Below are 72,089 nucleotides of genomic sequence, written 5' to 3' on the forward strand. Positions count from 1 at the left end.
TGGACAGGATTAGAGATCTGTTACTTACCTACAATGAAGGTGCTGACTACAGCACCTTCATTATCAGCTGACTTCTGAAGGCCTTCAAGCATGCAAGCGGCATGGAACTGGAGCCGTTGACTTTCTCTCGCTCAGTTGTACTTGATGTCGTGTTGTTCCCCAATTTTTCTATCTCGTTACACTACAATCTTGGTTCCTTGATTGAGCATCGCACTACAATCCTCACTTGGACCAAAGAGTCACTGCAAAAATTCCTTTCCTTGGCTACAATAACAATAAGGGTACCCCCTTATTGGAGGGGTAACTCTGCAAGGAATACGAATTTGGGTGACAAGACTCAGAGTATATTTAATAAAGTCTTGGAGACAATGAGTCACAATAGCGTGGTTGAAGACATGATGACTCAACCTCACATCAGAATGTAAAGAAACGACGACATTCCGATCCGTCATGGACCATTATCAAGCCATTATAACACGGCTTGATAATAGTCTTGGACTATATTACTTTACTATAGGCCATAGATTTAGATTACTTTATTAGACTATATAGTCTCAGAGGGAGGCGTGTACGTCACCTGGGCTAACCCTGAACAATAGTAGTGTCTCCTGCAGTCAGAACTTTCCACACCAACCACTACCATGATGTCTTCGAGCAATATACAAGGGCAGACTGAACACCAACTAGGTCATCTTAGCCATGGTTATCGACAATTTATTAGATAACACCCGCCTACGCTCCGAAATCATGGGGCCAGATAACTACATGAGTCTACCCAACCAACAGTGGCACAGGCCGGATGTCAACGAGAAAAGAAAGAAAAATAGCATCAAGAAGGTATACCTACTATACCTTCACCTACACCTACACCTATACCAGCAAGGTATACCTCTTTTGCCTTCACCTTCACCAGCAAGACAACCTCACCACCAAAGACCTCAACCGCCTGCATCACCACCCACAACTGCTCCCCAAAACACTCTAGAACTAGTTTATAAGTGCCAACCTTAGGTGGACAGGCCCCTGATCTTTTAATTGTTATCGTTCCCCATCTACATTCGCATTCCAGAATTTCATTCCTCCGCCCATCTTCCTCCCCAATCCTTATCAAGACCTTGGTCAAGGAATCGAAAATCTTGAATACAGTGGTCCCATGTAATGACGTGTGCCGTGATGGCTAAGACGAGGATGCTTCTTCACTGCTGACACACTACACAAGGTCTTCACTGCTGACACATTACACAAGGTCTTCACTGCTGACACATTACACAAGGTCTTCACTGCTGACACATTACACAAGGTCTTCACTGCTGACACATTACACAAGGTCTTCACTGCTGACACATTACACACGGTCTTCACTGCTGACGCATTAAACAAGGTCTTCACTGCTGACACATTACACACGGTCTTCACTGCTGACGCATTACACAAGGTCTTCACTGCTGACGCATTAAACAAGGTCTTCACTGCTGACACATTACACAAGGTCTTCACTGCTGACACATTACACATGGTCTTCACTGCTGACACATTACACAAGGTCTTCACTGCTAACACATTACACAAAGTTTTCACTGCTGACACATTACACAAGGTCTTCACTGCTGACACACTACACAAGGTCTTCACTGCTGACACACTACACAAAGTTTTCACTGCTGACACATTACACAAGGTCTTCACTGCTGACACATTACACAAGGTCTTCACTGCAACTGTAGTATAGTAGGCATCCATCAGTCTCAGCAGACTATGGAGTTGCCCTCTGGTGTCGGTCTGGTCTGGAGTAGCCTCACCAGGGCGCCAAGCCAGGGTAGGTTGATTCGGGGGAGAAGCTGTTACCCAGGCAGCAGGTTCCCCCTCTCCACGGCGCTGAAGGTCTCCAATGGAAAGGCATTCGCCAATACGATTGATTACAGCGCCGTCGCAGGAACTGTGAGTTCCGGGGTTGACCTCGAAGTTGAAGAAGGGCACAGGGACCTCCAACCCCCAGCAAAGGTATGAACGACCCCAGCAGCCTCCTGAAGCTGAGCCAGGGCCGCAACTAAGGGTTCCAGACAAAGATCGTCACAGCCCTCTTTCACCTGAGGCCGGCCTCCTACAAGACCAAGTAGAAGGAAGAGTGATAATTATTAAATACAACAATTGTTATCATAATAATTATTATAGTAATAATATAAATATTTAATTATTCATTGCGTCTGTATTATATAAAAAAAAATGAGAAATAGTCTGAGGCAAGAACCTCACTTTAGCTTATACTCTTTCCTGAAGAACCTGCGAGACACCTTCTTCGGGATGACGGGCTCAGGGACGCCGTTGATCTTAAGGATGACCTCGTGCCTTACTAGGGCGTCCCTGAAGGGCTGGGCTTTCCTGGGCTTGCAGTACTTGCTGAAGTAGTGATTGACCTTCAGCTTTTCCGTTTTATGCAACTTCTTGCTTTTCGCTTCTTTAGCATAGTTGCAGCGGTGGACGTACAGCTGTAGATGTTTGTGGTTGCTTCTGACATGTCTGAGGCCGAGCTCGAGGAAGGAGTGGGCGTCTCTTTCCTCCCTGGTTATTGATCTCTTCGATCTGTACCTGTACCCGGAGAAATCCCATAGTGCATCTCTTTCCGTAGCCACGGTGAAACTGTAATAGGTGTTAAGGTTGAGGAACCGGTTGCGGTTAAAAGTGCTAATTTCTAACACCGGCTTGTAGCTGCCAGCTCTGTAAAGAGCGAGGTAGCTGTTCGTCCTCTCGAGCGTGAACCAGGTGTAGCGTCTGACGGTGAGGGCCTGGCAGGGGACGCTCTCCGTGGCAACTTTTGTCTCCTTACTAGCTGTGTCGTGGAAGCGAGCTGAACATTGCTCTCCAGTTCCCTTCGACCGACCCCTTATCTCAGGCCCGATGACCAGCATTATGTCCGGGTTGTTGGGATCCGTCGCGTCGTGCAGGAACAGCGTCGCCGCCCCGTCCGTCTTCACGCCGAAGGCGAGGACGTTCGACCCGTTCAACAAGACCAGGTAATAGTCAGGGAAGTAGTACGTGTAGGAGGGCTTCCCGTCCTTCCGGGTGAAGAGGAGCTCGTACGTCTTGAGCTTGACATCATCGTATTTTTGGTCGAAGGGCGGGATGACGATAGTCGCCAAGGCGGCCGTCGCCACCAACACCGTAATACCAGCTTCCTGAAACATTGTTTACAACTTTTAAACAAATTAGGAATAATTATTTAAATGATTTTAGTAAAATAACAACAATATGTTTATTTAAGTGGAAGTTATTGTGTTTGCTCAGATGGAGAACGGGTTGTCACATTCACCTGGTTATCACAGCCACTCTATTATCATAGCCACCTGGTTATCACAGCTACCTAGTTATCACCCGCCTGGTTATCACAGCCACCTGGCTATGACAACCACCTGGTTATCACAGCTGCCTGGTCATCACAGCTAACGGGTTATCACCGCCACCTGGTTATCAAAGCCACCTGGTTATCATATGCAGTTTATTTATGACAACCAGCTATTTATGGAAAACATCTGGTTATCTCAGCCAGTTAGTTATGACAAGCAGCTAGTTATCACAGCCAAATGAATATTACAACCAGCAGGTTAATATTCAGATGGTTATCACCTACAGCAGGTAAAGATAACCAGCTGTTTATCACAACAAGTTGGCTATCTCACCCAGCTACTTCACACAACCAACAAGTTATGACAATGATATCTTGACTGCATAAAGGTTGTTATCACAGCTAGCTGGTTATCACAATGAGAGCTAGATGGTTATCGAAGCAGATTGGTTAGGTAGCTGGCTGATTTTCACATTCAGATAGTAATCACACCCAGATGCGATGTTTCTGGGAGCTGGATAACAAAGTCAACTGGTTATCTCATCTTTAGAGTTACCACAGCAACCTGGTTATCACAGCCAGATGGATATGGTGTAGTGGCCGCGCCCTCAAGCAGGGAGGTCAGAGGGAAGGCCTCGGAGGCTACATCTTCACTGTACACTATCCACATCACAACAACCAACGTTATTGCGCTTAGCCCTGATCACTGCACCCATCTTCACTGCCCACGGCCATCATCACTGCAATCGGCCTTACTACCCACCAACCGTGATCACTGTAACCATACATCTTAACTAATTGCAGTCATTGTAACAATCTTCACGACCTGTGGCTTGTCGACTATCCACTGATTAGTATGGTCGTGTGTAGTGTAGTTGGTTATAGTAAGTAGTATGGTCGTGTACTTAACCTAAAGTACTTAACAAAGTGAATAAAAAATACTAAAGATATAAATTTGAATGACAGACTCAGGAAAGACCGGGGAAATACTGGCTTGGAAACAGCTTTGTTGAATTTTGAAACAAATCACCTGGTAACATAAAGGAAGTGGGATCACTGTATTGTTTTAAGCGTAGGGTAGACACATGCATGGATGACTGTGGGTTGACATATATAGAAGTGGCATCGTATGGGCTAATAGGCCTACTGAAGTTTCTGGATTTCAAGGCAACAAATCTTGATCCTAAAGCCTTATCTGCAGATCCATTTGTCATATCTCTCGATCCTTTGGCCTGATCTCTTGATCCTAGGGCCTGATAACTAGGCCCAATTAGACCAGCTACCAATTAGACTAGATATCTAGACCAGCTATTGTCCTCGAAGGTGTACAAGACGACTACTCTATAATATGATCTTTGATACCAGAACCGAATGCCACAATATTCACAGTATTAATCGCGACAGCATTAATCAGCCAGGTGCATACTTCCTAACTGGCCAAGAGAAATTATTCCTCTTTCACATTCCAAACGGCGAGTAGGTCGAGATCCCTGGCGCTTTTCACAGGCCTATACGACGCCAAGGAGCCTAGTCGTGGGGCCGGGTTACACCTCCCATTGCTGCGTGCATGCTGACCAAGATATTGACTAGACCTAGAATCAGTTCACTTAATGATATAATCACTGGAGCACTAACTCTGGACAGAAGAGCCTCTATTAGCAACACGTAGACCCATTGTGCGATAAAAACCATCAATACATTCGATATAACAAACACAGTCACTGAGAATGGTTTCGACGAAATACATGCAGACTTTGTTATGCAATCCCCTTGGGAATCTCTGCCAGCAGGCTTTAAGATTATGGTTCTTGAAGGAAAAAAGAACCAGACAAATCCTCATCTGCTACGTAACATTGCAAAGATGCATATAGAAGCAAACATGGCATCCGACAGCTTCACTTACTTCACAGATGGATCAGTAGACCAGCAGGGACAAGAAACCGGAGCTTCAAAACTCTGTAAATAGTTGGAGACTCTCAAATGGGTGTTCGACTTTACAAACAGACATGCTTGCCATTCAAAAGGCTTTGGAACATGCTCTTGCTGAACACCGACAACATGTTATCATACATGCAGATTCGAGAACCGTCATTGAAACCCTGCAACAAGAACACATATGTGATAACATACATCTGATCATAAATGGCATAACATTAATGCAAACACTCAAACGACAAGGCCGACGGGTACTTATCAACTGGGTACCAAGTCATGTGGGAATAATAGGAAATGACATTGCAGACGATCTGCAAAACTTGCAACTAAGAGAAGAAATGTAGACATTTACATACCAGAGTCTATCACAGATTAAGAAAGTAATTAGAAACAGAGCGATGCAAAAGATGTACAGTCACCACAGTGTTACAGATGTACAGTGTTACAAACAACACAGCAGTTGCAACATCAGGATCTGTGGGTTGGTACAAGAATTCAACCAACTACGAACCACTTAGTTTGATGAAAGGGAGCAGTAGAGGAACAGAAGTACACTTACATCGTGTCAGTCTTGGATACCCATGTGCATGGGAAATAGGCTTACAGGTTCCGGAAGATGAGAGGAAGTGTCAGCACTGTGGAGAAATGCCCGACAGACCACTGGAACATTATCTAACACAGTGCACAGTTACAAACCCATTAAGATTTCAACTTAGATTCAACAGAACAGAAGAAGTTGTTAAACACATATGGCAAAATCTTACTGAAGCGACCATACGAGTCATAAATACTCATACCCCGCCCAAGTAAAACAGAAACAAGCATCACTTAGTGGGCCAGCCAGAGGTTTAGGCCCGCGCAGGAATATCTCTGCAAAACAAAAACAAACAAAAAAAAAACTCCCTCCTAACCCAAGGAGCTCGGGTTCTCATCTAGCAAGATGTCGAGGAGTCTAACCTGCTGCTTACGCCTCCAGAGGTCTAGAGGGTGATATAGAGAGGAACGGTTTTAGATGAGGATGTCTGCTCTAATGTTCTGCAAAGAATATAATTTGCGTATGATGTGTTATGAATATAAACGTTCTCTAGTTAAACATCTCAAAGTTTCTCTAGTCCATCTTTAAGATTCTCTAGTCCAACAACTTAAACGTTCTCCAGTCCAACATCTTAGCTCGAGCAGCGTACTGGCGATTGACACTGCTGTTAACCGTAATAACTGAGGATAACTGAGGTATTAATAACTGGAGATATGATCGGGAAACCTGTTTTTGTGAGTGAATAAGAACAATGTTTAAGACCCAACATTGAGTCCAGATTGTTTACTGGAACCTCGAACCGTCTGATACTCCTCACTATACAAAGTCTTCATTACTCATACTCTTCACTACACAAATTCTTCACTATTCACACTCCTCAGTACACAAGGGCTTTACTACCCACACCCCTCACTGCACAAGGGCTTCACTACCCACATCCCTCACTGCACAAGGTCTTCACTACCCACATCCCTCACTGCACAGAGTCTTCACTACTCACAACACAAGGTCCTCGCAACTCAAACTCCTCACTGCACAGAGTCTTCACTACTCACACTCCTCACTTCAGAAAGTCTTCACTGCTCACACTCCTCACTACACAAGGTCTTCACTACTCACTGCACATTGTCTTCACAACACAATGTCTTTGTTATCTATCGTAGTCTGGCAAGGCTCGTGTATCTATCGTAGTCTGGCAAGGCTCGTGTATCTATCGTAGTCTGGCAAGGCTCGTGTATCGATCAGCACTGGATCATATCTAGAGTGAGGCCACTGTACAGGTAGGGGATACACCAGAATGCTCAGAGTAAATAACAATCTGTATAAATAACAATGGAAATGTTCGTTTGTTCAAAATCGCTAATCTCAGAAAGTTATTCACCGATTGCTTTGAAATTTTCACACAATGTTCCATTCGCATCCGGTCAAGTTTTTATATACATACTATATAGATGTCACGTCTATGACGGTAAAAAAAACATGTTTTTTTGAAAAACTGTGTTTTTCATGTGTTTTTAATGTGAGCTAATCTTCGAAACCTCTATACCGATTGCTTTGAAATTTTGACACAACATTGCATTCGAATAGGCGCGTCTTTTTATATATCTACAATATGCATGCCTCAGCTGTGACAGGAAAAAATAAGTTTTTTATGAAAAACAGTGCCATCTGTTGGACATAAGAGCAACACATGCTGTAATCTCCGAAAGTTCTTCACCAATTGCTTTGAAATTCTGACACAACATTGCATTCGAATAGGCGCATCTTTTTTATATACCTACTATATAAATGCCTTCCCCCGTGACAAGTAAACACGTGCGTTTTTTAAAAACAGTGCCATCTGTTGCACATAATAGCAATATGTTCGCAATACTAAATATGTCACGAATTCCATTTCAATGTTTCAGATTGCATTGATAAATTTTATTTACATAGATTTCGATTTTGTTTAAATTTGTTTTTAATTATTTTGAGTGACTGTTGGAATTGAGCTGTGTTGTTTACAATACTGTTCATTTCGTAAATATATGTATAGATACCACACATGTGACACGTAAAACTATGAGTTTCTTGAAAAACAGCGCCATCTGTTGCATGTAGGAGCAACACACATACTATACAAAATATGTTACAATTTAATTTCAGTGTTTCTGATTGCATTGATAAATTGAATTTTCATAGATTTCGATTTATTTTCATTTTGATTTAATTATTTTGTGTGAATTGCATTGGAATTGAGCTGTGTTGTTTACCATTGAATAATTTCATGAGTATAGTTTATTTTTTATTTTTTCATATTTTCATTACATTTTTTAACTGTTTTTCTTATATTACAGTGATGGGAACATCAGATCAGATGATATTCAGATTTTTTTATGGGAACATCAGACCATTTGGGAAGGCATCAGACGAGGGAGTGGGGATAACGAGGGAACTGAAGTGAGAGATGGTTGGGAGAACGCGGGGACAAGGGAGGGGGTAGTGGTGGGAAAGGACGAGGGGACAGGAGAGATTGGAATGGTGGTGAGGAGGGGATGGGGCAAAGGAGAATGGTAGGGAGGACAAAGGGACAATGGAGTGGGTCATAGTGGGAAGGAAGAGGGTATGGTGGAGTGGGGAATGGTGGGAAGGACAAGGGGATGGTGGAGTGGGGAATGGTTGGGAGGCCGAGGAGACGGGTAACGATGGAATGGTGGGGAGGAATGGGGGACAGGGATAGTTGTAGCTGAGCCACAACAACGCAACGCGTGGGCGGGTACTGCTAGTTTAAGTAAATAAAAATACACACACACATAGAGAGAGAGAGAGAGAGAGAGAGAGAGAGAGAGAGAGAGAGAGAGAGAGAGAGAGAGAGAGAGAGAGAGAGAGAGAGAGAGCGGGACAGAGAGAGAGGGACAGAGAGAGAGAGGGAGAGAGAGAGGGAGAGAGGGAGAGGGAGAGGGAGAGGGAGAGGGAGAGGGAGGAGGGAGAGAGGGAGAGGGAGAGGGAGAGGGAGGGAGAGAGAGAGGGAGAGGGAGAGGGAGAGGGAGAGGGAGAGAGGGGGGAGAGAGAGAGAGAGAGAGAGAGATAGAGAGAGAGAGAGAGAGAGAGAGAGAGAGAGAGAGAGAGAGAGAGAGAGAGAGAGAGAGAGAGAGAGAGAGAGAGAGAGAGAGAGAGAGGAGAGAGAGAGGGAGAGGGAGAGGGAGAGGGAGAGAGAGAGAGAGACAGAGAGAGAGAGACAGAGAAAGAGACAGAGACAGAGACCGAGACAGAGACAGATAAATACCAGGATGGCTCACTCACAAATATCTTGAACTCACAGATACGAATATCTAATCTAAACATAAAAAAATATTAAACCCATTACTTAGCTCAAGAGGTTATCCAACCAAACATTCACAAGCAACTGAGCTCTCTGGCTGTACTCAAACGGCGCCTGGTAACTCCTCAAGGCTACCACAAAACAGATACTCTCCGCTTATATATAATAATAATGGTAATAATCATTCCAAAACATACACAATCATACTAATATAATGCTTTCATGCATGCATATAATCTAACTAAAAATATAAATATTCTTTATAATATGTAAATAAGAGATTTAGTATAAAAAAGTGGCGACAACTGGCAACCCACCACCTGATCAATAATCTTCCTGTCTTTTCATAGGACTCAGACAGGTACAGTTCTTGTTCCACCCCCCCACCCCCCCACCCCCCAACAAGCACGCCAAGACCCCAATTATGTTGCTACGTCCTATACCAATACAATACAAGAACCAACACACTCACATACATTTATACAATTCACATTGTATGCAAATACAGTTATCCTGTGAGAATCCATTCTCTGACATGGATTCGTAACAGTCTTCACTACTCAAACTCCTCACTACACAGTCTTCACTACTCACACTCCTCACTTTACAAAGTCTTCACTACTCACACTCCTCACCGCACAAGGTCTTCACTACACACAAAGTAACACAGCACACATGCTAAGTAATGAAACTAGGCGGTGGAAACAGGAGGCCATACACAGGATACAGAATAGGAGATGAAATACTTCATGAAACGGACAGAGAGAAAGATCTAGGAGTTGATATCGCACCAAACCTGTCTCCTGACGACCACATAAAAACAATTACGTCTGCGGCACACGCGAGGCTGGCTAACATCAGAACAGCCTTCAGGAATCTATGTAATGAATCATTCAGAATCTTGTATACCACATATATAAGACCAATCCAGGAGTAAGCGGCCCCAGCATGGAACCCGAACCTTGTCAACCACACGACGAAGCTGGGAAAAACTACTGGGAATAACTACTCACACTCCTCACAACGTTAGTACCATAAAAAAATAATGAGAAAATTGAGAATTATAATTTTGGCTTATACACATCCCTAAAAAAAACTCAGTCTCCTGTTCAGGAATTGCTGACTCAGTAACGCCATTGGCCAGCAGGATGGCTTCGTGCCTCACCAGGGCGTCTCTGATTGAGTGGGCTTTAGTGTCCGTACAGTATTGCATGTAGTACCAGATAGCCTTGAGTTTTACTATTCTTGGCCACAGCTTGCTTGTAGCGGTCACAGCAATGTCGCAGCGCTGGACATAGAGCTGTAAATGCTTGTAGTTACTTCTGGCACGCTTGAGGCCTACTTCCAGGAAAGAGTTTGTGGCAGTGACTTTTCTGGTTGACTTGTCAGCTACTGGGTTAAACCGGCTTCCCATAAAGTCCCACAATCCATTATTCTGCGAAGCCACGCTGAATTGGTAGTAGGAGTTAAGGTTGATGAATCGGTTGATACCTAAGTTACTCAATTCTAGGATCGGCTTATCGCTGCCGGCTCTGTAGAGAGTGACGTAGCTGTTGGTCCTTTCGAGGGTGAACCAAGTGAACCGTTCCGTTCTTTGCAGGCGCTAGTCACCTTGGTGGCCTTGGTCTTCTTGGTGTTTTTGGTGCCCTTGGTGTTCTTGGTGTCCTTGGCAGTGGACAGGAATTTGGCCGAGCACCCCTTCCCGAACCCAGGTAGAAGCTCAGGCCCGAGGGTCAGCATAATGTCCGGATGCTTGGACGCCGACGTGTCGAGCAGGAAGAGCTTTGGCGACCCACTCGTCTTTACGCCGAAGATGACAACATTCGACCCGTTCTTCTCGTTAAGGTAATAGTCTGGGAAGAAGTACTTGTAGGAGGGTTTGCTCTCCGCCTTGCTGCTAATGAGCTCGTACGTCATGAGTTCGATGATATCGCGTTCGCCAATGGGCGGGACGACGACTGTCGCCAGGAACGAAGTAATATCAGCCTCCTGAAACATTGTTTAGGAGTAATAATATATTCATGAAATTTGAATTTCATTAAATGTTAAGTTTGAAAGGAACAAAGTTAGTTTACTTCTCAGCTCAGATGGCGAACTGATCACAGACAGCTGCTATCATAGCCTCGTGTTGATCACAGTAATATGGTTATCACAGCCTCCTGGATATTATAGTTATCTTTTAAAAAAACAACTGATTATTGCAGCAAGCTGATTTTCATATATATCAGGTTATCACAGTATTTGGATTATCACAGACAGATGGTTATGACAACCAGCTGGTTATCAGAGGCAGGTGGGTATAACAACAAGGTGGTTATCACAGCTACCTGGTTATCAAAGCCAACTGGTTATCACAACCAACTGGACTGGTTATCGCAGCCAACTGTGATAACCAGATGTTGCATGGTTAACAGCTTCTCCTCCATATCGTTCTACCCTGGTTTTGCGTCTTGGTTACCAGAGCATAACTCCTTAGTCTCCTGAGACAGATGGAAGTCTACTATCACAGCCAGATGGCAGTCACAGCCAGATGGCAGTCACAGCCAGATGGCAATCACAGCTCGCTGTTCATAACAGCCAAATGAATACCATCGCCAACTGGTAATTATATCCAAGAACGCAAAATTTTTCCAAATTTCCACTATTTGACATCAATTTGCTAAGTCATTTGACGTGCCAAATTAGAGTTGAAACTGAAAGCCCATTTGTAGTTAATTACAAATTATGTTCTACTAAAACGGTACAGATTTACTTGGTGTTATGACCCCAGGTAGCCTGGTGAAGTGCGTCTACCAGGTGAGAGTTATTCTGCACACCTGACCAGAGATTAGGATGTCAGGGGAAGGAAATTTATTTAGTAAATGTCAGTGAGTGACTTAAAAAAATACAAGGAGAGGATGAGCATCTTATAAAAGTTAGATGGAATGAGATGTCGACATTTTGTGACGTGACTGTTACGAACCTCACCTACTGTGGAGGCTAGTTCCTATTATAAATTGTTGGTGGACACTTTGGAGAGTGTTTCGTTGAAATAAATCTACAGCTGATAACTGGGAGGCCGCGAGTCGTCAGTAATACTCCGCAAGCAAAGTAGGACCTTCTCAGCTGGAGATTGTTAAGGAATAAGGTGTACCAGAATATCCAAACTATGTGAGGGGAAAAATGGACTCAGTCAAAAAGCATGCATGAGGAATATGGTAAATGAGGTCAATAAAAGGTTTGATTGGAAATGGCAGGAAAAGGTTATTTTTTTTATTAATACATGAGGTACAGCTGCATTAGTGCAGCTACCCTAGATTATATGAAGTGGAGTACAGTGTGTCAAAAAAGCTAACTATGTGATGCTCAAAAATCCCCATCACACAGGATGGTTAGTCATACAGAGGCATGTGATAGGCAGTCTGCACTGGCAGACGCCGGATGCATTTTGAGAATATCATCAACATAAGAGTGAATAAGGCAGCAGTGGTAACAAAAGTCCCCATCTCGCAGGATGGTTAGTCATACAGGGCCATATGTTTAGTAGCCTGCACTGGCAAATTTTGGGTACACTGTGAGGATATCTTCAAGAATACGAAAGTGAATAAAGTAATTGCAAAGCTCCAGGTACCTCATGCCAACTGGTCTGAAAGGTCTAATAACTGGGCATTCGGTGATGCAGTGTGCGAGATCATGCCGCAGTTCCTGCTCACAGAGTTTGCACCTGGAGTGCTCAGGATTGGGAGATCCGTTACCTGTAGCCACCTCCCACAGGTAACGGTGACCCAACCTGATCCTTGCAATCACCGAGTCGCACAGTCTGGTGAACATTTTGTGCTTCCCATAGATATAGGTTTCAGATCTGAACAAATCATAGCTTTTAATACTAGTACTTTCAGGTCGCTGGGAGTCAGTAATTTCTTTCCTATCAGACCTGAGTGTTTGGACCAATACAGTTTTGACAGTAGAGATGGGGATACCTAGATCTAATTCAACTTCATCTTTGTTGCACGCTAATTTGGCTGCAATGTCTGTATCATTATGATGGGTTATATTTATGTGTGAAGGTATCCTTATAAAGGAGATTCGAGACCCTTTACTCTGTGCAGCAATTAGATCATTTATAATTGGTAGTATGAGGTTCTTGCTGTTGATTTTCAAGGAGAAGTTTTCGATTGCTTGAAGAGCAGACTTTGAATCACAAAATGTTATTCCTCCTCCAATGTTTTTTAATGTACTGGTAGCTAGTTGTAATGCTGCTAGTTCTGCTTGTGTGGAGGTCAGCCAGTTGTTTAACCTGACACTGACAGTCATTGTGCAAATATTATTTCTATAAAACCTACATGCTGCTGCAGTCCGTCCAGTAGAAGATTGGACTGAGCCGTCGGTGTAGACACAGTGCTCGTGAGATCTTAAATTCTCGATGGAAGAGGCAATTGTTTCGAGAATGACAGCTTTGAGAAGACCAAGATTCTCATTATCTTTCTTGGTGACAGGTGTGTATGATACTTGAATGGTGGGGTACAGATAAAGAGGAATATCAGAGACAGGTAGATTGCACTTAAAAGGAATGCTGAGTTTAATGAGATTGTAGGCATTTTTTCTCAGTCATGTATCATAAAAGGAGTGAGTTGGTATGTCGGCACCAGTCAATAGGATGTTAACAGCATTAATAATTTGTCTCTAAGCAATGCACGAGATGTAGGGTCTCTCATGACTTTAAGGCAAAAGGTAGTGTTGACTTGCATGATTCTCTCTAGTATAGTTGAAAGCTTCAGTTCTTCCCTCATGTTGATGATTCTTGTGCATCTTGGGGCACCAAGAATTATCCTCATGGCTTCATTCTGTACTACTTCAAGTTTGTCCAACACAGAGATGGGGGAAATTAATTAAGTGCAAAGAATTACAATCGACGAGAGATCTAACAAACATCATATAGAATAGTCTAGCATATTTAATATTGACACCAATATTCTTACCGGTAAGCGTTTTCAATGGTTTTAGTCTTTCTTTTAACCTACGGTGTAGATCGTTTACAATGTCACTGTTAATACCAAATCCAAGGTATTTGCGCTGCCTACACGTTTCAATGTTCTAGATGTTATAGGGACATAAGTTTTCTCTTGGGGATGGAGAACTCTGGATTTAGTTATAGAGATAACAAGACCACATTCAATGCTTTTAGCAATGAGTGAACCAAGTAGAGCTTGCAGTCTAGTTTGGGTATTGTCAACAATGTATATGTCATCGGCATAACAGATAATGGCTTCGTCAGGTAGTGTAAGAATATCAATTGTTAATTTGTGCATCAGAACATTGAACAGTGTAGGACTTAGCACTCCACCCTGGGGTGTACCCAACTCATAGGGTGCACAAAGTTTACTTTTGACCCCCTTGAAAAGGACTGAGGCGGCTCTGTTACTCAGGTAACCCCCTGAGCCATGTCAACAGTCTTCCCCTAGTTCCAAAAAAGGCTAGTTGTTCTAAGATTATTTCTCTTAAGGGGAGATGACGCAAGAGTTGCGGACGCCATCTTTGACCTGAGGAGAGATGGAAGGTTGCCGACCAGACCTTGTCTACTGAGGGTTTTTCTCTGGCCGTTCAGTCAAATAAGCCATAATTTTATCTTAGCAGGGTTGGAAGATATGGTAGAGTACTCAGGCAATCTATAGAGCTGTTTTGTGAGAGAGTCCAGGTTTCCTAGTGGTTTATATGTGTGTGTGTCACCGGTTGACAGATGTGATGGCTGTGTGCAGAGTTCCAGCTTTGGGACTGAGCCATAGGGTGTCCAGAGCCCGTTTGGGAGTTTTATTAATTAACCAAATTGTTACCTTCAGAGTAACCTTGAGTTGTAAGGATTTAAAATTATTGCCATATGTTATAGTGTGTGTCTGATACATAAAAAATTTTGTCTTATGTTCTTGGCTGTTTCCCTACTCCTTGAATTCCCTTTGGCTCAAGTAAAACTCTATTTCCCTAGACAACATTTATAATTCATGACTACACGCTCTCAAACGTGTCAAAATTGGGTGGCCTGTCTGGGAGGACCTCACATATTCTGCAGCCTGATCGAAAGCCTGATAAAAGTGGGTAGCCTGTATGTGAAACCGACATAAGAATTGTGTACCCTATTTCTTCACTTTGACTTGAGTAGGAATTTCGATTTTTTAATATAAAAAAAAGTAAAAATGTTTATTCAGGTAAAAATACATACATAGAAGATGAGTTACAAACATAATGTTGGATTTTTAGATAGAGCTAGTACATACAATACCTAAAGCCACTAATAAGCACAGTGTTTCGGGCACCATATTTATATAATATGTGTTTATGTATTTTATTAATTTGTTTATGCACATTTTATCAATCTTTAAGAAAAGTGTTTTAAAAAATGTTGTGGTCTCGAATGCAAAAATTTATCAGGGCAGTCAAGTGAATTAAGCACTGTCCTGCAGTTTTCCCAACTAATTCTCAGCTTAAAAGAGAAAGGTGGTGCTGAAGATTAAATTTTGTGTTGGAGTCTGCTGTATCTTAGCACACAAAAATATGGATTGAGTAGCACAACAAATTGTAGACAATCCTAGTGTTGAAAGTTTGAAAGCGGCAAAAAAGTCTATCCTACTGACTGTCGGCAAGCACTATGGACTATTATTGCACATGCGAATGGTGAAGACGAAACTGCTGAGAGAGATAATGATGCAATGGGCAGATGAGCAAATTATCCCAGCGGAAATATTAGAGCAGTCCCCGTCCACCAGTGGTGCAAATGTTGTAACTACAGGAAAGGTGGAGACTCAGATGCAGTGGCAGGCAGAATTGGAACTAAAGAAGTTGAAGATGGAGGCAGAACAAGCTCAGAAGAGGCTAGAGGCAGAGGAAGCTCAGAAGAAATCGGAAATAGAAATAGCAATGAAGAGGTAAGAAGTGGAGCAAGCTCAGAAAAAAATAGTCAGAGACTAGGCTAGCAGTATTGAGAATTTGATCAGAAAATACCGGTGTTGTTGACTTGAGAACACCTGGGCAGTTAAAGGATAACAAAAATGTCAAGTTTCCTCTATTCTGTGAGATAGAACCAGACCAGCTTTTCACTCATTTTGAACAGTAGACACAGAATATGGAATGGCCTGAAACACAATGGGTATCTCTTCTGCAAGGTCAGTTAGTAGAACTGGGACAGAGGATATTTGACGCTATGCCTTTGAGTGACAGTTTTGACTATGACAAGGTAGGTAACGGCAGCCATCCTTACTGTTTATCAACTTGTTCCTGAGGCTTATAGTCAAACGTTTAGACAACTGAGACAAGACCCAGGTGAAACTTTGGTAGAATTTGCACAAGAGAAATATAATATTAATAAATGGTTAGATGCTGAAAAAATTAGGGATCTGGACTCTCTTAAAAAATTACTCTTAGTAGAAGAATTTTTATCTTGCATGACTTCCAATGTGGCTTTATATTTGACAAAAAAATTACCCAAAGATATTTATGAGCTGGCTAAACTAGCAGATGAATATGAGTTGATTCATAAAGTAACTTTTAAAAATAAAACTTAATCAAGTAGACAAGTATCTGGTCATACACTAAACTCCTCCGTCAGATTTCGTTCCCAGTGGACAGCGCTTCGGATTCGTAGTCCTGAGGTTCCGGGTTCGATCCCCGATGGAGATGGAAACAAATAATCAGAGTTTCTTTCACCCTGATGTACCTGTTCACCTAGCAGTAAATAGGTACCTGGGAGTTAGACAGCTGCTACGGGCTGCTTCCTGGGGGATGTGTAACAAAATGGAGGCCTGGTCGAGGACCGGGCCGCGGGGACTCAAAGCCCCGAAATCATCTCAAGATAACCTCAAGATAAGAAGATACAGCAGGTCAAGGAAACACTTTTCAAAGGTGCCAGGTGGTAAAGGGAGCAATGTGCAGCCCAAGAAGTATCACACCAGTAATAAACCTAACCCAAAGTTAGACAGTGTTCTTGCTGCCATAGAAAGGGTCATGTCGTAAAGAGTTGAGTTACGAGAAAAAGAGGCCAATGGCACTCATAGTGTGTGATGGGAGGAAAACCAAATGTGTAGCAAAAATAGTGTAGCATATTTGTTAAGTCTAAACTTCAACAGTATGTCATACAATTTCTGAGTTAGAATTGGACCTGTTTGCAAACAATCATTTAGACTGGTTCCTTGGGGTCCAGATTTAGAGCTACAATTAAAAACTATCCGTAAAGGAGTCGTTTTTTGATTCTCTCATTACAGTTATGTGTGGTAAAAAATGGCCTGTTTCCTTATTGTCGTGTTACACGACTTCGATTAATTTATTCTTTAATTGTTGAGCAATAATCTCATGATAGAGTTTTAAATGCTCAGGCCTTTTTCTTAGCTTTGCTAATTGAGATTTAAATTGACTGTAAGCCATGTGATAGTTGGTAGGTAAGGTTTTATGGTTGATTTTCCATGGTAGCCTTACCCAATACTGTCCATCATGGTACTGTACAGTTTTTAAGTACTGATTGTATGCACAGACATCATCAGGACTTGGTTGTTCAGGAATTATTCCTATGGCATCAAGTTCCTACAATTGATGTACAGATTCCAATCCATCATCAATCATGTGGGGGATTTTAAGTGGTGACTGTTCTTTGCCTAGTCACGCCACGATTACAGTTTCTATATGATGTGATTTTTCGGGAGTTGAAGGTTCAAGATCTAGTATAGGTCCTGTCATCAATATGCCTCCTGCTGATTTGAGTATATTCATACCCATACATTCCTCTGATCCCAGAATGAATCGATGATAGTAGTCAGCTCCAATCAGGATTCCGATATCCCCTATGTAGTCAAAATCGAGCAGAGGATCTGCTAATTGGATTCCTTTTTCTTTTAGGAATTTAATTATGGCTGCCAGACCAGCCACTTCGATTTCAGTAGGAATTTTATCAACTACTATGGCTTCGACTGTCCTTTGGGATGTACTTTGACAGACATTGAGTTGTACTACCGGAAAGATTCTACGACCTGAATTGGTAAAAAAACCTGATATGAATGTAGATACTTGCTTTGAAGATTTAAGTTGTAAATCTTCTGCCATCTTTTTACTGATAAAGGTTTTCTGTGAACCTTGATCTAAAAAGCCTCTAGTTTGAATACAAATTCCTTGATTGCATAGTTCTAGCTGTGCAGTAGGCAATATGGCTGTTGTAACAATTTCTGTATCTAAGTCGTTGACTTTACTCATTACTGTACAGAATTGCACGGCTGTTGTGGTATTATCATCTTTTGGCTTTGCCTGAGATGCAGGTTGATTATTGGATGTCTGTGATCTGGATTGAGTGTTAATATCACCACAGAGTGCTGTGTGATGTACATTTTTATGGCAATATTGGCAGTTCTTCAACTGAGTGTTACACTCACTTGAATTGTGCTTCCGTAGACAACGGATGCACCTGTTCAGAGATTTCAGTCAATTGATTCAACTGGCATGGTCTTCATAATCTGTGCATTGATAAATGTTATGTGCTTCCTGACAAAATAAACATCTTGGGGCACTTGCAGCTCCTTTTGTTTTTTCTGTCTTGGGAGCTTGATTTCCTACAGTTCCTTTAACTGTGGGTGATATAGCATGTGTGCCAACATTACTCTGTTTCCACTTTGCAGAAGAGGAGTTTTGTTGCCTTGATTTTTGACTGCCAGTTTGGACATTTTTGTTTTTCTCCGTGGATTCACTTTTAGTGATTTTTTTTTGTGGTCTAAGTTTTCCTCGGCTTCGTAATCTTTGTACGTAAGCTCGAAGTCCATCAAAGATTTGACTTCGTGATAAGATGTTGGTGTTATAATGAGTGCATAGGCTGTCTATGACCTCATTAGGAAGTTTCCTTTGAATGATTAACTTTGTAAGCCACTCTGCATTTCCAACAGGTACTTTTGTACTGAGGGCTTTGATGATTGATTCTATAGACAATCGAAATGATTGTAGTAACTCATAACTTTTATTTGGAGAGGGTAAATCCAATAATTTGTATGAAAGACGGGCAATTGCAGTCTCCTTATCACTGTAGTTATCTTGTAACAACTGTAGGGCATGGTCGTAATCATCATCTGTTAATGACAAATTAGCAATGACCTGCCTTGCCTCTCCCCGTAACTGGCCTTGCAAATATTGACACTTTGTCGCCTTTTTGAGAGAAGCTTTGGAGTTGATTACAGAATCAAAGGCTCTCCAGAAGGTATCCCAATCATCTTCATCCTTGGCCTCAAAATATGGTAAATGTACCTTTGGGAGTTCTGCTGCTATATGTGTGATAGTTGCATTGCCCTGCTGAGTGGATGAGCTCACATTGGATTGGGTTCCTGCTTGAGATATTTGTTTGATTATAGGATCAAGTTGATCTTGGATTTGATCTTCATACATTGTCATTTCAGCAATGATTTCCTGAAGTTCTCTTTTGGTTAGATATGCGTTAGCCATTTCTGTTAGATAAATCTGTGCATGGCGTTTAATTTGTTCATACTTATCAACAGCTGCTTTTACTCTGGTATTCAGAATTATTAAATCAGGAGATGGTTGTCTAGCCAACTTTTGACATTTGTCAATCAGTTGAGTTAGGTGATTTTGTAGACCATTAAGTGTCCTCCTATTTCCTGTTTCAGCTGCTGGTGGAATACTGTCAGCCATTTTGATCTTTTCCGAGTTTCGGAGATTCCGAGATATTTTCTTTTTTCTGATAAATATGTTTACTGTTAATGTATTTTGATAAATGAGCTTTCCTGTCTACTTGGGTAATGATTCCAAAGATCGTCCTTCATTTCCTCCCTGGAATCTGGATGTAGCAGGTGTTCAATTATCAAAAGTACTGTAATAATTTGGTTTGTGATCCGAATGCACGAACTTCGTAAATCCTGTAACAACTTTTTAAAAATAGTAAATGGCAATATTTTTGCAAAGTTATTACAAGATCTGTTACCCTAATAGTTGTTTGATAAAATACAGTAGAATGCCTACTGGTTTTACCTGTAATAGGGTTTGATACAGTTGATTATGGTTAGATTGTAATGAAATCCTCTTACAGTGATAAAAGCACTTTTAAAGAATATTATGTAATGAGCAGCTCTGAAAATCAGTTGATTAGAGATAATGCTAGATAATACACTTAAATATGTATGTAATGTTACCACAAGTGAGGTAGGTAATGGTATATATGATTAAGATGCAGTTGTATCTGTGACACTGATATACTTAGGTACTGTGGTTTCTTAACACAGAACAATATTAGTATGCTATGAATGCTTACTAGTTAATGGATATGGTGGCTTAAGCCTCTGCAAACAATTTGTTTACTTAGATATATAGCTATGATAAATATTGGCTGATAGCTAGGTTAGGTTAGAATATGTAAAATTTATTCCAATGCAAAATCAAGAAGTTTCTTATGTATTTGTCATTGAAATATCCGGTTTGAAGGACCAAAAATGTGGGAAAAACCTGCTGGGATTGATATGAGAGGGAGGACTACCAGGGACTTGTACTGAACTAAATTAAAAATTACTGTCTGCAAATTAATTCAACTAAAATCTCTAGCTAGGGTTGTAAATCCTAGCTCCTCTTTTCCTAATGACAGATTGTGGGCTGTAAGGGGCAGGTGGGGTGAATGAATTAGTTGATAGGTTGATTGAAGATCCACAGTCCACCTGCCAACAGGTATCTCACATCAACTTGTATTTTAAACAAGGATAAGATTTAGTAAATTCAGTTATATGACTGAACACTGGTTCTGTTTAAATCAGAGATTTAAACATGTACATAGTCTAGCCTAGCACCATAACTATTAACAGCCAATATATTCTTATACTATAAACAACAGTTTAAATTGTAAAAGTATAATAAATGACTTTAAATGTAGTCTAAGTACTGTTACTAAGTACTAGAAATTATATTCAATTAAATGAACTTATATGATAACTTAAAAATAACTAAGCAAGCAATTGTTAACTTAACACTTTGGCGTACCCTGCGCGCCACCCTTCAACTCTGCGATATGGGACCCAAGGTGTCACGGGAGCGCGCGTAAATTCTGAAAAGTGTATACTCTCTTCAACTTTGTCACCTTAATTCTCGTCCTACGAGATTAAATTTGGTATCATTGTGTTCGCAATAGAATTCTCTACAGCACTAAATGCATATAAACTCCAAAATCCCGGCTAATTATCCGCAGCAAACAGAGAAAGTGCGAATGAGTTACCCAGGAGCGTGCAAACGCGATAAAATGTTTTCACTATTTTCACTCTGGTCACCTCAATTTTTGTCCTAGGTCTTTCATTTTGGTCTCAATGGGTTTGCAATAGAATTCTCTAGATGAACATTAGCATATAAAATAAGAAACCTGGTCACGCTCCAACCGCCGACGAGTTGAAGACGGGCCACGGGTTAGCCGTGAGTGAGCGCTCAGACGCCTTCCAGCTACACTCCCAATTCCCTTCCTTTTCAAGCCTTTCTTTCGCAATTTTCTTCCTGGAAGGGCCTTGTTCATGATCACTATCCATCGTGGAGTAAGCGTAGATAGTTTCTAAAGCCGCAGTAAGAAATATAGCCACGGAAAACAGGCGAAATGTTCACACGTTTGAGATGTGAGGGGAGGAGACATTGGTCACAATAGTGGAGCGAAAACAATGGGCCGACACCTGAGGGCCACGAGGCTCAACAAGGAAAATGGGAAGACATCGGCACACATTTTAAAACCAGTTCCCAAAAAATCGGATAAAAACCTGATTTTTGGCGATTATTTAAGGTGGATAACGCAATGCTGCGTCATCCCCGGTATTATCGCCAGTAAACGGATGACGCAATGCTGCATCATGCTTGGGCAAAAGTGTTAATTCATATATTCAAGTATATATGCAATGTATTTATATTCAATTTATATGATGAGGTATAGTCAGCCTGACTGAATCTCTTCCAACACCATGGACACTTATGAGGTCTTGTTTGTTTATTGTGACTGAATCTTTTCTGACACAATGGACACACATGAAGTCTAGTGCTTGGATAAAGATTCACTGCTGCCCTACAATATTAATAAACTTACTGAGATATGAGGCGTTGCCTCGCTTTATAACTGACAGACAGACTTAAAAATATTAAAGTCACACAAGCATACAATTGGCCAACTATATACTAAAATAACCTCAATATACTTCTCTGCCTGCCGGGTGCCTGTCTGACAGTGTACCAGACTTGATAACTCTCTTGTCGCGAGTTTAGGCACGATATTTTATATAACAGCTTTTGCTGTAGATTGTTGTTGTAGCATTGCTACGTGATTTTACTATAAATGCATTGCAAAAAGATGAGGGTTGATGGTGAAGGTGGAGACAAGTCACTGTGTGCTCCACTCTACACTTATAGATATAAATGTTCTAAGGATTTTCCTTATAGATATATTGTCCAGGTACTCCCCAAGTTCTAAAGAGTATTCACTGGTGATAAAGATTTTAGATAAGGTGTCCTGAGCCAAATAATGTTCGCTAAGGATCCGTCACTGTTCACTGTGTTGTAAACAAACGCGAAGTGCCGCGAGGTATGGTGGTGGGCACTTCTTGTTCCCAAGATGCCCCTCCCTCCCCTTGAGAAGGGGTAGCTTTCAATGAATATTGATTGATTATTTTTACAGTCTAGACTTATGATTGAGATAAGATGTGATTATAATATAATTAGATATTGGATTTAAAGATTATAAGTAGTATTTGATAGTACCACTGATTCTTAATAAGGATCGATTTATAATCCCTACCGGAAGCGATTAATGTTCCAATAGTTTTTTAATTAAGAAATTCTTCTAGAAGCTTCTGGATCCTTGAGAGATCATGCACAAAGTCACGTAGGCATCTATAGGGCCCTATGGCATATGTGATCATAGTGACATTGTCATCTAGGATCATGCTGTATAATGAATCTATAATGATTCTAATATGATTTTGTTATGATTTTGATACGATTTAGATATGATACAGAAATTATACATTTCTTAGATGATTATTAGATATGGTGGGTAAAAATTTCCCACATAACATACTTTGTGTAAATGTTATACTCAAAGTGTACATGCAGTGTTTTTGCAAATGGTATATTTTTGTGTGCAACTGACATATTTTGGGTGTAAATGACATATATTTGTGTGTGAATGGTATATTTTGATTGTAAATATTATTTTTGTACAATAAATGACATATCTGGTGTGTAAATGTAGTATTTTCTTTGTAAATGGAATTTAGTGTGGAAATGCTTCGTGCATAAAAGCTATATTGAGTGTAAATGCGCATGTGTTTTAAAATGAGGTTACTGAAATCTTGACTTCAATACTTTTAGGTTTTCATATAGCATAAATTTGGGTGCGACATTTGGATAGCTATTTGATGGTTGCGAGGACAGTTGACTAGCCTATGAACACAGCTACTAATCTGCTAAGATTCCAGATGTACGGTAACTACTTGCGGATTACAGTACGATATCTATAGAAGATGCCTAGTATGGGCTAATAGGCCTTCTGGAGTTACCTTTATTCTTCTGTTCAGCTTACCTGCTATGCTGCCAGATCTACGATTCTGCTTAAATTACGGTACAACATTAGGGTTGCTGTTATAGTTTTGAACGTATTACTGAATAATGATTACAGTTGTGGATGACTAAATGTATAGTCTTAAACCTGTAATTAGGTTAGGTTAGGTTGGGATGGTTAGTCCTAGCCATTTTTTGAATAACATTAAATATAAACCACAAAGACATGCAGCATGCTTGGGCCTCATTGCCCATCTGGTGACGTCACTCATAGTTGAACCGTCGGGCTGGTGTTGCCCTTAACACCTATTTGTTAATGGGCTACAATACGTTATCCCCATACTGAGGCAGCTTTTGTGACGTCACTAAAACAACAACAACGGATCTCATTGCTGTAGAATGCATTTGTTTGTATATTTAGGTTCGGTTAGTTTGTTAGGGCTGATGAATTGAATAACAGAAAAATATAAGCAATAATACAATGAGCCAGATATGAGTGGTTACAAGGAATCATGACATAGTCCGTGATATCACTTGCAGAGAACAGTAGAGAGATTAAGGAATGTGCTAATGAGAGACAGGGTTCTTCCAAGGAACGGCTTGTAACGTTATGTTTTATAGCAACGTGCCCGACTGGTGGATCACACCGCATTTGGGATGAGAACGTCAGAATGAAGGTAACTGCAGAAGGCGTATTTCAAGACATTAGAAACCGCTTCTACTCAATGTAGTTCATATTTATGTACACTGAATGAGTATTTAGATTGGGTGTATGCTACAGTAGGGTGTGGGAGGCATGTTTTTGAGCGAATTTGAGACGTACACAGGACTAGCAGTGAAATATATTTGGAATACTACCGAATCCCCTGTTGAAGTCACTGTGTCAGGGGGGGTAGGGGCGGTCCGTTTCATGCAAAATGGGTGATAGTGGGTTTTCATTTTTATTTGCACTATGCTCGATAAGCAATCCTTGAAGAAAGATTGACAAAGCTTAAATTACATTCTCTAGAAAGGCAAAGAAATAGGGGTGACATTCAGTCTGTCAGGTTCAGTCACAATGAAAGGTTGTGTTAGCTGGAGCTCCGATTGTAGTAACATTATTATAGCAATAATGGAAGGATTAGTGAAGAAATTGATGAATCTAGTTGGAACTCTGAGAGCAGAAATGGATTCCCTACGAGAGGAGGTACGACAGCTGAAACATCGGGAAGAAACGAACGAGGAGACCAATATTAACAAGACCTCGTCGTGGAAGGTCGTTAAGGACAGGGGTCTTAAGAAGACCTTGACAAGGCCGCCTACAGACGCCCTAAGGACATCAAATTCATTTGCACCATTATTTGTATTAGTGCAGGGGGTAATGATGTTGGACGAGTTAAGAGTGAGGAACTGATAAAGAAATTTAAGAAAGCCATATCATCATTACCTAGCCTCAGAACTTTACATTTATCATCATTAAACTACATCTGCAAATCTTTTGACCATTTCAAAACCCTATTTAGATCAACTTGAAGTGATAGTGAGTCTTCTTCCGTGTTAATTTCCCTAACTTTCAAGTAACTTTCCCACAATAGACGTTAGGCTAATTGGCCGATAGTTTGACGCAAGTGAACTATCTCCATTCTTAAAAATTGGTACCACATTAGCTACCTTCCATGACTCTGGCACTCTGCCTGACTCTATTGACTTATTAAATATGGTAGACAGTGGCTCGGAAAGCTCCTCACTACATTCTTTAAGCACCCTGGCAAACACTTCATCCGGCCCTGGAGATTTGTTTGGTTTTAGTTTTACTATTTGTTTAATTACATCCTCCCTGGTAACTGCTAAACTAGTCAACCTGTCCTCGTCCCCACCCACATAGACTTATTAGGCTGAAGGCATATTGTTAACTTCCTCTTTAGTAAATACAGATATAAAATTTTTATTAAAAATACTACTCATCTCCTCGTCATTATCCTTATTTGATTTGTCTCAGTTTTTAATGAACCTATCCTTTTCCGAGTCTTAGTTCGATATAACTGAAAAAAGCCTTTAAGATTTGTCTTTGCTTGCCCTGCTATGCGAACTTCATAATTTCTTTTTGCTTTCCTTACCTCTTTTTTTAACATTTGTAACCAGTTGTGCGAATTCCTGTTCTAAACTGACTTCCCCATTCCTAATCCTTTTGTACCACGCTCTCTTTTTACATATAAGGTTCTTCAGATCCTTTGTTATCCACTTTGGATCATTAGTATTTGATCTATTCAATTTATATGGAATACTACGTTCCTGGGCTTTGCTTAAAATATTTTAAATAGGTTATATTTTGAATCCACACTGAAATCCCCTTTTACGTCACCTGTCGCTGGATTCATGTCTAGCCCACACCACATATCCAAGACATTCCAATCTATTTGACCCAAAAAATTTCTTAGGCTATTGAAATCAGCTTTTCGAAAATCAGGCACTCAGGAAAAATCAGGAAAATCAGAATTTTCTCCTACAGATCTATTTCATTCTATGCTAAATTTGATTTATTTATGATCACTGTTCCCTAGCTCACTCCCTATTTCTTTGTCCTTCATTTGTGTTTCCCTGTTAGTTAACACTAAATCTAAAATATTATTTCCCCGCATTGGTTCCTTAATGTGTTGCGTAAGAAAGCAATCGTCAATTAATTCTAGAAAATCTTCTGCTTCATTATTCCCTGTTTTGTTCAACCAGTTTATTCCACTAAAATTAAAGTCACCCATGACATAAATACTGTCAGATCCAGATGCTCTAGATATTTCATCCCACAGATGCTTTGCTTCCATTCTGTCTAAATTTGGTGGCCTATATATAACTCCTATTATAATGTTATTTGCTTTTCGTTTAATTCTATCCAAATAGTTTCTATGTGTGGCTCAGTCTTGATTCCCTCTTTGAGACTACATTTCAAATTATCCCTAACATATATGGCTACTCCCCCTCCTCGTCTAATATATCTATCTGTGTGAAATAGTTTAAATCCATTTATTTGATATTCAGCTAATAGTTCTCTATTTTCTACATTCATCCACGTTTCGGTAAGAGCAATAATATCTATTTTTTCTTTGTAGACAAGAGCATTCAACTCGTTTATTTTGTTTCTTAGACTTCTACTGTTCGTGTAATATACCCTAAGTGAATTGTTATTTTGAGGCCCTTCTCTTTCCCTAATCATTTTGCCAATTTGTTTCTCCATCAAACACATATTTTTATTACCTTCTTCCTCCCTATCAATTCCCATACCACTATCTACTAACAGTTTATACCCAAACAAATGCCTTTAACCACTGGATCGAATGAGTTCGCAACAGTAACAACCCTAGCCCTCGATAGATGCTACCCATCACGAGCATACATTTCACTTCTTCCATAGAAGTGTTCCCAGTTGTCTATGAAAGATATTGCATTTGATTTGCAATATCTTTCCAGTCAGCAATTGACACGTAGTGCCCTCGACAACCATTAATTCCCAACGCTCTTTCTCGGAAGAATGCCACATATGATTGGGATTCCTCCCTTTCTCCTAACTAATTCTATGGCTTTGTTAAATTTCTGTATAAGTTCCTCACTCCTAACTCGCCCAACATCATTACCCCCTGCACTAATACAAATAATGGTTTTGTTCCCATTTCCCGTCATAATATCGTTCATGTTTAATATTGTTAATATAATATTGTTCACAATATCTCCAATTCCAGCTCCCGGATAGCAGACCCTTAACCTGTTCCCCCAACCTCTGGCACAAAACGTCCTGTCTAAATAACTCATCTGGGAATCTCCCACAACCAAAATTCGTTTAGGTACCTCCTTAACTTTCTGAGCACTTTGAGGGGCCTGTGCTTCGTTGCTCTTCGTTTCTTTCAAAGGCTTACCACAGCACTCGTCTTCCAACACGGCAAATGAATTTGACGTCCTTAGGGCGTCTGTAGGCGGCCTTGTCAAGGTCTTCTTAAGACCCCTGTCCTTAACGACCTTCCACGACGAGGTCTTGTTAATATTGGTCTCCTCCTTTGTTTCTTCTCGGTGTTTCAGATGTCGTACCTCCTCCCGTAGGGAATTCATCTCTGCTCTCAGAGTTCCAACTAGATTCATCAATTCCTTCGCTAATCCTTCCATTATTGCTTAATAATGTTACTACATTCGGAGCTCCAGCTAACACAACCTCTCACTGTGTCTGCACCTGACAATAGAGCAATAGCTGGAGACGAGTAATAGCTTGCTGGGGCAACGAAAAATACACGACGCGTAGACCGGTTCTTTAATCCCCATTATCGAAACGAAAAACACATGACGCGTAAGGCGACCGTCACCATTTGTAACAAAAACACACGACGCGTAAGGCGACCGTCACCGTTTGTAACAAAAAACACACGACGAGTAAGGCGACCGTTTAATCCTCTTGAGCGAAAATGGCAGGGGGGAAAAAAAAATCAGAATACCCAGGGCCTCAAGAATCCCATGACGCGTAAGGCGACCATTGAAAAAAGCAAAACGGTCGCCTTGCGCGTCGTTTCCCACTACTCACTACCACCCACAGTATGGGTATGGGGTCCACTACCACCTACATGATAGGTATGGGGTTCATTACCAACCACAAGATGGGTATGAGGTCCATTACTACCCACAGCATTGGTATATGGGGTCCACTACCACCCACAATATGCGTTTGGCGTCGGCTACCACCCACAAGATGGGTATGGGTTCCACTACCAATCACAGGATGGGTATGGGGTCTGCTACCACCCACAAGATGGGTATGTGGTCCACTACCACCCACAAGATGGGTATGGGGTCCACTACCACCCACAGAATGGGTATGGGGTCAGCTATCACCCACAAGATGGGTATGTGGTCCGCTACCACCCACAAGATGCGTATGGGGTCCACTACCACCCACAAGATGGGTATGGGGTTCACTACCAACCATAGGATGGGTATGGGGTCCACTACCACCCACAAGATGTGTATGGGGTCCACTACTACCCACAGGATGGGTATGGGGTCCACTATAACCAACAAGATGGGTATGCGATCCACTACCACCCACAGAATGGGTATAGGATCCACTACCACCCACATGATGGTTACGGCGTCTACCACCAACAGGATCTTCCATAATTACAGTTAACACTCCTTCCAACCTATTAGGTGAGGTGTGGTCCGATTACATAAGCAATGGAAAATCGAGTAATCATTTCTAAAGACTCAACATTACCCTAAGCTGGATCCCATCACATACTGGAATCCTATTAAATGAGAAAGTCGATGAAATTGCTAAATTTGCAACTCGTGTCGGAAAATCCGACACCATTTAATAATATCATACAGGCAGATAATATTGCTGTGTTGTATAAACAAGTTAACCCATAGAAAATGTAACTTGTAGTGGAATTTCCGTCTATAGAAAACGGGATATCATTACCACATACTAATATAAATTCACCACCTATTATGGTGGGAATTATTCTTAAATACATTAGTCTTTGGACTTTACCATCATAAAAACATCTCATATAAATTAACTTAATTATCAGAATTAAAATAGAGTAAATGTGACCCTTCTATCACTTACTGTCATCTGGACAATGTAGGCCAGTAGCGTCAGTGAGGAGGGAGTGGTCAGCCATTGTTATTGTACTTAGACCACAGAGGCTCACAGGAACAAATACGGCTCCTGTTAATTTTACTTGGATGAAGTGTTATAGAAACCAAAGGTGTACCATCATCAACATGCTGTCAACAAATACAAGTTAAGTGTTCTGCCGAAACCCATTTATCTATCATTTATGGCCATTAATGTCATTAGATAGGGGCGGGCCGGTTAGAATACGAACTGCCTCTTAATAAAAGGTAATTAAGCCTAGGTCTTTACGGTTCAATGTACAGTGTTTTCTCTGATATAGCTGTCATATATTAGGATTCTGGCTTTATAGCTAGTGCCCTTTTGACAGGTCAAGACGAGGAAGCATGCTTTGTGTACCAGTTACTGGGTGATGGAAGCTACCTCAAAGAGGATAATTCGGTGTCTACATCCTAGTTATATCTGGTGGACTAAGGCCTGCTGTACAATAAGATAAGGAACCTCTTCAATGTTTAACAATATATGTAGTTTAATACTGTAGTTTGATTGGCTGCATATATATAAATTCAATATAAACCCCCCTAATGTGGAGAGGATCGATTTGTGAGATTATTGCAGAAATACAGTCCACTTAACATCATACAAATTGCTATCGAAGTATACAAATTAACGTAAATATAAATCTCACAGGTCGGTTCCCACAACTCGTCATCCAGTGATACATAAAACAATTCAACCCAGCCTAGAGTACATACAAAACACCAGTGCCACAAATCTCTCACACTTCAGCACAGCCCATCTACACCAGTGAATAGTAGAAGGTTCGCCCTCTGCAATATAGTGTCTTCTGGCCACCAAGTTAGGAAGGTTAAACATCCCATAAGGAATCCACAGGGAAATAGCAGTTCGGCTATATAGACTACGTCTAGGTTACAGATGCAACTGGGAGATTGTTGAACTTGACAGAGGGAATGCATCTTCTCCCAAACTGTCACAGAAAAGTCATTACTTCACTATCTCCTGGAATGTGAAGTAACCAACGACCTTAGAAGAGCTTTAAGAGTCCCTGAATCTTGCAGTAACTGCCCTGAAGCCATCAACACTGTCACTCTTCTGGCCAAAAAAAGGTGTCCCCCTTATAAATACTGTCAAGCAGTATCCACCCCCGCGATAGCAGCCTTATGATTAAATGCAACCTCAGCACACAATATATATTTAATAAACAAAAAACTCTACTTACGGGCTATTCAGGCCCGTGCCACCTCCTAATCGTCATCAATCGAGTAATCATCTTTACAGGCTATTCATACCCGTTCCACCTTTTGGGTAGCTGAATCTTTATCATCATCGAGTAATCATCTACCACTTATTGGCTATTTATGCCTGTGCCATCTCTTGGGTGGCTTAATGTTCATCAATCGAGTACTCATCAGAATAATTTCAACAGTAGTTCAGTACAGACGCTTGGCAGTTACTGCATGCCTTCAACCTCAAGAATGTCCAGTTCCAAACGACCCGAAGACACTCGTCCCACATCGAGCTTCCACACTCTCGTCCCACATTCTCGTCCCACATCAAGCTTCCACATTCTCGTCCCGGATAAATTCGGTCAAGGTTTCCTAGCGTAATATCACATATATCATCACACTTTTCATCACCATCACTGAAAACCCGAATTATATAATTTTCAGACCATTTTTTACGATATTCGGGTACCCCCCAAAAATAAGAATTAGATTCAAGTTTATGGTTGGGGTCCCTATAAATTATATCTTGACGAGGGTAGCTATGACTTTGTTTTATATATAAACAATAGGGTTTATGTTGTTCCATCCTGTGAAAAACGTAGTTTAGCCATTTTTCATTTTTAAACCATGCTTCGTAAGCTCTCACATCTCGGGTTAATTCCCAACGTACATTTTTAAACATCATGTACCTAAAATAATAATGTCGATTCAAATATTGTTTGAGGGACATAAGCTTTTTCAGCGCACCCTGATCAACTTTGCTACATAGCGATGGAATCGATATTCCGTCTGCTATCATTATCTCTCTCAGAGCTTCTCGTTCCTGATTGGAAGCTTGTATCATCATCAGAAATATGGAAGGATCTTTGGCGTAGGACCTATATCCCTTGATTGGCACTATTAAGTAATCCGGATCATGGGGGTACTTGAAATTATGTTCACAGAACATGATGCTTCTTTGGTCAATGTTAGAGAAGAATTCTACAAACACATAAGAACAATAATTTGCATCCTCCCTAACTGCGACTCGCAGTATAAATTGTAATTGGGATGCCGCAGGATATCCTTCTTGAGTAGAACCCATCAATATATTTATAGCATAAACATTTACAATTTTGTGGTTTGATGATCTTAATTTAATTATAGATGGTTCTAATGTAATATTTATATCAACTGAACAATATTTGTCTACATATTTTTTTATTTGGGAACTTGATGTAATCGAAGATGTAAAAGATTTAAAGGGAAATAATGATACCATGGTTTTAAAAAGTTTGTACACCTGAATATTCCAAATATTAGTAAGAATGTGGCTACTAAATTTCTATTTGATGGAAGAGTAGCGAAGCGTGTGTTGGTTGGCCGTCAGTGGATGTAAAATGTGAGAGTAGCCTGCGACTACTTGATATTTATATAATTCAGCTGACACTGCTACCATCTACTCCGGGCAACCAGCTGTCTCCTCCAGGCATGATGGGACAGGGGGTTGCGTTGAACCTAGGGAACCTAACCTAACCTATCCTAGGGGAGGGTGCTTATCGCTTCGTAATAAGCTACCGTATACAGACTATATAAAAAGTTAGGTTATGGTAAGTACTATTAGGTTCAAATGAGAATGTAGTGGTATACAGGATGTAACTTCTGGTGGTCGAGCCACGAAGGATCCTTATCGGAGAGGATGCTGGCCTGGGATAAGACATTATTTGTTCAATGTGATTTTGAGGCAGGACAAAATGTTCAGACATGAGCATGTTTCAGTTATGTATGTTTTAAGGAGTTGAGAACTATTAATCTATCTCTCTCTTTCTCTCTATAAACACAAAATTGTTTTAAATAATAGTGTATGCCGGCTAAGTGTTCAAGCACCATATCGCTCCACGTTCTACTGATTTCTAGTACAAACAATTCCTAAGGCCACTATTAATCTGTACATCGTCCCCATTTGACATTTTTATCTAAATATCTTCCTACATTCAATGGACAACATCTTACTTTACAGTGACCATGTGATAAACAAATAAACAATCGCCAGTTTGCATTCTTGGTCAAAAAAATAGTATGATTTTTTGCATAATAGGCCAAAATGTTTACACTTAGCCAGAAACAACAGAGTCCTTGCTAACTTAGTTAAGTAAGACGAGAGCCCTGCATAATAGGCCAAGAAGTGAGTTCTGGCTATTAGGTACGACATATATATATATATATGTCGTACCTAGTAGCCAGAACGCACTTTTCAGCCTACTATGCAAGGCCCGATTTGCCTAATAAGCCAAGTTTTCCTGAATTAATATATTTTCTCTAAATTTTTTCTTATGAAATGATAAAGCTATCCATTTCATTATGTATGAGGTCAATTTTTTATTACTGGAGTTAAAATTAACGTAGGTATATGACCGAACCTAACCAACCCTACCTAACCTAACCTAACCTAACCTATCTTTATAGGTTAGGTTAGGTTAGGTAGCATAAAAAGTTAGGTTAGGTTAGGTAGGTTAGGTTGTCGAAAAACAATTAATTGATGAAAACTTGGCTTATTAGGCAAATCGGGCCTTGCATAGTAGGCTCAGAAGTGTGTTCTGGCTACTAGGTACGACATATATATATATATATATATATATATATATATATATATATATATATATATATATATATATATATATATATATATATATATATATATATGTCGTACCTAGTAGCCAGAACGCACTTCTCAGCTTACTATGCAAGGCCCGATTTGCCTAATAAGCCAAGTTTTCATGAATTAATTGTTTTTCGACTACCTAACCTACCTAACCTAACTTTTCCGGCTACCTAACATAACCTAACCTATAAAGATAGGTTAGGTTAGGTTAGGTAGGGTTGGTTAGGTTCGGTCATATATCTACGTTAATTTTAACTCCAATAAATAAATATTGACCTCATACATAATGAAATGGGTAGCTTTATCATTTCATAAGAAAAAAATTAGAGAAAATATATTAATTCAGGAAAACTTAGCTTATTAGGCAAATCGGGCCTTGCATAGTAGGCCGAGTACGACGTTCTGGCTACTAGGTACAACATATATATATATATATATATATATATATATATATATATATATATATATATATATATATATATATATATATATATATATATATATATATATATATATATATATATATATATATATATATGTCGTACCTAGTAGCCAGAACGCACTTCTCAGCCTACTATGCAAGGGCCAATTTGCCTAATAAGCCAAGTTTTCATGAATTAATTGTTTTTCGACTACCTAACCTAACCTAACCTAACCTAACCTAACTTTTTCGGCTACCTAACCTAACCTAACTTTTTCGGCTACCTAACCTAACCTAACCTATAAAGATAGGTTAGGTTAGGTTAGGTAGGGTTGGTTAGGTTCAGTCATATATCTACGTTAATTTTAACTCAAATAAAAAAAATTGACCTCATACATAATGATATGGGTAGCTTTATCATTTCATAAGAAAAAATATAGAGAAAATATATTAATTCAGGAAAACTTGGCTTATTAGGCAAATCGGGCCTTGCATAGTAGGCCGAGAAGTGCATTCTGGCTACTAGGTACGACATATATATATATGTATATATATATATATATATATATATATATATATATATATATATATATATATATATATATATATATATATATATATATATATATATATATATATATATATATATATATATATATGTCGTACCTAGTAACCAGAACCTCGGCCCCAGGTCCAGACTCATGGAATTCGATATTTATAAAGAAATGCAAAGTGCCGGTAGCACAGACACTCAGTATAGTGTGGAGGAAGAGCTTGGACACGGGGGAGATACCAGATGCACTTAAAGTAGCAGACATAGCCCCTCTACACAAGGGAGGGAGCAAAGCATTGGCAAAGAATTATAGACCAGTTGCACTAATATCACACATCCTAAAAGTATTTGAGAGAGTGATTAGGAGTCTGGTCACCAATTTCATGGAGACCAATGACCTTCACAACCCTGGCCAACATGGATTTCGAGCGGGAAGATCGTGCCTCTCACAGCTACTTGAGCACTACGACAAAGTCAATGAGGCATTAGAAGAAAAACAGAATGCTGATGTGATAAAAACGGACTTCGCAAAGGCTTTCGGTAAATGTGACCATGGCGTGATAGCAGACAAAATGAAGTCAATGGGAATAACCGGTAAAGTAGGACGCTGGATAGTAACCATATAAAATCTAGTCCAAGTGCAGTTAAAAGTTCTGTACCTCAGGGTACAGTCCTTGCACCGCTGCTTTTCCTTATTCTCATATCAGATATAGACAAAAATACAAGTCACAGCTTCATATCATCCTTTGCTGATGACACAAAAATCAGTATGAAAATGACCTCGGCTGAAGACATTGAAAAACTTCAAGCTGATATTAATAAAGTTTTCGACTGGGAATCAGAAAATAACATGATGTTTAACAGTGATAAATTCCAGATACTCAGGTACGGTAAAAATGAGGACCTTAAACTTAATACAGAGTACAAAACACAATCAAATGTACCCATAGTAGGAAAACAGCATGTAAAGGCTTTGGAAATAATAATGTCTGACGACCTAACGTTTAAAGAGCATAACCAAGCAAATATTGCGACAGCCAGAAAAATAATAGGATGGATTACGAGAACTTTCAAATCCAGGGATCCCATCACAATGGTTGTACTCTTCAAGTCACTTGTGTTGTCCCGTCTTGAGTACTGCTCAGTACTCACGTCCCCCTTCAGAGCAGGAGAGATTGCTGAAATAGAGGGAATACAGAGAACATATACGGCACGCATAGACGCAATAAAGCACCTAAATTATTGGGATCGTCTCAGAGCCCTCCAAATGTACTCAGTAGAAAGAAGACGAGAGAGATATCAAATAATATACAACTGGAAGATATTGGAGGGCCAAGTACCAAATCTACACAGTAAAATAACAACGTACTGGAGTGAACGATATGGAAGAAAATGCAGAATAGAACCAGTGAAGAGCAGAGGTGCCATAGGCATAATCAGAGAACACTGTATAAACATCAGAGGTCCGCGGTTGTTCAACGTCCTCCCAGCAAGCATAAGAAATATTGCCGGAACAACTGTGGACATCTTCAAGAGGAAACTAGATGTATTCCACCAAGGAGTGCCGGACCAACCGGGCTGTGGTGGGTATGTGGGCCTGCGGGCCGCTCCAAGCAACAGCCTAGTAGACCAAACTCTCACAAGTCAAGCCAGGCCTCTGGCCGGGCTTGGGGAGTAGAAGAACTCTCAGAACCCCATCAACCAGGTATCAACCAGGTATCAGCCAGAACGCACTTCTCGGCCTACTATGCAAGGCCCGATTTACCTAATAAGCCAAGTTATCCTGAATTAATATATTTTCTCTAATTTTTTTGAAATGATAAAGCTACCCATTTCATTATGTATGAGATCAATTTTTTTTTATTGGAGTTAAAATTTATGTAGATATATGACCGAGCCTAACCAACCCTACGTAACCTAACCTAACCTATCTTTATAGGTTAGGTTAGGTTAGGTAGCCGAAAAAGTTAGATTAGGTAGCCGAAAAAGTTAGGTTAGGTTAGGTAGGTTAGGTAGTCGAAAAACAATTAATTCATGAAAACTTGGTTTATTAGGCAAATCGGGCCTTGCATAGTAGGCAGAGAAGTGCGTTCTGGCTACTTGGTACAACATTATATATATATATATATATATATATATATAAATATATATATATATATATATATATATATATATATATATATATATATATATAAATATATATATATAAATATATATATATATATATATATATATATATATATATATATATATATATATATATATATATATATATATATATATATATATATATATGCAGAATAACCACATATGAAAAATAGAAAATGCTTAACGCGTTTTCGGCTAATTCGCCTTCATCAGAGCAAAGTAGAATGAAGATAAGTTTGCTGATCAGACCTTTATATCCGCCTGGGCAGATCACCTGACCACCAAAAATAAGTGGAGGAAAGGAATTATAAGAAAGAAGGTAACTGCAGAAGGCCTATTGGCCCATACAAGGCAGCTCCTTTTAATATCTCCAAGTGCCATACGTGTTTAAATGATTGCTATATTGTTTTGACGTGCTATATTGAGGCTTAAATAGGGATCCAACTTGTACATACCGGGGCTCACATTAAGGCTGTTGTTACAATGTTTGATCAGAGCAGACTCGATCACGTTTCGTTCAACAAAATCCTTACTTTTAACAATACATTTTGCCCCTGTGAAGTCGATAGAATGATTACATAAACTGGAATGTAAATACAATGCACTGGATTGCTGGGCTGTACGAATAGCATATGAATGCTGTTTTAAACGCGAGGAAAGAGATTTACCAGTCTGGCCGATGTAAACACATGCACACTCATTACAAGGGATGGAATACACACAATCTGCTACAGACGAGGGCGAGTTCTTAATTAACATGGACTTAACTGTATTATCATTTTTGAACACTAGATTAATATTAAGGTTCTTCAGGGCTGGGGCAAGATTTACTAGACCCTCAGAATATGGTAATACCAACGAATTTTTCAGTTCTGGTTTCGACTTAGTAGTCTGTTTGTAGAAAGTCCTTTTTGCTTGACCAAACGCAAGATCCAAGATCGATTTTGGGTATTTTAACTTCTTCCCAATTCCAAATATATTTGCTATTTCTTCATCGAAAAATTCCGGACTACAAACTCTCAGTGCTCTGAGAAACATACCAGAAAAAACTGCCCGCTTGACCTGAACATGATGATTTGAATAGAAATGTACATACGAGCACACATTGGTAGGTTCTAGTTCTAGCTTCACACATTGTCTAGTTTGAAATTAAATTATGATTTTAAACTTGTGAGTTTTGATGTGACGGCTCTGTTCACTAGGGTTCCTGTTGATGATCTGTTGTCATTCTTACGGGATCTACTCCCAAGGTATAATTTAACTTTGCCCACTAACACCATTATTGAACTTATAAAATTGTGCATTAAAGATAATTATTTCAGCTTTAATGATTCATTTTATAAACAAACATTTGGCATGGCGATGGGTAATCCCCTCTCCCCTGTTTTGAGCAATCTGTACATGGAATGTTTCGAAATAAATATCCTTCCCAGGATTTTACCCTCAAATTTGCTTTGGTACAGGTACGTTGACGATATTTTGTGCCTGTGGCCGGTTAATCGTGACGAAACTGATTTTCTCAATCAAATCAATTCGCTGGTTCCGTCAATTAAATTCACAATTGAGAACGAAGTGAATGGTGTTCTGCCTTTTTTAGACATCATGATTCATAGAATTGGTAGAAGTTTCAAATTCAATGTGTATAGGAAACCTACCAATGTGTGCTCGTATGTACATTTCTATTCAAATCATCATGTTCAGGTCAAGCGGGCAGTTTTTTCTGGTATGTTTCTCAGAGCACTGAGAGTTTGTAGTCCGGAATTTTTCGATGAAGAAATAGCAAATATATTTGAAATTGGGAAGAAGTTAAAATACCCAAAATCGATCTTGGATCTTGCGTTTGGTCAAGCAAAAAGGACTTTCTACAAACAGACTACTAAGTCGAAACCAGAACTGAAAAATTCGTTGGTATTACCATATTCTGAGGGTCTAGTAAATCTTGCCCCAGCCCTGAAGAACCTTAATATTAATCTAGTGTTCAAAAATGATAATACAGTTAAGTCCATGTTAATTAAGAACTCGCCCTCGTCTGTAGCAGGTTGTGTGTATTCCATCCCTTGTAATGAGTGTGCATGTGTTTACATCGGCCAGACTGGTAAATCTCTTTCCTCGCGTTTAAAACAGCATTCATATGCTATTCGTACAGCCCAGCAATCCAGTGCATTGTATTTACATTCCAGTTTATGTAATCATTCTATCGACTTCACAGGGGCAAAATGTATTGTTAAAAGTAAGGATTTTGTTGAACGAAACGTGATCGAGTCTGCTCTGATCAAACATTGTAACAACAGCCTTAATGTGAGCCCCGGTATGTACAAGTTGGATCCCTATTTAAGCCTCAATATAGCACGTCAAAACAATATAGCAATCATTTAAACACGTATGGCACTTGGAGATATTAAAAGGAGCTGCCTTGTATGGGCCAATAGGCCTTCTGCAGTTACCTTCTTTCTTATAATTCCTTTCCTCCACTTATTTTTGGTGGTCAGGTGATCTGCCCAGGCGGATATAAAGGTCTGATCAGCAAACTTATCTTCATTCTACTTTGCTCTGATGAAGGCGAATTAGCCGAAAACGCGTTAAGCATTTTCTATTTTTCATATGTGGTTATTCTGCATACTTGGATCAGTGTTTTTGTGATCATTGTTGCATATATATATATATATATATATATATGTCGTACCTAGTAGCCAGAACTCACTTTTCAGCCTACAATGCAAGGCCCGATTTGCCTAATAAGCCAAGTTTTCATGAATTAATATATTTTCTCTAATTTTTTTCTTATGAAATGATAAAGCAACCCATTTCATTATGTAAGAGGTCAATTTATTTTTATTGGAGTTAAAATTAACGTAGATATATGACCGAACCTAACCAACCCTACCTAACCTAACCTAACCTATCTTTATAGGTTAGGTTAGGTTAGGTAGCCGAAAAAGTTAGGTTAGGTTAGGTTAGGTTAGGTTGGTTAGGTAGGCGAAAAGCAATTAATTCATGAAAACTTGGCTTATTAGGCAAATCGGGCCTTGCATAGTAGGCTCAGAAGTGAGTTCTGGCTACTAGGTACGACATATATATATATATATATATATATATATATATATATATATATATATATATATATATATATATATATATATATATATATGTCGTAACTAGTAGCCAGAACGCACTTCTCAGTCTACTATGCAAGGCCTGATTTGCCTAATAAGCCAAGTTTTCTTGAATTAATATATTTTCTCTAATTTTTTTCTTATGAAATGATAAAGCTACCCATTTCATTATGTATGAGGTCATTTTTTTTCATTGGAGTTAAAATTAACGTAGATATATGACCAAACCTAACCAACCCTACCTAACCTAACCTAACCTATCTTTATAGGCTAGGTTCGGTTTGGTAGCAGAAAAAGTTAGGTTAGGTTAGGTTAGGTAGGTTAGGTAGTCGAAAAAACATTAATTCATGAAAACTTGGTTTATTAGGCAAATCGGGCCTTGCATAGTAGGCTCAAAAGTGCGTTCTGGCTACTAGGTACGACATATATATATATATATATATATATATATATATATATATATATATATATATATATATATATATATATATATATATATATATATATATATATATATATATATATATATATATATATATATATATATATATATATATATATATATATATATATATATATATATATATATATATACATATATATATATATATATATATATATATATACATATATATATATATATATATATATATATATATATATATATATATATATATATATATATATATATATATATATATTATGTGAAGACACATAAGCCTGAAACCCACTTCAGCCAATAATCAGCCCGATACCCACACCCACATACAGACTGGCGAAACGAGTCAACGGCTTGCTGACTCCTTATGTCCCTTGCGCCTTCAGCCTGAAGTCTCCAAAGGAATTTGTTGACTTACTGCTGCGGGGAACACAGGCCACAGGGATAAGAGCCTCGTTGGACGTAGAATATCTGTTTACCAACGTACCTGTGGATGAAACAATCGGGATGATAGCGGACAGAGTGTATCGTGATCCGGCCGGTACTCCTCTTGACATACCAGAAAACATTCTAAGGAAACTACTCCAAGCTTGTACTAAAGAGGCACCCTTCTTGAGCCCGGATGGGCACATGTATAAGCAAGTAGATGGGGTCGCCATGGGTTCTCCCCTTGGTGTCCTGTTTGCGAACTTCTACATGGGTACCATCGAGCAAAAAGTCTTAGTCGACATGAACTTGAAACCGGCCATATACTGCAGGTATGATGACGATATTTTTACACAGGTACCTGGTGTCAGACATCTGCAGGAGCTGAAGGAGGCATTTGAGCAGAATTCTGTGTTGCGTTTCACTTACGAGATGGAGAAGGATGGGAAGCTGCCCTTTCTAGATGAAACAGTCATGGAAAGGAGCGGAGGTTTCTACACCGCAGTCTACACTAAGGAAACAAACATAGGAATGTGTCTAAATGCCAACAGTGACTGCCCAGACAAGTACAAGAGGAGTGTTGTTAACGCTTATGTCGACCGTGCTCTCAGCCACAGCTCAGGATGGAAGCAAGTCGATGAAGAACTCTGTAGGGTAAAGCAGGTCCTAGTCAACAACGGCTTCTCCAATGGTTTCGTTGAGGACATCATAAGAAGGAAAGTGAAACGCAATGCAACCTCTGAAGAGACAACTAACACAACACCTATATACCCTATTAGACTATTTTATAGGTACTTCTTTTCCACAGCTCATAAAATGGAGGAAAGGGTCCTGAAAGATATTGTTAATAGAAACGTTATCCCTACAGACAAAAATCAGACGATACAACCGACGATTTACTATAAAACCAAAAAAACGGCCAGCCTACTCATGAGAAACTCTCCAGACACAAAGCAAAACGCTTTAAAAGAGACCAACATCGTCTATGCCTTCAAATGCCCTCTTGGGGACTGTAAGCCTCAAAAAACTCAGTATATAGGCAAGACAACAACATCTCTTTCCAGGCGATTAACGATGCATAAGCAACAGGGCTCCATTAAGGAACATATAATCTCTACCCACAACCAAACCATCACCAGAGAAATCTTAGCAAGCAGCACAGAAATCATCGATAGACGCAGCGATAGCAGGCGGCTTGACATCTGCGAGGCACTACACATCAAGAAGTCAACACCAGCAATCAACAGCCAATTAAAGCACATCTATATTCTACCCACTTCAAGACTCCGCTCCAATATAGAAGCATCAAGAAATATGGGCCAATAGGCCCACTGCAATTACTTCCATTCTTACCTTCAATACCCATTGTTTCGTGTTCAATCCTGTGTTGAAAGTTTTGTTCACCTCATCCAAAACTGTTGTAACATATCACCTCACCCAAAATGCGGGTATAAAATAAAAAATGAAAGCTTTTTAAATCATAGCATAAGTAAGAACTCTGTTTAGTGTTTGCAGGTAATAGTTGTGTGTGTGTAAAGTAAAAGTCTTTGAAAATGTAATAAGTTATTACGAAACGTGTTCAAGTGTCGCGTCAGACTAGAAATAAAAATGAATTTTGAAGAATTGATTTTTCAATTACCATCAACAGTGAAAAGAAACATAAGAAAGATCGAGAAAATTCGTGTTAGAATTATTAATCTTACTTTTTCGGTCATATCTAATAATATATGTCTACAGGAAAGACTGCTACCAAAATATACTAATATATATATATATATATATATATATATATATATATATATATATATATATATATATATATATATATATATATATATATATATATACATATATAAATATATATATATATATATATATATATATATATATATATATATATATATATATTTTATTAAATATGACCGAAAAAGTAAGATTAATAATTCTAACACGAATTTTCTCAATCTTTCGTACATTATGCTTCACTGTTGGAGGTAAATCAAAAATCACTTCTCCAAAATTCATTTTTATTTCTAGTCTGACGCGACACGGGCGCGTTTCGTAAAACTTATTACATTTTCAAAGACTTCACAAATACACAACTGATTAGAACTTGCGTTTCCCTGATTTTATATCTACATTTGAGTGAGGTGGGAAGGGTGATGTGGCATTACATTTGAGTAAGGTGGGAAGGATGATGTGGCATTAGAGGATATTAATAGGGTATTAAAAGTATCAACACAAGACAGAACACGAAACAATGGATATTGAATAGAAGTGTTTGTAGAAAGCCTATTGGTCCATATTTCTTGATGCTTCTATATTGGAGCGGAGTCTTGAGGTGGGTAGAATATAGTTGTGCAATAATTGGCTGTTGATTGCTGGTGTTGACTTCTTGATGTGTAGTGCCTCGCAAACGTCTAGCCGCCTGCTATCGCTGTATCTATCGATGATTTCTGTGTTGTTTACTAGGATTTCTCTGGCGATGGTTTGGTTATGGGAAGAGATTATATGTTCCTTAATGGAGCCCTGTTGTTTATGCATCGTTAAACGCCTAGAAAGAGATGTTGTTGTCTTGCCTATATACTGGGTTTTTTGGAGCTTACAGTCCCCAAGTGGGCATTTGAAGGCATAGACGACGTTAGTCTCTTTTAAAGCGTTCTGTTTCGTGTCTGGAGAGTTTCTCATGAGTAGGCTGGCCGTTTTTCTGGTTTTATAGTAAATCGTCAGTTGTATCCTCTGATTTTTGTCTGTAGGGATAACGTTTCTATTAACAATGTCTTTCAGGACCCTTTCCTCTGTTTTATGAGCTGTGGAAAAGAAGTTCCTGTAAAATAGTCTAATAGGGGGTATAGGTGTTGTGTTAGTTGTCTCTTCGGAGGTTGCATGGCTTTTCACTTTCCTTCTTATGATGTCTTCGATGAAATTGGAAATTCAATTCAGTCTTCGATCCAAATTGGAGTTGGAAATTCTGTTGGACGACATATTCGACCTCGAGACACAAAAGAAGGTCACTACCAAAGATACCTTACAAGCAGAACTTATTGCAGAAGGAGGAAAGAATCGAGGCAACTACAGAAGCACCATACTGTCCCCCGAGCTTAGAGCGGCAGCTAAAAGCCTTCGTGAGAACAAGGAGATAGTTGTCAGGAGAGGTGACAAGTCGCCAATATATGTCATTCTTAAAAAAGACGAATATCTGGCGAAAATGAACATCATACTCTCTGACCAAACTAAGTTCCAAAGGGTAACGAAGGACACTACAGCCGAATTAAAAGCAAAGGTCAACAAACTGATCGAAACTGTGAACGCCAAGAAATCCGGACTCCACCTGCCAAAGATCATTGGGGAATATAAACCTGGATATGCGTATGGAAATGTCAAGACGCACAAGCCTGGAAACCCACTTCGGCCAATCATTAGCCAGATACCCACACCCACGTACAGATTGGCGAAGCGACTCAACGGCCTGCTGACTCCTTATGTTCCTTGCGCCTTCAGCCTGAAGTCTCCAAAGGAATTTGTGGACTTACTGCGGGGCGCACGGGCCACAGGGATAAGAGCCTCGTTGGACGTAGAATCGCTGTTTACCAACGTACCTGTGGACGAGACAATCGGAATGATAGCCGACAGAGTGTATCGTGATCCAGCCTGTACTCCTCTTGACATGCCAGAAAGTATTCTGAGGAAACTACTCCAAGCTTGTACTAAAGAGGCACCCTTCTTGAGCCCGGATGGGCACATGTATAAGCAAGTAGATGGGGTCGCTATGGGTTCTCCCCTAGGTGTCCTGTTTGCAAACTTCTACATGGGTACCATCGAGCAAAAAGTCTTAGTCGACATGAACTTGAAACCGGCCATATACTGCAGGTATGTTGACGACATTTTTACACAGGTACCTGATGTCAGACATCTGCAGGAGCTGAAGGAGGCATTTGAGCAGAGTTCCGTGCTGCGTTTCACTTACGAGACGGAAAAGGATGGGAAGCTGCCTTTTCTAGATGTAACAGTCATGGAAAAGGGCGGAGGTTTCCACACTGCAGTCTACACAAAGGAAACAAACATAGGAATGTGCCTAAATGCCAACAGCGACTGCCCTGACAGGTACAAGAGGAGTGTTGTTAACGCATACGTCGACCGTGCTCTCAGCCACAGCTCAGAATGGAAGCAAGTCGACGAAGAACTCTGTAGGGTAAGGCAGGTTCTAGTCAATAACGGCTTCTCCAATGGTTTCATCGAAGACATCATAAGAAGGAAAGTGAAAAGCCATGCAACCTCCGAAGAGACAACTAACACAACACCTATACCCCCTATTAGACTATTTTACAGGAACTTCTTTTCCACAGCTCATAAAACAAAGGAAAGGGTCCTGAAAGATATTGTTAATAGAAACGTTATCCCTACAGACAAAAATCAGAGGATACAACTGACGATTTACTATAAAACCAGAAAAACGGCCAGCCTACTCATGAGAAACTCTCCAGACACGAAACAGAACGCTTTAAAAGAGACTAACGTCGTCTATGCCTTCAAATGCCCACTTGGGGACTGTAAGCTCCAAAAAACCCAGTATATAGGCAAGACAACAACATCTCTTTCTAGGCGTTTAACGATGCATAAACAACAGGGCTCCATTAAGGAACATATAATCTCTTCCCATAACCAAACCATCGCCAGAGAAATCCTAGTAAACAACACAGAAATCATCGATAGATACAGCGATAGCAGGCGGCTAGACGTTTGCGAGGCACTACACATCAAGAAGTCAACACCAGCAATCAACAGCCAATTATTGCACAACTATATTCTACCCACCTCAAGACTCCGCTCCAATATAGAAGCATCAAGAAATATGGACCAATAGGCTTTCTACAAACACTTCTATTCAATATCCATTGTTTCGTGTTCTGTCTTGTGTTGATACTTTTAATACCCTATTAATATCCTCTAATGCCACATCATCCTTCCCACCTTACTCAAATGTAATGCCACATCACCCTTCCCACCTCACTCAAATGTAGATATAAAATCAGGGAAACGCAAGTTCTAATCAGTTGTGTATTTGTGAAGTCTTTGAAAATGTAATAAGTTTTACGAAACGCGCCCGTGTCGCGTCAGACTAGAAATAAAAATGAATTTTGGAGAAGTGATTTTTGATTTACCTCCAACAGTGAAGCATAATGTACGAAAGATTGAGAAAATTCGTGTTAGAATTATTAATCTTACTTTTTCGGTCATATATAATAAAATATGTCTACAGGAAAGACTGCTACCAAAATATACTAATATATATATATATATATGTCGTACCTAATAGCCAGAACGCACTTCTCAGCCTACTATTCAAGGCCCGATTTGCCTAATAAGCCAAGTTTTCATGAATTAATGTTTTTTCGTCTACCTAACCTACCTAACCTAACCTAACCTAGCTTTTTTTGGCTACCTAACCTAACCTTACCTTTAAATATAGGTTAGGTTAGGTTAGGTAGGGTTGGTTAGGTTCGGTCATATATCTACGTTAATTTTAACTCCAATAAAAAAAATTGACCTCATACATAGAGAAAAGGGTTGCTTTATCATTTCATAAGAAAAAAATTATAGTAAATATATTAATTCAGGAAAACTTGGCTTATTAGGCAAATTGGGCCTTGAATAGTAGGCTGAAAAGTGAGTTCTGGCTACTAGGTACGACATATATATATATATATATATATATATATATATATATATATATATATATATATATATATATATATATATATATATATATATATATATATATATATATATATGTCGTACCTAGTTGCCAAGACGCACTTCTCGGCCTACTATGCAAGGCGCGATTTGCCTAATAAGCCAAGTTATCCTGAATTAATATATTTTCTCTAATTTTTTTCTTATGAAATGATAAAGCTACCCATTTCATTATGTATGAGGTCAATTTTTTTTTATTGGAGTTAAAATTTACGTAGATATATGACCAAGCCTAACCAACCCTACGTAACCTAACCTAACCTATCTTTATAGGTTAAGTTAGGTTAGGTAGCCGAAAAGTTAGGTTAGGTAGGTTAGGTAGTCGAAAAACTATTATTTCATGAAAACTTAGCTTATTAGGCAAATCGGGCCTTGCATAGTAGGCAGAGAAGTGCTTTCTGGCTACTAGGTACGACATATATATATATATATATATATATATATATATATATATATATATATATATATATATATATATATGTCGTACCTAGTAGCCAGAACGCACTTCTCAGCCTACTATGCAAGGCCCGATTTGCCTAATAAGCCAAGTTTTCCTGAATTAATATATTTTCTCTAATTTTTTTCTTATGAAATGATAAGGATACCCATTTCATTATGTATGAGGTCAATTTTTTTTTATTGGAGTTAAAATTAACATAGATATATGACCGAACCTAACCAACCCTACCTAACCTAACCTAACCTATCTCAATAGGTTAGGTTGGGTTAGGTGGCCGAAAAAGTTAGGTTAGGTTAGGTTAGGTAGGTTAGGTAGTCGAAAAACAATTAATTCATGAAAACTTGGCTTATTAGGCAAATCGGGCCTTGAATAGTAGGCTGAGAAGTGTGTTCTGGCTACTAGGTACGACATATATATATATATATATATATATATATATATATATGTCGTACCTAGTAGCCAGAACTCACTTCTCAGCCTACTATTCAAGGCCCGATTTGCCTAATAAGCCAAGTTTTCCTGAATTAATATATTTACTATAATTTTTTTCTTATGAAATGATAAAGCAACCCTTTTCTCTATGTATGAGGTCAATTATTTTTTATTGGAGTTAAAATTAACGTAGATATATGACCGAACCTAACCAACCCTACCTAACCTAACCTAACCTATATTTATAGGTAAGGTTAGGTTAGGTAGCCAAAAAAAGCTAGGTTAGGTTAGGTTAGGTAGACGAAAAAACATTAATTCATGAAAACTTGGCTTATTAGGCAAATCGGGCCTTGAATAGTAGGCTGAGAAGTGCGTTCTGGCTATTAGGTACGACATATATATATATATATGTCGTACCTAGTAGCCAGAACGCACTTCTCAGCCTACTACGTAAGTCCTGATTTGCCTAATAAGCCAAGTTTTCATGAATTAATAGTTTTTCGACTGCCTAACGTACCTAACCTAACCTAACCTAACTTTTTCGACTACCTAACCTGACCTACCCTATAAAGAGAGGTTAGCTTAGGTTAGGTAGGGTTGGTTAGGTTCGGTCATATATCTACGTTAATTTTAACTCCAATAAAAAAAATTGACCTCATACATATTGAAATGAGTAGATTTATCATTTCACAAGAAAAAAAATAGAGAAAATATATTAATTCAGGAAAACCTGGCTTATTAATCAAATCGGGTCTTGTATAGTAGGCTGAGAAGTGCGTTCTGGCTACTAGGTACGACATATATATATATATATATATATATATATATATATACATATATATATACATATATATATATATATATATATATATATATATATATATATATATATATATATATATATATATATATATAAATATATATATATATATATATATATATATATATATATATATATATATATATATATATATATATATATATATATATATATATATATATGTCGTACCTAGTAGCCAGAACTCACTTCTCAGCCTACTATGCAAGGCCCGATTTGCCTAATAAGCCTAGTTTTCATGAATTAATGTTTTTTCGACTACCTAACCTACCTAACCTAACCTAACGTAACGTTTTTGGCTACCTAACCTAACCTAACCTATAAAGATAGGTTAGGTTAGGTTAGGTAAGGTTGGTTAGGTTCGGTCATATATCTACGTTAATTTTAACTCCAATAAAAAAAAATTAACCTCATACATAATGAAATTGGTAGCTATATCATTTCATGAGAAAAAAATTAGAGAAAATTTATTAATTCAGTAAAACTTGGCTTATTAGGCAAATCGGGCCTTGCATAGTAGGCTGAGAAGTGAGTTCTGGCTACTAGGTACGACATATATATATATATATATATATATATATATATATATATATATATATATATATATATATATATGTCGTACCTAGTAGCCAGAACGCACTTCTCAGCCTACTATGCAAGGCCCAATTTGCCTAATAAGCCAAGTTTTCATGAATTAATTGTTTTTCGACTACCTAACCTACCTAACCTAACCTAACCTAACTTTTTCGGCTACCTAACCTAACCTAACCTGTAAAGATAGGTTAGGTTAGGTTAGGTAGGGTTGGTTAGGTTCGGTCATATATCTACGTTAATTTTAACTCCAATAAAAAACAATTGACCTCATACATAATGAAATGGGTAGCTTTATCATTTCATAAGAAAAAAATTAGAGAAAATATGTTAATTCAGGAAAACTTGGCTTATTAGGCAAATCGGGCCTTGCATAGTAGGCTGAGAAGTGCGTTCTGGCTACTAGGTACGACATATATATATATATATATATATATATATATATATATATATATATATATATATATATATATATATATATATATATATATTTATATATATATATATATATATATATATATATATATATATATATATATATATATATATATATATATATATATATAAATATGAAAAAGGATGGAGGGATCAGGCCAATAGCTGTGGGCAATTCTCTCTGGCGTCTCGTCGCAAAGGCAGCTGCAAGAACAGTTAGTGATGCAGCGGCCAACATGCTGAAGCCAAAACAGCTCGGGTTTGGCATTCCACAAGGGTGTGAGGCGGCAGCCCATGCAGCTCGAGCCTTCATTGCCAACATCACAGACGAAAAGGCCCTTATCAAGCTAGATTTCAAAAATGCCTTCAATTTGGTGCGGAGGGATGCTGTACTCCGTGCAGTTCATAGTCATTTCCCTTCCCTCTACCCTTTTGTACATTCATGCTACAGTATGGATCTTAAGCTACTTTTTGGCGAACATGAAATTGACCCGCGAGAAGGCGTCCAACAGGGTGACCCCCTTGCTCCTTTCCTTTTCTCCTTAGTCATCAAACAAGTCACAGAGGTCCTGTCCAGCGAGCTTAACATCTGGTTCTTGGATGATGGTACCCTAGCTGGTTCCCAAGACTCCCTCCTGGAGGACATCAGAAAAATCCAGGAGCAAGGTGCAGTTTTAGGCCTCACCCTGAACCCTTCTAAATGTGAAATAATATGTTCCAACCAGGGCATCGTAGAGAGAATAGAGGGTCTTCTGCCAAATATCCATAAAACTAAACCTGAAGACAGCACACTCCTAGGAGCTCCCCTGGGGTTGAAAGCCATCGATGAGGTCCTTGATAAGAAAATCGACGACCTTTAGAGGATGGATGGGAGGATTGAGGATATTGATGCTCATGATGCACTCTACCTCATCACCAGATGTCTGTCCCTTCCCAGGTTAACCTACTTTCTGAGGTGTTCACCATCTTACAGTAGCCAAAAACTAAGTGAGTATGACCGGTTACTGAAATCAATGCTAGAAAAAGCCCTTAACCTCTCTCTCGATGACCTACAATGGAAACAAGCCTCTCTTCCCGTAAGACTGGGGGGCCTCGGAGTTCGAACAGCAACGCAAATCGCTGTTCCAGCCTTCCTGTCCTCCTTATCAGCATCCGACGACCTTGTGAAGGAAATTCTACCTGCCCACTTACATCAGCTGGCAGGTGTACATGATCCCAATTTTACACGCTGTGACACAGAGTGGGCCTCTCGTGCAGGCCAATCACCTCAACCACCATCCCCAAAAGCCCACAAGCAATCCAGCTGGGATGGCCCCATTGTAGACCAAGTTGCTGCAGAGTGCCTGGGTGCTGCAACAACACAACACGACATTGCTCGCCTCACAGCAGTAGCAGCACCACATGCAGTGGATTTCCTGTTAGCAACCCCAATGTCGGCAACTGGCACGCGTCTCACACCACACGCCCTCCGAATTGCTGTGGCCCTCCGCCTTGCTGCCCCAATCCACACCAGATATAGGTGTATTTGCGGCGAGGTGGTGGCTGACAGGTACGGCCACCATGGCCTTTTCTGCCAAAGCACAGGGGGATGGCACTCGAGGCACAATGAAGTTAACGACATCATCAAGAGGAGCCTCACCACAGCTGGATGCCCAGCTGAAAGAGAGCCCCGTTACCTAACGCCCCGTAACTCTGATGCTCTTATTGGTCGCCCGGATGGTATCACAGTGAACCCCTGGAAGAATGGCAAGCAGTTGGCATGGGACTACACGTGCGTATCAACCCTGGCTAACACCTAAATTAACCTCAGTGTTGCACAACCAGGTGGCGCTGCCACCCACAGGGAAGCAGCCAAATCCCGAAAGTATAGTGAGCTGGATCACCACTACAATTTTGTCCCCATTGCTTCTGAGACACTCGGCGCCAGGGGTAAAAGTGCTACCAGTTTTTTTAAGGAACTGGGTTCTAGGCTCATTAAAACAACAAGGGACCCATGAGCTGCAAGCTTTCTTTTCCAGCGCCTCAGTGCGGCGATACAGAGGGGAAATGCGCACAGCATCCAGGGTTCCTGCCCGCCATCTGAGGAGCTGGAGGAACTCGACAACCTATGATAACCATCTTTGTAACCCATATGTAACTCCTTTTTTGTAACAAAGTTCAAATAAAGCAAATATATATGTGTACATAAAAAAGAATGGGGGTGGTAGGAGAAGATAATATTAGTGTTCAGTGAGAAACCACAAGGTCACCTCTGAATACTTTTTATTTTCTTCTCCGAGGCTATGGGTCCCCACATTGGCACCAGAGGTGGTACCCTCATAAACTTTTATATATATATATATATATATATATATATATATATATATATATATATATATATATATATATATATATATATATATATATATATATATATTCTAGTCTGACGCGTGGCATCTATTCATTATGTATGAGGTAAATTTTTTTTATTGGAGTTAAAATTAACGTAGATATATGACCGAACCTAACCAACCCTACCTAACCTAACCTAACCTATCTTTATAGGTTAGGTTTGGTTAGGTAGCCGAAAAAGTTAGGTTAGGTTAGGTAGTCGAAAAACAATTAATTCATGAAAACTTGGCTTATTAGGCAAATCGGGCCATGCATAGTAGGCTGAGAAGTGCTTTCTAGCTACTAGGTACGACATATATATATATATATATATATATATATATATATATATATATATAACTGAAAACTCACACCCCAGAAGTGACTCGAACCCATACTCCCAGGAGCAAACGCAACTGGTATGTACAAGACGCCTTAATCCACTTGACCATCACGACCGGACATAATGAGGTGATAGCCGAGGCTATTTGAACCACCCCACCGCCGGCACTCGGATAGTAATCTTGGGCATAGCATTTTACCAAATCACCTCATTCTTTGGGGCACACGTGAGGAACACAAATGCGAACAAGCCTGAATGGTCCCCAGGACAATATGCAACTGAAAACTCACACCCCAGAAGTGACTCGAACCCATACTCCCAGGAGCAAACGCAACTGGTATGTACAAGACGCCTTAATCCACTTGACCATCACGACCGGACATAATGAGGTGATAGCCGAGGCTATTTGAACCACCCCACCGCCGGCACTCGGATAGTAATCTTGGGCATAGCATTTTACCAAATCAACTCATTCTTTGGGGCACACGTGAGGAACACAAATGCGAACAAGCCTGAATGGTCCCCAGGACAATATGCAACTGAAAACTCACACCCCAGAAGTGACTCGAACCCATACTCCCAGGAGCAAACGCAACTGGTATGTACAAGACGCCTTAATCCACTTGACCATCACGACCGGACATAATGAGGTGATAGCCGAGGCTATTTGAACCACCCCACCGCCGGCACTCGGATAGTAATCTTGGGCATAGCATTTTACCAAATCACCTCATTCTTTGGGGCACACGTGAGGAACACAAATGCGAACAAGCCTGAATGGTCCCCAGGACAATATGCAACTGAAAACTCACACCCCAGAAGTGACTCGAACCCATACTCCCAGGAGCAAACGCAACTGGTATGTACAAGACGCCTTAATCCACTTGACCATCACGACCGGACATAATGAGGTGATAGCCGAGGCTATTTGAACCACCCCACCGCCGGCACTCGGATAGTAATCTTGGGCATAGCATTTTACCAAATCACCTCATTCTTTGGGGCACACGTGAGGAACACAAATGCGAACAAGCCTGAATGGTCCCCAGGACAATATGCAACTGAAAACTCACACCCCAGAAGTGACTCGAACCCATACTCCCAGGAGCAAACGCAACTGGTATGTACAAGACGCCTTAATCCACTTGACCATCACGACCGGACATAATGAGGTGATAGCCGAGGCTATTTGAACCACCCCACCGCCGGCACTCGGATAGTAATCTTGGGCATAGCATTTTACCAAATCACCTCATTCTTTGGGGCACACGTGAGGAACACAAATGCGAACAAGCCTGAATGGTCCCCAGGACAATATGCAACTGAAAACTCACACCCCAGAAGTGACTCGAACCCATACTCCCAGGAGCAAACGCAACTGGTATGTACAAGACGCCTTAATCCACTTGACCATCACGACCGGACATAATGAGGTGATAGCCGAGGCTATTTGAACCACCCCACCGCCGGCACTCGGATAGTAATCTTGGGCATAGCATTTTACCAAATCACCTCATTCTTTGGGGCACACGTGAGGAACACAAATGCGAACAAGCCTGAATGGTCCCCAGGACAATATGCAACTGAAAACTCACACCCCAGAAGTGACTCGAACCCATACTCCCAGGAGCAAACGCAACTGGTATGTACAAGACGCCTTAATCCACTTGACCATCACGACCGGACATAATGAGGTGATAGCCGAGGCTATTTGAACCACCCCACCGCCGGCACTCGGATAGTAATCTTGGGCATAGCATTTTACCAAATCACCTCATTCTTTGGGGCACACGTGAGGAACACAAATGCGAACAAGCCTGAATGGTCCCCAGGACAATATGCAACTGAAAACTCACACCCCAGAAGTGACTCGAACCCATACTCCCAGGAGCAAACGCAACTGGTATGTACAAGACGCCTTAATCCACTTGACCATCACGACCGGACATAATGAGGTGATAGCCGAGGCAATTTGAACCACCCCACCGCCGGCACTCGGATATTAATCTTGGGCATAGCATTTTACCAAATCACCTCATTCTTTGGGGCACACGTGAGGAACACAAATGCGAACAAGCCTGAATATATACCGGACAAAATGAGGTGATAGCCGAGGCTATTTGAACCACCCCACCGCCGGCACTCGGATAGTAATCTTGGGCATAGCCCAAGATTACTATCCGAGTGCCGGCGGTGGGGTGTTTCAAATAGCCTCGGCTATCACCTCATTTTGTCCGGTCGTGATGGTCAAGTGGATTAAGGCGTCTTGTACATACCAGTTGCGTGGCATCTGTGAGTATGGGTTCGAGTCACTTCTGGGGTGTGAGTTTTCAGTTGCATATTGTCCTGGGGACCATTCAGGCTTGTTCGCATTTGTGTTCCTCACGTGTGCCCCAAAGAATGAGGTGATTTGGTAAAATGCTATGCCCAAGATTACTATCCGAGTGCCGGCGGTGGGGTGGTTCAAATAGCCTCGGCTGTCACCTCATTTTGTCCGGTCGTGATGGTCAAGTGGATTAAGGCGTCTTGTACATGCCAGTTGCGTGGCATCTGGGAGTATGGGTTCGAGTCACTTCTGGGGTGTGAGTTTTCAGTTGCATATTGTCCTGGGGACTATTCAGGCTTGTTCGCATTTGTGTTCCTCACGTGTGCCCCAAAAAATGAGGTGATTTGGTAAAATGCTATGCCCATGATTACTATCCGAGTGCCGGCGGTGGGGTGGTTCTAATAGCCTCGGCTATCACCTCATTTTGTCCGGTCGTGATGGTCAAGTGGATTAAGGCGTCTTGTACATACCAGTTGCGTGGCATCTGTGAGTATGTGTTCGAGTCACTTCTGGGGTGTGAGTTTTCAGTTGCATATTGTCCTGGTGACCATTCAGGCTTGTTCGCATTTGTGTTCCTCACCTGTGCTCCAAAGAATGAGGTGATTTGGTAAAATGCTATGCCCAAGATTACTATCCGAGTGCCGGCGGTTGGGTGGTTCAAATAGCCTCAGCTATCACCTCATTTTGTCCGGTCGTGATGGTCAAGTGGATTAAGGCGTCTTGTACATACCAGTTGCGTGGCATCTGGGAGTATGGGTTCGAGTCACTTCTGGGGTTTGAGTTTTCAGTTGCATATTGTCCTGGGGACCATTCAGGCTTGTTTGCATTTGTGTTCCTCACGTGTGCCCCAAAGAATGAGGTGATTTGGTAAAATGCTATGCCCAAGATTACTATCCGAGTGCCGGCGGTGGGGTGGTTCAAATAGCCTCGGCTATCACCTCATTTTGTCCGGTCGTGATGGTCAAGTGGATTAAGGCATCTTGTACATACCAGTTGCGTGGCATCTGGGAGTATGGGTTCGTGTCACTTCTGGGGTGTGAGTTTTCAGTTGCATATAGTCCTGGGGACCATTCAGGCTTGTTCACATTTGTGTTCCTCACGTGTGCCCCAAAGAATGAGGTGATTTGGTAAAATGCTATGCCCAAGATTACTATCCGAGTGCCGGCGGTGGGGTGGTTCAAATAGCCTCGGCTATCACCTCATTTTGTCCGGTCGTGATGGTCAAGTGGATTATGGCGTCTTGTACATACCAGTTGCGTGGCATCTGTGAGTATGGGTTCGAGTCACTTCTGGGGTGTGAGTTTTCAGTTACATATTGTCCTGGGGACCATTCAGGCTTGTTCGCATTTGTGTTCCTCACGTGTGCCCCAAAGAATGAGGTGATTTGGTAAAATGCTATGCCCAAGATTACTATCCGAGTGCCGGCGGTGGGGTGGTTCAAATAGCCTCGGCTATCACCTCATTTTGTCCGGTCGTGATGGTCAAGTGGATTAAGGCGTCTTGTACATACCAGTTGCGTGGCATCTGGGAGTATGGGTTCGAGTCACTTCTGGGGTGTGAGTTTTCAGTTATATATATATATATATATATATATATATATATATATATATATATATATATATATATATATATATATATATATATATATATATATATATGTCGTACCTAGTAGCCAGAACGCACTTCTCAGCCTACTATGCAAGGCCCGATTTGCCTAATAAGCCAAGTTTTCATGAATTAATATATTTTCTCTAATTTTTTTCTTATGAAATGATAAAGCTACCCATTTCATTATGTATGAGGTCAATTTTTTTTTAATGGAGTTAAAATTAACGTAGATATATGACCGAACCTAACCAACCCTACCTAACCTAACCTAACCTATCTTTATAGGTTAGGTTCGGTTAGGTAGCAGAAAAAGTTAGGTTAGGTTAGGTTAGGTAGGTTAGGTAGTCGTAAAACAATTAAATCATGAAAACTTGGCTTAGTAGGCAAATCGGGCCTTGCATAGTAGGCTGAGAAGTGCGTTCTGGCTACTAGGTACGACATATATATATATATATATATATATATATATATATATATATATATATATATATATATATATATATATATATGTCGTACCTAATAGCCAGAACGCACTTCTCAGCCTACTATGCAAGGCCCGATTTGCCACATAAGCCAAGTTTTCATTAATTAATACATTTTCTCTAATTTTTTGCTTATGAAATGATAAAGCTACCCATTTCATTATGTATGAGGTCAATTTTTTTTATTGGAGTTAAAATTAACGTAAATATATGACCGAACCTAACCAACCCTACCTAACCTAACCTAACCTATCTTTATAGGTTAGGTTAGGTTAGGTGGCCGAAAAAGTTAGGTTAGGTTAGGTTAGGTAGTCGAAAAACAATTAATTCATGAAAACTTGGCTTATTAGGCAAATTGGGCCTTGCATAGTAGGCTGAGAAGTGCGTTCTGGCTACTAGGTACGACATATATATATATATATATATATATATATATATATATATATATATATATATATATATATATATATATATATATATATATGTCGTACCTAGTAGCCAGAACTCACTTCTCAGCCTACTATGCAAGGCCCGATTTGCCTAATAAGCCAAGTTTTCATGAATAAATTGTTTTTCGACTACCGAACCTACCTAACCTAACCTAACCTAACTTTTTCGGCAACATAACCCAACCTAACCTATAGAGATAGGTTAGGTTAGGTTAGGTAGGGTTGGTTAGGTTCGGTCATATATCTACGTTAATTTTAACTCCAATGAAAAAAAATTGACCTCATACATAATGAAATGGGTAGCTTTATCATTTTATAAGAAAAAATTTAGAGAAAATATATTAATTCAGGAAAACTTGGCTTATTAGGCAAATCGGGCAATGCATAGTAGGCTGAGAAGTGAGTTCTGGCTACTAGGTACGACATATATATATATATATATATATATATATATATATATATATATATATGTCGTACCTAGTAGCCAGAACGCACTTCTCAGCCTAATATGCAAGGCCCGATTTGCCTAATAAGCCAAGTTTTCATGAATTATTTGTTTTTCGTCTACCTAACCTATCTAACCTAACTTTTTCGGCTACCTAACCTAACTTAACCTATAAAGATAGGTTAGGTTAGGTTAGGTAGGGTTGGTTAGGTTAGGTCATATATCTACGTTAATTTTAACTCCAATAAAAAAAATTGACGTCATACATAATGAAATGGGTAGCTTTATCATTTCATAAGAAAAAAATTAGAGAAAATATATTATTTCAGGAAAACTTGGCTTATTAGGCAAATCGGGCCTTGCATAGTAGGCTGAGAAGTGAGTTCTGGCTACTAGGTACGACATATATATATATATATATATATATATATATATATATATATATATATATATGTCGTACCTAATAGCCAGAACGCACTTCTCAGCCTACTATTCAAGGCCCGATTTGCCTAATAAGCCAAGTTTCCATGAATTAATGTTTTTTCGTCTACCTAACCTACCTAACCTAACCTAACCTAGCTTTTTTTGGCTACCTAACCTAACCTTACCTATAAATATAGGTTAGGTTAGGTTAGGTAGGGTTGGTTAGGTTCGGTCATATATCTACGTTAATTTTAACTCCAATAAAAAAAAATTGACCTCATACATAGAGAAAAGGGTTGCTTTATCATTTCATAAGAAAAAAATTATAGTAAATATATTAATTCAGGAAAACTTGGCTTATTAGGCAAATCGGGCCTTGTATAGTAGGCTGAGAAGTGAGTTCTGGCTACTAGGTACGACATATATATATATATATATATATATATATATATATATATATATGTCGTACCTAATAGCCAGAACGCACTTCTCAGCCTACTATTCATGGCCCGATTTGCCTAATAAGCCAAGTTTTCATGAAGTAATGTTTTTTCGTCTACCTAACCTACCTAACCTAACCTAACCTAGCTTTTTTTGGCTACCTAACCTAACCTTACCTATAAATATAGGTTAGGTTAGGTTAGGTAGGGTTGGTTAGGTTCGGTCATATATCTACGCTAATTTTAACTCCAATAAAAAAAAATTGACTTCATACATAGAGAAAAGGGTTGCTTTATCATTTCATAAGAAAAAAATTATAGTAAATATATTAATTCAGGAAAACTTGGCTTATTAGGCAAATCGGGCCTTGAATAGTAGGCTGAGAAGTGAGTTCTGGCTACTAGATACGACATATATATATATATATATATATATATATATATATATATATATATATATATATATATATATATATATATATATATATATATATATATATATATATATATATATGTCGTACCTAATAGCCAGAACGCACTTCTCAGCCTACTATTCAAGGCCCGATTTGCCTAATAAGCCAAGTTTTCATGAATTAATGTTTTTTCGTCTACCTAACCTACCTAACCTAACCTAACCTAGCTTTTTTTGGCTACCTAACCTAACCTTACCTATAAATATAGGTTAGGTTAGGTTAGGTAGGGTTGGTTAGGTTCGGTCATATATCTACGTTAATTTTAACTCCAATAACAAAAAATTGACCTCATACATAGAGAAAAGGGTTGCTTTATCATTTCATAAGAAAAAAATTATAGTAAATATATTAATTCAGGAAAACTTGGCTTATTAGGCAAATCGGGCCTTAAATAGTAGGCTGAGAAGTGAGTTCTGGCTACTAGGTACGACATATATATATATATATATATATATATATATATATATATATATATATATATATATATATATATATATATATATATATATATATATATTAAATGTTGTTAAATATGGCCGGAAAAAGTGAGATTAATAATTCTAAAACGATTTTTCTCATGATTTCTTGTGTTTCTTTTTACTGTCGATGGTAATTGAATAATCAATTCTCCAAAATTCATTTTTATTTCTAGTGTGACGAGACGCTTGAACGTATTTCGTAATAACTTATTACATTTTCAAAGACTTTTGTTTAGACACACAACTGTAACCTGAAAACAGTAAACAGAGTCTTACTTCTTCTAACATTAAACAGTTTATTTGTCTTACTTATACTCGCATTTGGGCGAGGTGATATGGTGCAACAGGTTAGGATGAGGTGAACAAACTTCTGACAAATAAAATACAAAACACGAAATAATGGGTATTAGTTGGATATGAGAGCATAAGAATGAAAATAACTGCAGAGGGCCTATTGGCGCAAACTTCTTGATGCTTCTATACTGAGTTCGGAGTTTTGAAGTTGGTAGAATATAGTTGGGCATTAATTGGCTGTTGATTGGCAGGTAGAGGTGTCATACAGAGTGCTCCAGACACCAGCTGGCAGCAAGAGGTGACAGACAGAGTGCTCCCGACACCAGCTGGCAGCTAGATGTAACATACAGAGTGCTCCCGACACCAGCTGGCAGCTAGGGGTGACCGACAGAGAGAGCTCCCGACACCAGCTGGCAGCTAGGGGTGACAGACAGACAGAGTGCTTCCGACACCAGCTGGCAACTAGAAGTGACAGACAGAGTGCTCCAGACACCTTCTGACCGCTAGAGGTGACAGACAGAGTGCGCCAGATACCAGCTGGTAACTAGAGGTGACAGACAGAATGCTCCAGACACCTTCTGGCCGCTAGAGGTGACAGACAGAGTGCGCCAGATACCAGCTGGCAACTAGAAGTGACAGTCAGAGTGCTCCAGACACCAGCTGGCAGCTAGAGGTGACAGTCAGAGTGCTCCAGACACCAGCTGGCAGCTAGAAGTGACAGTCAGAGTGCTCCAGACACCAGCTGGCAGCTAGAGGTGACAGTCAGAGTGCTCCAGACACCAGCTGGCAGCTAGAAGTGACAGTCAGAGTGCTCCAGACACCAGCTGGCAGCTAGCAGTAACAGAGGGCTCCAGACACCAGCTGACAGCTAGAGATGACAGACTGAGTGCTCCAGACACCTTCTGGCAGCTAGAGGTGACAGTCAGAGTGCTCTAGACACCAGGTGGCAGCTAAAGATGACAGAGCGCTCCAGATACCAGCTGGCAGCTAAAAGTGACATAGTGCTCCAGACACCAGGTAGCAGCTAAAGGGACAGAGTGCTCCAGACACCACCTGGCAGCTAGAGGTGACAGACAGAGTTCTCCAGACACCAGCTGGAAGCCAGAGGTGACAGAGTGTTCCAGACACCAGCTTGCAGCTAAAGGTGACAGACAGAGTGTTCCAGACACCAGCTTGTAGCTGAAGGTGACAGACAGAGTGTTCCAGACACCAGCTGGCAGCTAAAGGTGACAGACAGAGTGTTCCATACACCAGCTGGCAGCTAGAGGTGACAGATAGAGTGCTCCAGACACCAGCTGGCAGCTAGAGGTGAGAGACAGAGTGCTCCAGACACAAGCTGGCAGCTAGAGGTGACAGACAGAATGCTCCAAACACTAGCTGGGAGCTAGAGGTGACAGAGTGCTCCAGACACAAGCTGGCAGCTAGAGGTGACAGACAGAGTGCTCCAGACACAAGCTGGCAGCTAGAGGTGACAGACAGAATGCTCCAAACACCAGCTGGGAGCTAGAGGAGACAGACGGAGTGCTCCAGACACCTTCTGGCAGCTAGTGGTGACAGACTGAATGCTCCAAACACCAGCTGGGAGCTAGAGGTGACAGAGTGCGCCAGACCCCTTCTGGCACCTAGAGGTGACAGAGAGTGTGCTCCAGACACCATGTCGGAAAATCCGACACCATTTAATAATATTACATGCAGGCAGATAATATTGCTGCTGCGTTGTATAAACAAGTTACCCATAGAAAATGTAATTTGAAGTGGAATTTCCGTCTATAGAAAACGGGATATCATTACCACATACTATTATAAATTCACTACCTATTATGGTGGGAATTATTCTTAAATACATTAGTCTTTCGACTTTACCATCATAAAAACATCTCATCTAAATTAACTTAACACTTTCGCGCTTTATATTAGAGATAACTCGTCGCCGTTTTCTCTTACGATTCTGCATAACTGCCTACTTTTCTCGTCCATCGAAAAAATATTTCTATAAATTCCATTTTTTAACCGAAATGGATAGGGATACTTTTGTTTTGTAGAGAATTTATTTGCGAATGTTTTGGTACCAGAATGAATATTATATCACATAAACTTCTATGAGTAAAAAAAAAAATACACAAAGTATGTTTGGGGGTGTGGCGAGCGTGTGGCAGTCGGTTCCCTTTAGCCGTTGATATATCCAACACGTGGGAAATATTTGTATGTGTTATGTATATGTCTGTGTAGGGAATTTTACTGCGATCACTGTCATACAAATTATAAAATGTTTCAACAAGTATAAACATGACAAACATCAAACGAACGAAAACAATGCGTTCGTTTCTGCCGCGAACGCATACTGAGCGACGTGGTTCTATGTTTGGCGCTTCTCTTACACATGCTTTGTACAAATGTTATACAGTTCATCTTATAGAAAATTTTATTGCGAACACACTGGTATAAAAAAGAAATACGTACATAGAAAAGTAGGGTCAGGAAACGTATAAACTTTCCAAGCAAGATTTCCCCCCTGTGTTTTCGCCAGTGCGCTCGCGGCTAACTACTCTCCACTTCACACACTCTTGCGGGTGGGCAATTACCTATATTAAACATTCATATGCATATGTCCGTGTAGAGAATTTTATTGCGATTCCAATGATACCAAAATTAGCGATGTAGGCCAACTGTAGGCTTCGCAACCATTAAGAGAGTGGAAACATTTTGTTGCTGTTTGGCGCTCTCGGCGAGTGATCTGCATAGTTTTTTATTTGGTGTTGATACTCCTTATGCTTGGGCAGCATTTTATAGGTATGCTCTTATAGACAATTTCATTGCGAACACAGTGATACCAAATTTAAATACGTGCGCCTTCAATTATTGTCAGGACAGTCAAAAGAGTGTACACTTTTCGGTCTTACCGCGTAGGCGCGCGAAGTGCCGAAAGCATCTGGGGTATTGTTTTTTTTTTGAGCGCCGAGAGCGCGAAAGTGTTAATTATCAGAATTAAAATACAGTAAATGTGACCCTTCTATCACTTACTGTCATCTGGACAATGTAAGCCAGTAGCGTCAGTTGTGAGGGAGTGGTCAGCCATTGTTATTGTTGTTAGACCACAGAGTCGTGGAGCAAATTCGGCTCCTATAAATTCTCTTGGACGTAGTGTTATGGAAGATCAGAGTAGTGATCTGCCATCATCAACACGCTGTCATCAATTTCAAGGGAAGTGTCTTTCCGAAACCCGTTTATCTTTCATTTATGGCCATTAACGTCAGTAGATATAGGGTGGCCGGTTAGATCACAAATGATCGACTCAAACAAGGTAATTAAGCCTAGGTCTTTATGGTTCCTTGTACAGTGTTTTCTCTGATATAGCTGTCATATATTAGGATTCTGGCTTCATAGCTAGCGCCCTTTTGACAGGTCAAGACGAGGAAGCATGCTTTGTGTACCAGTTACTGGGTGATGGAATCTACCTCAAAGAGGATAATTTGGTGTCTACATCCTGGTTATACCTGGTGGATTAAGGCCTGCTGTACAATAAGATAAGGAACCTCTTCAATGTATGTAGTCTAATACTGTAGTTTGATTGGCTGCATATATATAAATTCAATATAAACCCCCCTAATGTGTAGAGGATCGATTTGTGAGATTATTGTAGAAATACAGTCCACTTATCATCATACCAATTGCTATCGAAATATACAAATTAACATAAATATAAATTCTATATAAATTAAATAAATATAAATCTCACAGGTCGGTTCCCACACACCAGCTGGCAGCTAGAGGTGACAGACAGAATGCTCCAGACACCAGTTGGCAGCTAGAGGTGACAGACAAAATGCTCCCGACTCCAGCTGGCAGCTCGAGGAGACAGACAGAGTGCTCCAGACACCAGCTGGCAGCTAGAGGTGACAGACTAGAGCTTCAGACTAGAGATAGAAGCTAGAGGTGACGCTGAAGCCCGGTTCATTCCGAACCAGCGATTACACAATGCATAACACCTTGCCTCAGCAATCGTTTCTACCACCGTGTCCTTCAACACACACCAGACCCTTGAGGCGTACCACTAGGTTTGTACAGGAACACAAGGATGGAACATATGGAAGGTATTTAAAGGCCCTCGGGTTTTGTCATTTAATTACAAAGAATAGACTCTGACAAATAATAACATATTAACATACTCTATTAGGTAAATACACTTCCAATACCCATAAACCACTTGATCTCCGCGGCCACCACTTGCACTCGTAACTTCTGCCTAAGTCCCTAATACTGAATGATTACTACAACGCTCCACACCCGGTTAGTCTTACATTCAATACTCACATACTGCAGACTTAACTTGGTCACTAAGATCACATCAGGTTCCCGCATAGCTGTCTGCTACTTCGTTGCTGCCACAGACGGAGACCCAGAGGACTTGTCAGTTCCACTCCCATAACCAGACTGTCTTCAGCCAGCCATGGCCTCAAACATTTCACCCCGCCTCTCAAGGAAGGTATATTCCGATTAGCCTTATCCCTAGAAGCGGTAACCTTGTTCCTAGAAGCCTGAGTCCTCTTCCCAGGAATTATTAGTTTGGCTAAGCAGCTGCTGTCTTAATCCCTTGACCATTCCTGGATGTGTGACCATAGTCTGTACAGTAAACATGTACTTCCAATCCTCATTCGTTAAGTGTTGTAGTAATGATCTTCTAGCTAATAATCCAGACTAACTTGTGGATTACAACACCACTCCCCTCCTTAAACACGCATATGTCCCCATATGCATCATTGCAATGGTTCCATTGGTGCAAGGACCTGGAGACAACAGAGGCCAGTGTAACAGGAACGGGACCGGCGACCACAGAGGCCAGAACAACTGGATCACCCCAGGAGACAACAGAGGCAATAACAGCAGAGACTACCCCTCCTGGAACAACAACAATAACAGGGACAACAGACAGGGAGGTAGTAATAATAATAGGGGCCATAATAATAATAATTTTTTTCAGAAACAGAAACAGGGGCAGAGGCAACAATCGGAACCAGGAGAACAACAACAGACCCAAGCGTTGGAACAGCACGAACCGAGATCAACAAGGAAGAGACAGAGACAGAGGGTGGAACGGTGGAGATCGGAGAAACTCAGGAAACGACAGGAATTAAGGCAGAAAAGAGGACAATTGAAACAGACAGTTGTCTCTGAGGTACCCCTTACTGAACAGGAGAGGAAACTGTTGGAAAAGGGACTTACGTTCGTGATAGGCCCTCCGGGGCGCTAGAAGAGAGAAGATGTGATAGAGGATCTGTGCAACAACTTGGAAACTAGTATCAACCAAGTTTGGAGCAACCTCCGGCCGGAGAAAGGTAAGTCACAGGGAGCAATTAAAAGAACTAAACTTTCCCTCTCTTTTAGGTACCTCCACCCCAGTAAACAAGTCCAGTGCCCAAACTACAACCTAGTAGGCCTTAAACCGGTAATCCAGCAAATGAAGGTCGACCTCAAGCGTGGTGCGGAACGACGACGCAACTGCAATCTCTCAAGGGAGGAGAGGGACGCCCTTTCAATGCTGAAAGGACGCACGGATATTGTGATAAAACCGGAGGACAAGGGAGGTACTGTCGTCACCTGGAGAAAGGACAACTACAGGAACGAGATGAAGAGGCACCTGACCGACACTGCAGCCTACAAACAGATACACAAACAGGATGAGGCGCTTAGAAACGCCCAAACGAGGAGTAAACGGATAGTCCTCAAGCTGTTCGAAAACAAGACTGGGGACGGGAAAGGAGGACTCATGCAGGCAGGGGCGAGAGATTTCTTCCTAGCCTTTGATTCCATCATTCCCCACCTCTACCTTTTACCAAAGATCCATAAAGCACTAGAAGAAACAACAGGAACGTGGCAAGGGAGACCGGTTCTAAGCGGCTGCCGGGAACCAACAAGGCCGGTAGACTGGATCTGCACAGCCTTCCTGAACCCCTTACTACGCCTACTACCGGAAAGAATCAAAGATACGACGGATTTCGTCAAGAAAATTGCAGAAATTAAAGGTCCCGTCCCGAGAGGGGCCCGCCTTTTTTCCATGGATGTGGTATCGCTCTACCCGAGCATACCACAGAGAGAAGCTGCAAAGGTAGTAGCATCTTTTTTTACAGATAACAGAGCAAAAATCAGACAGGAACTTCAAGACGCAGGAGTATGGAGGACCCCCTCGAAAGAAACTCTTTAGGAGGCCATCCTCCATGTGATGAGAGACACCCTTTTGCAATTTGAAGGACGGGCATACCGGCAAACCAAGGGTACAGCGATAGGAGCATCCAGTAGTGTGGCAATCGCTGAAATATTTGTGCATGTAGTGTTCGAGAGGAAACGATCCCACAGGAAGGACGGACCGGCGGTATATTTCCGTTACATAGATGACATCTTCGGAATAATGGAGGACGGTTCCCGCGCCTAGAAGGTTTCTTTTCATGGTCAAATACAGTTCATGAAAACCTTAAGTTTACCCTCGAACACAGTAACTCCACGATTAATTTCCTAGATACAACAGTGTATATAGACCAGCTAACCGGGGATCTGCATACGAAGGCATACTATAAACCGACTAACCTTCATACGTATCTGAAATTTTACTCGAGCCACCCACTAGCCTTGAAGAAATCGCTACCCTACTCACTTGGACTCAGACTCAAGAGGATTAACAGCAAAGAAGAGACGCTATATCCCCAGCTTGATGACCTATGGGATATGTTTAGGAACAGAGACTACCCAGAGACAATAATACATGCGGCCCAGGAGAAACTCAGAGAAAACAGTCTCCGTGGTGTAGTGGTAAGACACTCGCCTGGCGTTCCGCGAGCGCTATGTCATGGGTTCGTATCCTGGCCGGGGAGGATTTACTGGGCGCAATTCCTTAACTGTAGCCTCTGTTTAACGCAACAGTAAAATGTGTACTTGGATGAAAAAACGATTCTTCGCGGCAGGGGATCGTATTCCAGGGACCTGCCCGAAACGCTACGCGTACTAGTGGCTGTACAAGAATGTAACAACACTTGTATATATCTCAAAAAAAAAAAAAAAAAAAAAAAAAAAAAAAAAAAAAACAAGGGCAGAGCTACTTAGACCTAGAACACAAGAAGTGGAAGACAAGAGATGGATTCTTCCAACCCTTTTCTTCCCCGGCCTTGCAGCACAGCTTAAGATAAAACTCCAGGAAGTATGGACATGGATGAGGGAAACGTACAGTGAACATCCATCCTGGGTAAAATTCCCACAAAACCCTCCCATGATCGCCTGGAGGAGAGGTAAGTCTATAAAAGACCACCTTGTTAGAGCAGGTGTGGAGGTAGATCATCTCAACCGAACTGGGGGAGAGGACCAGCCCCAGGTTACAGTTCAAAGAAATGAAACTTACAGACCCTAACCTAACCTGACACGGGTTTGGTGTGCGACCTGCGTGGAGGCGGAGTATGCAGAGCGGTTAGGAGGGGCCTACAAGTACAAGCCAGCCATGGCCTCAAACATTTCACCCCGCCTCTCAAGGAAGGTATATTCCGATTATCCTTATCCCTAGAAGCGGTAACCTTGTTCCTAGAAGCCTGAGTCCTCTTCCCAGGAATTATTAGTTTGGCTAAGCAGCTGCTGTCTTAATCCCTTGACCTTTCCTGGATGTGTGACCATAGTCTGTACATTAAACATGTACTTCCAATCCTCATTCGTTAAGTGTTGTAGTAATGATCCTCTAGCTAATAATCCCTACTAACTTGTGGATTACAACACCACTCCCCTCCTTAAACACGCATATGTCCCCATATGCATCATTGCAATGGTTCCATTGGTGCAAGGACCTGGAGGATGCACCCACCATATATGTACAACTAAAAATTCATCCAATAAGTTCATCATGCACACGGTGAACTAATTTAAAATTTTCCTTGACATGACTCACAACACTTCTACAACATATACATTAAATTCACATCATAGCATAGGTAAAATAATCTGTAATATTTTTTCCCCATCCCTCACAATGCACATATACCTATACCTACAGTTGACACCCACAATGTTTCACTGGCCTCATCCATAAATGGCCGCATCACTTCTCTTATCTTCGTTTTCCATGGTTGCTAGGTCATAGATCGTCCATGAATCAAACAGAACCCAGGCTGTCTAGCCTGGTGAATGTTGTGAATGTCCCATCGTTGCTCTGAGCTAACGTGATCCTGGCATCCAGAGCAACGGAGAGTCCTACCCCAAGGGTCATGTTCCCTCGGGTCCATGCTGCCGTCTCGTTCCAGGGCACCAACCCCAGAACGCTGGAGATACCTCATAGCTCTCTGGTCATCCTTCCTTGCTGTGCTTGCCACAGCTGTAGCACATTACTCTGCCCATCTGCCCCGAGTGTGTCCACCTGTATTCACACCTTCCCGACCGCTGTATCTGCAAAATATTCCCTCGGAGCCCCCTGGCTCGATTCCTTTATTACATGACACCCCCCTCGGCTCCTTGCTCTCTCCTCGTATATAGCCTGAGCGCAGCTGCAAAGCCATTGCAGCTGGCCCTTATCCCTGCTTTGATGTCAGGGGGCGAATTTCGCCTATAATGTCACGATGGCTTCATTTCCTCCCCCCTTTTTTCTAGAGTTAAACTAAGTTTAGCGTCATGGCTTCTCTTCTACTCTACCTGAAGCTCTGTGACATGATCCCGGGGGAGCTCCTCAAGCCTAACACTCAGTAATGGTGTCGATGAGGTAATGTATATAAAAGCACATATATAATCACAATAAATACCTCATTAAAATAATTTCCAACTTATGTCACTAAAGCATCATACTGCCACTGGCTCGCCTCTAGCGAGATTCCTGTAACAACTTAATTAATGAGAAATTAATATATCTATTTGGCTCGTCCACTGCAACCACCAACACCTGAAATTTTGAAGTTCTACCTTGTAATCTTATCCATAAGACTTACCCACTCCGACTTAATGAAAATTTTAGTGAAAATAATGAAATTTTATTAGTCTTCTATGAGTTTTGCTAGACATATCGACTTGGCTCACCTACTGCAGCAACCAACTCCTGCAATTACCCACATTGCATCTTATCCATAAGACTTACCCACTCCGACACACCATTACCTCTAGTCATCCCAACCACCGATGACCTCATTATAACGCCACACATCTCCACAACCAATTCCTGCGTCTTAACGCACCGACCTTGCTACACCGACCCCCTCCCCGCTCAGCTCGTTGTCGCCGTGTGGGGGCTTAGTGGGCGGCTGCCGGAGTGTGATGCTCCTTGGGACAGTCCTCTGTCCTTTTCTAGCCTTGTGCTCCTGCTGCCGTCCTCTCCAATTCTGCTGGGCATCTTTTCCTTTTCCTTCTGTTTCCTTTTTTCTCCCCCCTCTTCTCCTATCTGCTTGCCGTTTCCTGCCGACCTTTTGCTCGTTCTGGTTCTTCCCTTGGACTTCTTCTATTTTGACGCCCGGGTGCTTGAGGAGGCATACTCTTGCACCCGTAGAACTGCAGTACCCGACGTCGAGAGCGAGGGGAACCTTTTATTGTCAATCCCCACTTCGTCACTGAACCCGATCTCGACGGACTGTCGGTTTCTTAAGGTGGCGTTTGTGGGGCGTATACTCACGACGCACCCCTAGGAGGCCCCGACAAGATCGGCGATAGCTTCTTGTTGGGTGTCCTGCCTCTAATTGTGGCTCCATGGTGGGTGTGGGGGCACATTCGTGAGTAAATTCTTCTTTCGTCAAGATGATAACCCCTGCTTCGGCTTCTTCTGGTTTACCTTCTCAGGCTCGTGGGGTGGGCGACCAAGCCCCCGAGTCGGTCCGTATTGGAAGACCGGGCTCTGTAGCCTCCGCTGCATTGGGCCCCGACCTTGCTCCTCCTTTGGCCTCTCTGACTCCTTCCTCTGGCTCCCCTCCCTCCTCTGTGGTTGGGTCGAGCCCCAAGCCCCCAGTGGTGACTACCTCGTCCCCTGGCGCGGCTCCTTCTCTGGTTGTAACTACTGCACCTTTTAACCCCTCTCTCTCTGGGGGTTCTCACCGCCGTCCTCGTCACGGCCGCCCTCGCTCGATTCCTTCCAGTTCTGCTACCTATCAAGCCTTGTTTGGTCCCGCTTCGTGGGCCAAATATTTTGATCTCCTCCCTCTTGATTCTGCGCCTCCTGACGATTTCTCCCTCCATCGACATCTCATTGATTCCGTAGATGCCTCCATTACTTTCAACCCCACTCGTCTCGGTACACGTGTCGTTGCTGCTCCTTCTCAGGATGCTGCTTCCCGCTTGGCTGCCTTATCCTGCCTTGGCGAGACCCCCGTTCGGGTCTCGAAGAACGCTCAGTTGAATGCCAGTGTTGGCACTATTTTGCTCCCGCCCCATGTTGCGACCGGTGTTCGGGACCTGCGCGACTGCCACGACGATATTCGACATATCCTCGCTGCCCAGGGCCATTCTATTCTCCAGGTGGACACGTTTACTCGTCCCCCTCGTGGTAGTCGCCGTCAACCCCTCCGGGTTGTGAAGATTACCTTTGATGGTAGGACCCTTCCACCCTCTGTCATTCTTGCTGGTGCTAGGTGCTCTGTCCAGGAGTACATTCCTTCTCCTCGGCTCTGCAACAAGTGCTGGAGGTTTGGGCATGGTGCCCTCCGCTGCTCCGGGACTGTCTCTCTCTGTCCTTTGTGTGGTGGCGAAGGTCACTCTAAGTCGGAGTGCGCTTCTCCCCAGGCTCGTTGCCTCAACTGCGGTGAGGCCCATCCTACCTTCTCCCGTGCGTGTGTCCATTACAAGCTTGAGGCAGCTGTCCTCAACTTGAAGCACCGGGAGCGTTTATCTTTTCCTGAGGCGAGGCGCCAGGTTCGCCGGCTCCCGCCTTATGCTAATATCTCTTATGCTCGCGTGTTGCGCTCTTCCTCTCCTCGTCCTTCCCGCCTTCCTCAGACTCACAACCGATTCCGGGCCTTGGACCCTGATGCGCCCACTGCCCCCTCCTCTGTCCCTTTGGGTTCTCTCCCGAAGGATCCTCCTCCTGGTCCTCTGTCTGGGGTTCCCCTTCCTTCTACCCGGTCTGTCGTGTCTTCTGTGTCTTCTTCCTCGTCCCCCTCCGATCCTCCTTCCCATCCTCTTCCTCCATCTATCGGCTTTCCCCACCGCCTGTCGGTGCGGGCGGATGTCCATCGCTCTCCTAACGGCCGTCGTGTGTGCTCTCGTTCGGCTTCTCCTGTTGAGACACTGGAATCCGTTGCCCGGTACGTAGTTGCTGGGACACCGGTCTCTTTAAGTCAGAAGCGTAAGCCTGGCTCCTCTCCTTCCTCTTCCCCGGCGGGTAAGAAGGCTTCGCTTTCTTCCTCAGCTCCTCATTCTGGCTCTGTTGCTCCTTCCCCTCCCGTTTCAGTGCTTGCGCCCCCTGTTCCTGCTATGGAGGTTTCTTTGGCCCCTGCTTCCCTTTCGGTTGCTGCTCTTGCTGGGGTGCGCTCCCCTCTTTCTACTCCCCCTCTTCCTGCTGCTGTCCTTGACTGCTCCTCTCCGTTGTCTCCTCCTCTTCCTCCTCCTCCTCCTCCGGACCCTGCCCGCCCACCTCTGATCTGTTCTCCCGTTTCCTTCCCTCCGTCTTTGCTCAGTTTACCCATGCCCCCTAACCCTGACTTTGCTGACCCTGATCCCGACTCTGATATTCTTTAACGTGCTCTGTTGCTCTTTCGCCTTTGTTTCTTCCTTGTTCTCTGTTTTTGTCCTTTCTCTTCTCGTCGTTGTCCATTCTTCAATGGAACGTTCGAGGTTATTACGCCAATTTCCTAGAACTCCAACTTCTGATTTCGCGGTTTTCGCCCCTTTGTGTCTGTCTCCAGGAGCCAATGCTTGGCGCTCGTCCTGGTCGTTTTCGTGGCTATTCCTTTCTCTCCCCCCCCCCCCAGCCATTGCTGGGGCTTCTAATTCTTCTGCTCTCTTGATTCGGGCTGATGTTCCCTTTGTTCCTTTACTTTTTCCTTCGCCTCTCCATTGTTCTGCTGCTCGTATCTTTGTGGGGAAATGGTACACAGTTTGTTCCATTTATCTCCCCCCGAGTGTCCCGCTCTCTCTTCCTGATTTGAAACACCTCCTAGACTCCTTGCCGGAGCCTGTGCTCCTGCTGGGTGACTTCAATTGTCGTCATTCTCTTTGGGGTGACGTTCTGACGAATACCCGGGGTCGCCTCCTTGAGCCTTTTCTCCTCTCTTCTTCCCTGTCTCTTCTGAATTCTGGTGAGCCCACTCATTTGGACTCTCGAACTCGCACCCTTTCTTGTCTTGATCTTTCTCTCTGCTCTTCTTCTCTTTACTTAGATTTCACGTGGCAGGTTCTTGATGACCTCCATGGAAGTAATCATTTCCCCATCCTTGTTTCCTTTTTCTCTTTTCGCCCTTCCCTCTCTTTCCCTAGGTGGCAGTTTGCTAAGGCGGACTGGACCCTATTTTCCCTCAGTGCTACTCTCTCTGACCTCTCCCTTCTGCCCCTCTCTCGCGCTCTCCTCCTTTTTCATGACACTGTCTTCAACGCTGCCCTCCGCTCTATTCCTCGCTCTTCCTCTCGGGGTCCACGGAAGTGCGTTCCCTGGTGGAATGCGGACTGTGCTCGGGCTGTCCGCTGTAAGCGTGCAGCCTGGAAGAGGCACTGCCGTAGGCAGACGACCGATTCTTTTCTTTTCTTTCGGAAAGCGAGTGCGGTGGCCCGTAGGGCCATCCGTACGGCTAAACGTGAATGTTGGGCATCTTATGTCTCAACAATTACGTCCGAAACCCCTCTGGCCCAGATCTGGAAGCGTATCCGCAAGATAGCGGGTAAGTTCGTTCCCGATGTTTCACCGGTCCTTCACCTCCATGATACTCTTGTGGCGGACCCGTTGCAGGTCGCTTCCGAACTGGGTTCCCACTTTTCTTCTGTTAGCTCTGGTCTTCATCTTCCCCAATCTTTCCTTCTTCGTAAACCTGTCCTTGAGTCTCGTCCTTTAGATTTCTGCACTCATCTTCAGCTTCCCTATAATGATCCCTTCTCTCTCTCTGAACTTCGTTCTGCCCTGGCCCTCTGCGGTTCTACGGCGGCGGGCTCCGATGGTATTCATTATGAGATGCTTCGCCATCTCCCTCCGAGCACGTCTCAGTATTTACTGAGTCTGTATAATCGGATCTGGGAGTCGTCGTCAGTCCCTGAGGACTGGCTCGATGCCGTTGTCCTCCCTGTTCGCAAACCGGGGTCTCTGGGTACTT

The sequence above is a fragment of the Procambarus clarkii genome, chromosome 28, assembly GCF_040958095.1.
Source record: "Procambarus clarkii isolate CNS0578487 chromosome 28, FALCON_Pclarkii_2.0, whole genome shotgun sequence".
NCBI lineage: Eukaryota > Metazoa > Arthropoda > Malacostraca > Decapoda > Cambaridae > Procambarus > Procambarus clarkii.